The sequence below is a fragment of the Aegilops tauschii genome, chromosome 3 (genome assembly GCF_002575655.3).
Source record: "Aegilops tauschii subsp. strangulata cultivar AL8/78 chromosome 3, Aet v6.0, whole genome shotgun sequence".
Taxonomy (NCBI): Eukaryota; Viridiplantae; Streptophyta; class Magnoliopsida; order Poales; family Poaceae; genus Aegilops; species Aegilops tauschii.
In genome coordinates, this window is record NC_053037.3 from 472,881,660 (window position 1) to 472,953,748 (window position 72,089).

Below are 72,089 nucleotides of genomic sequence, written 5' to 3' on the forward strand. Positions count from 1 at the left end.
CGGTGTATGGAGTTATAGTTGTGTCATACCTCAAATATTTACATCTTGAGACTGGCCTAACAGGGGGCTGACGGACAAATGCTTTTCCTGATAGACTGACCATGTACTTGATTTCGTCGGCGAGTATACCGGGTCTGAGCTGATTATTCGGCTTTTGACTTTCTCATTTTGTCGGTATACCCATCTTTGGTAATACGCTGTGATATGTTTTAACACTGCCGCTGAGGTCAATCTGTTGAGGTTGCAAAGGAATCTTGGATCTGACAGGACAGACTTGGATATTCCACACTAACCATGTCAAGCGGGTCAGTGGGATATGAAAATCCTTGTAAATAAAGTAGGCCACTGAAGGTGTATGTATTTTATGGAATTATGGCCTCCAACTGACTTGGGGTATCCGGACCCTGATGGTCGTGCAAAATCATCATACCTTTGTTGTCGGTCTCACCTCTTAACGGTCATTATTTTCTTTGTCAGGATACCTTGCTGAAATAACTTGGCCATGCCTGTCCTTGATTCTTCGTATGACCATGGATGTGATTAATATTTTTGACATTATTCCTTGTGCTTGTTTTTCTGACCTATGTCCGCACATATATGACATATACTCGGGGTTTGTAACCGTACAGAGCTTGTTGTTGAGGCCAATCATACAAGAGGGTGACAAGAGTTCATATATCACCTTGTCAGGCGCGGGAATAATTGCCTTGATGACCATTGTCAAGACTGTGGATTCTGCATTGTCATCTTCAGATCTTGTCGATCATTGTATTACATGAGATGTATCTTTGCTTATTTTCCTTTACTTGACTCATGAGGTTGTTGAATCCTTACTTTCCTTGTTGGATCCTTGCCGCACCTCACATGAGTGACTGATATGACTGGGGATACATGTTCACCATATATGCGGAAAGATCCGTAATCAGACACTTGATTTCTGAAGAAGACCTATGCCTTGACTGATTTGTGCTTCCGACAATAATGTTGCGAGTCTGATTCTTGAGCGATACTACCATATATTGGCAACTCATCATATAATCTCTGAGGACGGTGAAATAGTATGATACTGACGCAGACTGAATGGCTTACGAGAGAAGTCATCCGAGTAGCTTGCTGAGGAGGACTTGTTAACTTCTGCTCAAATCTTTTGTGTGGATATCGTGCAGAAAGAGGCTCTATAGCTTTCACACGAAGCTTGGTCTGATTATTGTGCTAGAGAAGCCTGAGTTCCGTGCTTGAGAAGCTTCCCCTCGGGTTTGCTTGTTTGAGAAAAATTCATTTTCATCTGTGACAAGATTTTACCAAGATATCTTGCTGACAAAGACCGGGTATCCTGGACCGGAAATTGTTCACATATCATGCTCAGGAAAATTAAGGAGCCTTGCATCATAAATTTCTTCCGATAACGTGTGGAAGAATACTGAGTTTCTTACATCCAAAGCTTCATACTAATATGCAGACTGAAATCTACACACACGCCCATAATATTTTGTGGCTGATTATTTGCATGAGAAAATTTTGTTTGATTGTCTTCCTTGAGCGTATCACATTCTGACTTTATTTCGGATGATAACATATTTCAAGCATCATGCCTTGCTGAGCCAAAATTTCGTATATGATCCATACCTTTGACTGAAAATATACCGTTGATCTTGTAACTGACTTGTCATTCTGCTGGCTGGATCATAACTACGATGAGGATTTGGCACTGATGTTGACTCGATGCTGATAGTCAATCCAAGACACTATTGGTATTCTGAGCAGATATTAATGCCATAATACAGTTGACTGGGTGGACCATAATGTTCAGCTGAGCTTCTTCCAATTATTTGAAATCCTTATTGCTTCTTCGAGTCCGGTGTCAGTTGATGAGCAAGTCTTTATAGGGGAAAATAATGTAACACCGGGGCCCAAAAAGAAAGAAGCAAAAGAAAACTCAACTAACAAAAGCACACAACAACAATCAATTCACACACAATCAATGTCACATATTACTTCTAGTCACACAATATGCATGTCTACTTAAGCACACAAATTTCACGGAATCTCCGGTTCTATGATCTAGCATGCTGTGACGATGTGCACGAGGACGAATAAATGTGTGGAAAAATTGGTGTAAACAGCGCTACACCAACTGCTAGCTTAGCCAAGTAGCAACCTGGACTAGCTCGGAGGCGAGGACGCACTCAGTAATCATGCAGTGGGACACGAGGGTCGCAACCACATTATTATCAAGTGGACGGAAAAGAGCCGTACTCGTCCAAGAAATAGGATAGCGGGGAAAAACTGAGGCTGTTGACATTGCCCCTTTTTTATAGCTAAGATCATTAAGGGTTGCCAACACGACGAGATAAAAGGAAGATAGAAGCATGTCCATCACCGAAACGATAGGCGGGGCTGAAAGGAGGATATCGGCGAGATACCTGAGCACCATTTTTGCAAACAGTGTCGGGATCACTTGGCATCACTCTGCTGGGACAGAAATGACACCAAACACCGAAGAACAAGCAAGAAAAGAAAACTGGAGAAATGCAAAGGCTGAGCTGTAGTGGATCCGAGCCGATGCCAGCTACACTCACAAGATAAACCGTTAGCAACAAATACTAAGGCTATATGCATGCTGTGCAACAAACAAATGCAGCAACCAAATGCAATAAACAAGCCAAATTTTAAACTACCGATTACCGATTTCTACCGCTCACGCTGACTAGGGCATCCAATAGCCAGACCTGCTCTGATACCAAGCGTTGTGGCAGCCCGGCTTAGAGAAACCGGAACACCCCGTATCCCAGCCCAGAGATCGAGGAGAAGTCTCTGGAATATGGCACTTCTTGACATAGAACAAATCAGCTCTTATTACAAGAATAATAATACAAGGGTCTGACGTTACAAAGAAGCACATCAGCATGGCTACACTACGCTTGTGATACTACACTTGCTCTATGCTAGCAGCAAAAAAACTCGTAGCAACGGAATACTTCTAGCAGCGGAACAACGACGAAAGTGGTAAACTCCACTCCACAGGGACTCTGGCTGGGACACGATCTACCTCGCACGCACGGCAACCTCGACAAGCAATCAAGCAATCATGGCATCACCTGCAATCTGGCATGACACGCCAGGTCAGTACATTGAATGTACTTGCAAGCTCACAACAACCATAAACATCAAGGCAAGACAATAACATAGCATTAATAGGTTAATTAATTAACAACTACCAAGATGAAGCAACTACTAAGCATGGTATGAAACTGATACAATACTGATAAATCACCATCTCAGATCTCCATAACCATATCTCTCTTGGCTAACCGGCCAAGCAATATACCATCTCGATCACCTCGTGATCAAAACCAAACGGTGATCTTTCTGGCGATCACTACCATGACCAACACTTGGTCTCCAACGGTGATCTTTCCGGCGATCACTACCATGACCAACACTTGGTCTCCAACATCATCATCTACATCCTGCCAATCTGTACTGCTCAAATATCAACATATATATATATATCACCTATAAGTCATTCCGTCATGTGAGTGTTGATCGAACGGTGTGACCTAGTATGAACTTATGCCCATGACCGAGGACGCGGCTATCGATAGATTAAACACACACACTCTACAGAGGTAGCGCACTTTACCCACACCATGGAACCCATGGCCTCGCACTCCCATTCGGGTGGACCAACGGCGATCCGACAAAACCGATCTACTGCCAAGACACTCTCCCGGCCACTCCGACTCACTCCCCACTGGGCTAGTCCTGGGTGGCCCCGTGTCTACCAAAGACACCAACGGCCACCATCGTGGCCAAAACAATAAACCGTCCCAAACGGGGACAAGAGCTCTCAATACCAACTACGGGCACACAAGGTTATGTCTTCTTACCGGGCCAGGGTACCGCACGCCCATAACCTTCCATCGTTGGAGGCACCGGCGGGAGGCATGACAATAGCATCGCATTAGGGCCTTCCCATAAAAGGAAAATGTGGTTGCACTGGAAAAGCCCGGTTCGGTGGCACCTGACCAACTTAATGACGGAATTTAACCCCAAAAATATAACTGTGATAACTGATACTCCGATATCAACTATCAAACTAGAATCCAAGTCATAGCAATATCCAACAAATAATCCAAGCATAATATCATCATCTCAAAATACTCCAAGGGTAGCACAACACTACTGTCATGATGAATCCGAAAACAATAATCCTACTACTCCAATAACAAGAATAAAGCTATTCGACTAAGATCCACATGTAAACATCACCTCCGAAAATAATACTCCAAGCAACAGAACATCAACTAGCATCATGGAAATAATCATACTAACCACTAATAATCCAAAGGCAGCATGATATCCAAAGTAATACTCCAAAATAAAATAACAGATACCATCATGGAAATAATCATAATACCAACCACTAATACTCCAATGACAACATGATACTCATCAACTGCAAGCATAACTCCTAGTAATTCAAACAATAGCATGGCAACAAGAAGATCAAAATAATACTCCGAGAAAATGCCATGCACAAAGTCATGTAGCTAAAGCAATATTTTAAACAAGTTCAAATAGATTAAACCATGTCACTGCATTACAGTGATGCAAATGGAGGGTGTGGCTTGCCTGGGGTGGAAGAAATCACCAGGAGAAAGTGCGAGAAACTCGCGGAAAGGATCGCCGGAAAACGTACTCTCTCGAAGGGGGCTGAATAAGGGCAGGGGCAAAATGGTCATTTTTAGAATGTAAAAACATGGTGAAAATGATTCCATCGTAACGGGCTCGACAAAATGAAGAATGGGCTTTGGAATCACCTGATTTGGAGTTGGGAGTAAAAAGGTATAAGGGTTTTTCTGCTAGGGACCTATGTGTAAAGAAATCATCACAAACAGGCCCTTGTCTGGAAAAATAGAACGCGCCTTTCTGAAAATACGTTTTCCTGATAGGAAAACGTACTCTGGCCCGAAGAAGAGGAGAATACGCTTTCGGTGGATGAAAGCGCACTCAGGCAAAAGCCCATGTCCACTTATCCACGTCAGCAGGAGGCGGGGCCGGGCTCCAGGGTCGCTTACAGGTGGGTCCCACGCACTTTCTCTCTCCTCCTGGCCTTCTCCTTCTTCTTCCCCGACGCGCGTCCGTAGAGCAGAGGAGGCCGAGCGCTCCGGCGACGGCCGCCGGGGCTACAGGGCACCTCCGGCGAGGCTCCGCCCATGGATGAGCTCGTCGAGGAGAGCCGCATCCAGAAGGACAGGTCGCGGCCACCGGGACGGGTTAAGGCGACGGCAGTTTGGACTCCGGCAGGGTGGCTTTGGGCACGAGTGGGTTCAGGGCGTTGGGTTGCTCTGGCGACGAGGGAAAAGCATGGGAGAGCTGGCCAGAGCTCAGGGGAGCTAGTGGTGATGGAGAGAGGAAGGGAAGAGGCACGGCTTGCCCGAATCGAGGAGGGGCAGAGGCGGCGGCCATGGCCGCCTAGAGTAGCGAGGAGGGGCTCCGGGTCTTGGGCGAGTGGCCGGGGAGGGGTAGAAGAGTGAGGTGAAGAGCTTGGGGTGATCGGGAGGCCTCGGGGCTGCTTAAATAGCCAAGGGGAGGGGGGAGCCGTGCCGGCGTCGCCGCGGACGCGTGTGCACGCGCATGAGCTCGGAGGCAGGCGACGAGGGAGGCACAGGGGAGATCTCACGGGGAAGAGGCGACGCCGGGGAGCAGAGAAAAAGGCCGAACCGAGCTCGGAGCCAAACGGGGCACAGTGCACCCGTGGGCTAGCGTCGACGAGCGTCGGTGAGGAAGCTGCCGGAGGGGTGAGCTGTCCGGGGAGAAGGCGACGACGCGGTAAAATGGTTAGACACACTTACGGGCGCGAAGACGACGAGAGGGCGAGGTGCCGAAGCACAAACGGCTACTGGACGCGGCCACTGCACACAGAGCGCGTGCACTATGATGCCATTAACGCGGTCACCGCGTGCACTAGCATGTAGTGGGGGAGAGGGGCTTGAACATGTTGTCTAGTGGTAAGTCCTTCCAGGGTAGGTTACAACTGCGGTGGTAGATCTATGAAAAGAGCTCTGGTTGAATGGTAATTAACCTCTGAAGTTTACTGCAGTAAACTTGATCGTATACTGTTGATCCTCAGTAACTTGGTTGGGTCCAACAGGTTTGTCTGGGGTGATTAGCTTGGGAGGGACAATAATCCTGGAGGTTTTGGAGCATAAGGAAGCACAAACTAATATAGTTGCTTTGTAACTCACATTATGGTCCAGAAACTAGATCAGGAAGGTGCACTCACATGGAGCATCAACTTGAGCTCAAATTTGGCATAGGGTGATGATTTGATCATATAAAGATGATGTATAAGTTTCATACCAATTGGATTCACCAAAATGGTACTTGCTTCACAAACATCCTTGCTGACCAGAAACTTGCAATAATTTTGGAGAAATATTGGCTAAGTGAAATGGTGCCAAATTTGGTGGATAGAGGTTATTTGGGTAGGAGAACAATCTGGTATTTTCTCAGAATTAATGAAGCAATATAAAATGCACTTGCTTCACAACCTGAAAATATTGTTAGAATCAAAGATTTGGTCCTGTGCTCACATAGATCAAGGGATGGAGCTGAAATTTGAAGGAGGCTAATTATATGATCACATGAAGAGGCATGCAAAATTTCAACTCATTTGGGTAAACCTAGCTAGTACTTCCTTCACAATGCTTCTTTCTGCAGAAACTTTGAAAAATCACGGAGGAAGATTGGCTAGGCAAATAAAGTTGAATTTTGGCATGTGGCAATTATTTGGACATAAATGAATGCCTAACAAGTTTGGGAGCAAACAAGATAAGATAAACGACACTTCCTTCACAAAATGTCACTCTGGACAGAAATTAAGAATAATTATTGGGAAATTATTCTTGGGATAGGACAGGAAAGTTTGGGCATATTTGAGCAACATATGACCCCAAGGAATTATGAGAATTATTTGGGAATTTTTGGATGGACAGAAATATAGGTTGCTTCACAACCTAGGGCAGACAGGGTTATTCCTTTAATAGAAAAAGGAATATTCCTGAGAAAAAAATTCAGGGTTTGGTCAAGGAGTGAAGTGACATGATCTTGGCAAGGTTTTGAGAATGATGAGCCACTTGGGAGGGGGAATGAGGATGATTTCCCAGGTGGCAAAGCTACAGAACCACTCCAAAAAGAATAACAGAGCAAAAACCAGTAAATCAAAAAGAAAAATAAAAGGGCCAAAATCCAGGCTGTTACATGCAGTGTGATGGCCGCCGAGACCAGCTTGTATTTCAGCCAAGAGTTGTCGTCCCTCCTCTCCGGAGATACATCTTTGAAGAACTCCAGTAGTACTTTTCTTGTAGAGTTCTCCTTCATGAAGTTTGTAGGCTTTCGAGCATCGAACTATACAACGAGCCTCATTCTGGTCATCAGGGAGCTCCCGCCTATTAAGGTACGCTAGGAAAGGTTCGGTCCATGTAGCAATGACAGCCATGATTACATGGGCGGAAGGTGTTATTTCGGTGCCCGAGCCCCCGATGATATCAGAATTATGTTCGGCATCTGGGGTATGATCGGCTCCGGACTAATATTGCCGCTCTCGTCCTGCCATACCACGGATGGCTTGAAGATCCTTTCCACAAAGGTGTTAGGTGGGACGGGGTCACGTTTAGCGCCCATTCGAGTAAGGATGTCCGCGGCTTGATTACTGTCTCGAGCAACGTGATGAAACTCGAGCCCTCAAACCGAGCTGATATTTTGAGTACGGTGTTGCGGTATGCCGCCATCTTTGGATCTTTTGCATCAAATTCTCCATTTATTTGGGATATTGCGAGGTTTGAATCCCCGCGCACCCCGAGGCGTTGTATGCCCATGGAAACAGCCATTCGGAGACCATGCAGTAGTGCCTCATATTCGTCTGCGTTGTTGGAGTCTGTATACATGATTTGTAGTACGTAACGGACTGTGTCCCCTATAGGGGAAGTTAGGATGACACCAGCCCCCAATCCGGCTAACATTTTAGAGCCGTTGAAGTACATCACCCAGTTGGAGTATGTGTTGTACTCTTTAGGGAGTTCAGCTTCTGTCCATTCGGCGACGAAGTCGGCCAACACCTGAGATTTAATAGCTCGGTGTGGATTTTATGTTATTTCAAATGGTAAGAGCTCGATGGCCCATTTGGCAATGCGGCCGGTGGCATCCCGATTGTTTATGATGTCATTGAGTGGTACTTCGGAAGCCACCATGACCGAACACTCTTGGAAGTAGTGCCGCAGCTTCCGGGATGCCATGAAGACCGCATACGCTATCTTTTGATAGTGTGGGTATCGCGATTTGCATGGTGTAAGAACCGCCGATACATAGTACACTGGTTTCTGGAGTGGGAATTTATGTCCCTCTTCATGTCGTTCGACAACGAGTACCGCACTCACCACCTGGTGAGTTGCAGATATGTAGAGCAACATAGGTTCGCCAACACTTGGTGTGGCAAGGATTGGGTTGCTTGCTAACAAAGTTTTTATTTCTTCCAATCCTGCTGTAGCCGCATCTGTCCACTCAAAGTGGTTGGTGTGTCGGAGCAGTCGATAGAGTGGTAGCACTTTTTCTCCTAATCTGGAGATAAAGCGGCTCAGGGTTGCTACACACCTAGCTAGTTTTTGGACCTACTTTAAGTCAGTTGGCGTTGCCAATTGTGACAAGGCTCAGATTTTTGCTGGGTTTGCTTCGATTCCTCTATTGGAAACGATGAACCCGAGCAGTTTTCTGGCTAGAACGCCGAAGACACATTTTTCCAGATTGAGTCGTATGTCATATGTTCGGAGGTTGTCAAATGTGACGCGTAGATCATCCACCAATGATTCGACATGTTTAGTCTTGATGACGACATCATCTACGTATGCCTCAACTGTCTTGCCAATTTGCTTTTCCAAACATGTTTGAATCATGCGTTGGTAAGTGGCGCCAGCGTTTTTGAGCCCAAAAGGCATAGTGTTGAAGCAAAAAAGCCCATAGGGTGTAATGGATGCCATTGCGGCCTGGTCAGGCTCATTCATCTTAATTTGATGGTATCCGGAGTATGCGTCGAGAAAACATAATGAGCCGTGTCCTGCGGTCGCATCAATTATTTGGTCAATGCGGTGTAGTGGGAAGGGGTCCTTAGGGCAAGCCTTATTAAGGTCTTTGAAATCGACACAAAGGCGCAAGGATTTATCCTTCTTTGGCACCATGGCCAGGTTGGCTAGCCAGTCCGGATGCATGATCTCTCTGATGAATTCAGCCTCGAGTAGTTTGGCTAGCTCCTCCCCCATAGCTTGTCGTTTGGGTTCAGAAAATCGCCGCATCGTCTGCTTGACTGGTTTCAACCCCTTTATGATATTGAGGCTATGTTCGGCCAGTCTGCGTGGGATCCCGGGCATGTCCGAAGGGTGCCAGGCGAAGATATCCCAATTTTCATGCAGGAACGCTCTTAGGGCAGCGTCGATTGTTCGATCCAGCTGTGCTCCAATGTCTGCTGTTTTGTTAGGTTCCGTTGGGTGTACTTGAAATTTGACTATTTCGTCTGTTGGCTTGAAGGAACTGGATTTGGGCCTCTTGTCGAGGATTACATCATCCTTGTCCATTGTGGAGTGCAAAGTGGTTAGCTCCTCGGCCACGAGGGCCTCGAATAGTGCCTCGAAGGCCAGGGATGCAGTTTTGTTTTCGGCGCGGAGTGCTATATCCGGATCACTAGTGATAGTGATAACTCCGTTGGGCCCTGGCATTTTGAGCTTCGTGTACCCGTAATGGGGTATGGCTTGAAAGCGTGTGAACGCGTCTCGCCCTAACAAGGCGCGATATCCGCTATTGAAAGGTGCCACGTGGAAGAGCAAATCTTCGGACCTGTAGTTCTCCGGCGTGCCGGACACTACGTTGAGCTTAATTTTCCCCGAGCTTCGTGCTTCTCGACTGGGGATAATGCCTCGAAAGGTGGTGCCACTTTGCTCAATGCAACTCTTGTCCATTTGCATTTTTTGGAGCGCATCTTCGTAGATGAGGTTCAGTCCGCTGCCGCCGTCCATGAGCACTTTAGTGAGCCGAAAGCCATCCATAATTGGATTTAAGACCAAGGTGGCTGGTGCTCGGACGGATCGGGCCCTTGGCTCGTCATCGGCGGTGAAAGTTATTGCCATATCGTTCCAAGGATTTATTGCGGCTACCTGGTTAACTTCGGCAAGGTCGCGTAGTGCCCTTTTGCGCCGATTATTGGAAGAAAAGGTCTCAAAGACCGTAAATACATTGAGATCGGCGTCCTCCGAAGAGTGCCTCTCTGGGGTGGTGTTGGTGAGGATGGCCTCGCCGCTCTTAGCCACCTACCGAAGTACCCAACATGCCCAAAGGCTATGTGTTGGTTCGGTATTGGGCGTCGTCTGTATTTGACAGGGTTTCTCAAGAAATTCATCAAGTACAGTTCTATGTCTCGTGAAGGGCTTGATTTTCTTGTCAGTAGGATGATGATAGGGTGCCCTGTAAGGGTGCGTCCTTCTTGCCCGTCCGGTAGGGCTGCTTAAGGGCGGGAGGTTCCCACCGGGCTGTCTGGGCTTTCCAGGCGCTTTCCATTGCGCAGGACTTCTGTACTATGTGTGCCAAATCTGTTGGGGAACGTAGTAATTTCAAAAAAATTCCTACGCACACGCAAGATCATGGTGATGCATAGCAACGAGAGGGGAGAGTGTTGTCCACGTACCCTCGTAGACCGACAGCGGAAGCGTTATCACAACGCGGTTGATGTAGTCGTACGTCTTCACGATCCGACCGATCAAGTACCGAACGTACGGCACCTCCGAGTTCTACACACGTTCAGCTCGATGACGTCCCTCGAACTCCGATCCAGCCGAGTGTTGAGGGAGAGTTTCGTCAGCACGACGGCGTGGTGACGATGATGATGTTCCACCGACGCAGGGCTTCGCCTAAGCTCCGCAATGGTATTATCGAGGTGTAATATGGTGGAGGGGGGCACCGCACATGGCTAAGAGATCTCAAGGATCAATTGTTGTCTCTCTGGGGTGCCCCCCTGCCCCCGTATATAAAGGAGCAAGGGGGAGGCAGCCGGCCAAGGGGAGAGGCGCGCCATAGGGGGGAGTCCTACTCCCACCGGGAGTAGGACTCCTCCTTTCCTTGTGGGAGTAGGAGAAGGGAAGGGGGAAGGAGAAAGAAGGAAGGGTGCGCCCCCCTTCCCTAGTCCAATTCGGACCAGACCATGGGGAGGGGTGCGGCCACCTTTTGAGGCCTTTCTCTCCTTTCCCGTATGGCCCATTAAGGCCCAATACGAATTCCCGTAACTCTCCGGTACTCCGAAAAATACCCGAATCACTCGGAACCTTTCCGAAGTCCGAATATAGTCGTCCAATATATCGATTTTTACTTCTCGACCATTTCGAGACTCCCCGTCATATCCCCGATCTCATCCGGGACTCCGAACTCCTTCGGTACATCAAAACTCAATAAAACTGTCATCGTAACGTTAAGCGTGCGGACCCTACGGGTTCGAGAACTATGTAGACATGACCGAGACACGTCTCCGGTCAATAACCAATAGCGGGACCTGGATGCCCATACTGGCTCCCACATATTCTACGAAGATCTTTATCGGTCAGACCGCATAACAACATACGTTGTTCCCTTTGTCACCGATATGTTACTTGCCCGAGATTTGATCGTCGGTATCTCGATACCTAGTTCAATCTCGTTACCGGCAAGTCTCTTTACTCGTTCCGTAACACATCATCCTGCAACTAACTCATTAGTCACAATGCTTGCAAGGCTTATAGTGATGTGCATTACCGAGTGGGCCCAGAGATACCTCTCCGACAATTGGAGTGACAAATCCTAATCTCGAAATACGCCAACCCAACAAGTACCTTTGGAGACACCTGTAGAGCACCTTTATAATCACCCATTTACGTTGTGACGTTTGGTAGCACACAAAGTGTTCCTCCGGTAAACGGGAGTTGCATAATCTCATAGTCATAGGAACATGTATAAGTCATGAAGAAAGCAATAGCAACATACTAAACGATCGAGTGCTAAGCTAACGGAATGGGTCAAGTCAATCACGTCATTCTCCTAATGAGGTGATCTTGTTAATCAAATGACAACTTATGTCTATGGCTAGGAAACATAACCATCTTTGATTAACGAGCTAGTCAAGTAGAGGCATACTAGTGACACTCTGTTTGTCTATATATTCACACATGTATTATGTTTCCGGTTAATACAATTCTAGCATGAATAATAAACATTTATCATGATACAAGGAAATAAATAATACTTTATTATTGCCTCTAGGGCATATTTCCTTCAGTCTCCCACTTGCACTAGAGTCAATAATCTAGTTCACATCGCCATGTGATTTAACATCAATAATTCACATCACCATGTGATTAACACCCATAGTTCACATCTCTATGTGACCAACACTCAAAGGGTTTACTAGAGTCAATAATCTAGTTCACATCGCTATGTGATTAACACCCAAAGAGTACTAAGGTGTGATCATGTTTTGATTGTGAGATAATTTTAGTCAACGGGTCTGTCATATTCAGATCCGTAAGTATTTTGCAAATTTCTATGTCTACAATGCTCTGCACGGAGCTACTCTAGCTAATTGCTCCCACTTTCAATATGTATCTAGACCGAGACTTAGAGTCATCTGGATTTAGTGTCAAAACTTGCATCGATGTAACCCTTTACGACGAACCTTTTATCACTTCCATAATCGAGAAACATATCCTTATTCCACTAAGGATAATTTTGACCGCTGTCCAGTGATCTACTCCTAGATCACTATTGTACTCCCTTGCCAAAATCAGTGTAGGGTATACAATAGATCTGGTACACAGCATGGCATACTTTATAGAACCTATGGCCAAGGCATAGGGAATGACTTTCATTCTCTTTCTATCTTCTGTCGTGGTCGGGCTTTGAGTCTTACTCAATTTCACACCATGTAAGACAGGCAAGAAACTCTTTTCTTTGACTGTTCTATTTTGAACTACTTCAAAATCTTGTTAAGGTATGTACTCATTGAAAAAAAAACTTATCAAGTGTCTTGATCTATCTCTATAGATCTTGATGCTCAATATGTAAGCAGCTTCACTGAGGTCTTTCTTTGAAAAACTCCTTTAAAACACTCCTTTATGCTTTGCAGAATAATTCTACATTATTTATGATCAACAATATGTCATTCACGTATACTTATCAGAAATGCTGTAGTGCTCCCACTCACTTTCTTGTAAATACAGGCTTCACCGCAAGTCTGTATAAAACTATATCCTTTGATCAACTTATCAAAGTGTATATTCCAACTCCGAGATGCTTGCACCAGTCCATAGATGGATCGCTGGAGCTTGCATATTTTGTTAGCACCTTTAGGATTGACAAAACCTTCTGGTTGCATCATATACAACTCTTCTTTAATAAATCCATTAAGGAATGCAGTTTTGTTTATCCATTTGCCATATTTCATAAAATGCGGCAATTGCTAACATGATTCAGACAAACTTAAGCATAGATACGAGTGAGAAACTCTCATCATAGTCAACACCTTGAACTTGTCGAAAAACCTTTTTTTGCGACAATTCTAGCTTTGTAGATAGTAACACTACTATCAGCGTCCGTCTTCCTCTTGACGATCCATTTATTCTCAATTGCTTGCCGATCATCGGGCAAGTCAACCAAAGTCCACACTTTGTTCTCATACATGGATCTCATCTCAGATTTCATGGCCTCAAGCCATTTTGCGGAATCTGGGCTCACCATTGCTTCTTCATAGTTCGTAGGTTCGTCATGGTCAAATAACATGACCTCCAGAACAGGATTACCGTACCACTCTGGTGTGGATCTCACTCTGGTTTACCTACGAGGTTTGGTAGTAACTTGATCTGAAGTTACATGATCATCATCATTAACTTCCTCACTAATTGGTGTAGGAGTCACAGGAACAGATTTCTGTGATGAACTACTTTCCAATAAGGAAGCAGGTACAGTTACCTCATCAAGTTCTACTTTCCTCCCACTCACTTCTTTCGAGAGAAACTCCTTCTCTAGAAAGGATCCATCTTTAGCAACGAATGTCTTGCCTTCGGATCTGTGATAGAAGGTGTACCCAACTGTCTCCTTTGGGTATCCTATGAAGACACATTTCTCCGATTTGGGTTTGAGCTTATCAGGATGAAACTTTTTCACATAAGCATCGCAACCCCAAACTTTAAGAAACGACAACTTTGGTTTCTTGCCAAACCACAGTTCATACGGTGTCGTCTCAAACGGATTTAGATGGTGCCCATTTTTACGTGAATGCAGCTGTCTCTAATGCATAACCCCAAAACTATAGTGGTAAATCGGTAAGGAACATCATAGATTGCACTATATCCAATAAAGTACGGTTATGACGTTCGGACACACCATTATGCTGTGGTGTTCCAGGTGGCGTGAGTAGTGAAACTATTTCTCATTGTTTTAACTGAAGTCCAAACTCGTAACTCAAATACTCTTCTCCTACGATCAGATCGTAGAAACTTTATTTTCTTGTTACGATGATTTTCCACTTCACTCTGAAATTATTATGAACTTTTCAAATGTTTCAGACTTCTGTTTCATTAAGCAGATATACCCATATCTGCTCAAATCATCTGTGAAGGTCAGAAAATAATGATACCTGCTACGAGCCTCAATATTCATCGGACCACATACATCTGTATGTATGATTTCCAACAAATCTGTTGCTCTCTCCATAGTTCCGGAGAACGGCGTTTTAGTCATCTTGCCCATGAGGCACGGTTCGCAAGCATCAAGTGATTCATAATCAAGTGATTCCAAAATCCCATCAGTATGGAGTTTCTTCATGCGCTTTACACCAATATGACCTAAACGGCAGTGCCACAAATAAGTTGCACTATCATTATTAACTTTGCATCTTTTGGCTTCAATATTATGAATATGTGTATCACTACGATCGAGATCCAACAAACCATTTTCGTTGGTGTGTATGACCATGGAAGGTTTTATTCATGTAAACAGAACAACAATTGTTCTCTAACTTAAATGAATAACCGTATTGCAATAAACATGATCAAATCATATTCATGCTCAACGCAAACACCAAATAACACTTATTTAGTTTCAACACTAATCCCGAAAGTACAGGGAGTGTGCGATGATGATCATATCAATCTTGGAACTACTTCCAACACACATCGTCACCTCGCCTTTTTACTAGTCTCTGTTTATTCTGCAACTCCCGTTTCGAGTTACTACTCGTAGCAACTGAACCAGTATCAAATACCGAGGGGTTGCTATAAACACTAGTAAAGTACACATCAATAACATGTATATACAATATACCTTTGTTCACTTTGCCATCCTTCTTATCCACCAAATAGTTGGGGTAGTTCCGCTTCCAGTGACCAGTCCCTTTGCAGTAGAAGCACTTAGTCTCAGGCTTAGGACCAGACTTAGGCTTCTTCACTTGAGCAGCAACTTGCTTGCCGTTCTTCTTGAAGTTCCCCTTCTATCCCTTTGCCCTTTTCTTGAAACTAGTGGTCTTGTTAACCATCAACACTTGATGCTCTTTCTTGATTTCTACCTTCGTCGATTTCAGCATCGCGAAGAGCTCGGGAATTACTTTCGTCATCCCTTGCATACTATAGTTCATCACGAAGTTCTACTAACTTGGTGATGGTGACTAGAGAATTCTGTCAATCACTATTTTATCTGGAAGATTAACTCCCACTTGATTCAAGCGATTGTAGTACCCAGACAATCTGAGCACATGCTCACTAGTTCAGCGATTCTCCTCCATCTTTTAGCTATAGAACTTGTTGGAGACTTCATATCTCTCAACTCGGGTATTTGCTTGAAATATTAACTTCAACTCCTGGAACATCTCATATGGTCCATGACGTTCAAAACGTCTTTGAAGTCCCGATTCTAAGCCGTTAAGCATGGTGCACTAAACTATCAGGTAGTCATCATATTGAGCTAGCCAAACGTTCATAACGTCTGCATCTGCTCCTGCAATAGGTCTGTCACCTAGCGGTGCATCAAGGACATAATTTTTTCTGTGCAGCAATGAGGATAATCCTCAGATCACGGATCCAATCCGCATCTTTGCTACTAACATCTTTCAACATAATTTTCTCTAGGAACATATCAAAAATAAAACAGGGAAGCAACAACGCGAGCTATTGATCTACAACATAATTTGCAAAATACTATCAGGACTAAGTTCATGATAAATTTAAGTTCAATTAATCATATTACTTAAGAACTCCCACTTAGATAGATATCCCTCTAATCATCTAAGTGATTACGTGATCCAAATCAACTAAACCATGTCCGATCATCACGTGAGATGGAGTAGTTTTAATGGTGAACATCACTATGTTGATCATATCTATTATATGATTCACGCTCGACCTTTCGGTCTCCGTGTTCCGAGGCCATATCTATTATATGCTAGGCTCGTCAAGTTTAACCTGAGTATTCCGCGTGTGCAACTGTTTTGCACCCGTTGTATTTGAACGTAGAGCCTATTACACCCGATCATCACGTGGTGTCTCAGCACGAAGAACTTTCGCAACAGTGCATACTCAGGGAGAACACTTATACTTTGATAATTTAGTGAAGGATCATCTTATAATGCTACCGTCAAACAAAGTAAGATAAGATGCATAAAGGATTAACATCACATGCAATCAATATAAGTGATATGATATGGCCATCATCATCTTGTGCTTGTGATCTCCATCTCCGAAGCACCGTGCTTGTGATCTCCATCTCCGAAGCACCGTCATGATCACCATCGTCACCGGCGCGACACCTTGATCTCCATCGTAGCATCGTTGTTGTCTCGTCAATCTTATGCTTCTACGACTATCGCTACCGCTTAGTGATAAAGTAAAGCATTACATGGTGATTGCATTGCATATAATAAAACGACAACCATATGGCTCCTGCCAGTTGCCGATAACTCGGTTACAAAACATGATCATCTCATACAACAAATTATATCACATCATGTCTTGACCATATCACATCACAACATGCCCTGCAAAAACAAGTTAGACGTCCTCTACTTTGTTGTTGCAAGTTTTACGTGGCTGCTACGGGCTTAGCAAGAACCGTTCTTACCTACGCATCAAAACCACAACGATAGTTTGTCAAGTTGGTGCTGTTTTAACCTTCGCAAGGACCGGGCGTAGCCACACTCGGTTCAACTAAAGTGAGAGAGACAGACACCCGCCAGTCACCTTTAAGCAACGAGTGCTCGCAACGGTGAAACCAGTCTCGCGTAAGCGTACGCGTAATGTCGGTCCGGGCCGCTTCATCTCACAATACCGCTGAACCAAAGTATGACATGCTGGTAAGCAGTATGACTTATATCGCCCACAACTCACTTGTGTTCTACTCGTGCATAGCATCAACGCATAAAACCAGGCTCTGATACCACTGTTGGGGAACGTAGTAATTTCAAAAAAATTCCTACGCACACGCAAGATCATGGTGATGCATAGCAACGAGAGGGGAGAGTGTTGTCCACGTACCCTCGTAGACGGACAGCGGAAGCGTTATCACAACGCGGTTGATGTAGTCGTACGTCTTCACGATCCGACCGATCAAGTACTGAACGTACGGCACCTCCGAGTTCTACACACGTTCAGCTCGATGACGTCCCTCGAACTCCGATCCAGCCGAGTGTTGAGGGAGAGTTTCGTCAGCACGACGGCGTGGTGACGATGATGATGTTCCACCGACGCAGGGCTTCGCCTAAGCTCCGCAACGGTATTATCAAGGTGTAATATGGTGGAGGGGGCACCGCACACGGCTAAGAGATCTCAAGGATCAATTGTTGTCTCTCTGGGGTGCCCCCCTGCCCCCGTATATAAAGGAGCAAGGGGGAGGCAGCCGGCCAAGGGGAGAGGCGCGCCATAGGGGGGAGTCCTACTCCCACCGGGAGTAGGACTCCTCCTTTCCTTGTGGGAGTAGGAGAAGGGAAGGGGGAAGGAGAAAGAAGGAAGGGTGTGCCCCCCTTCCCTAGTCCAATTCGGACCAGACCATGGGGAGGGGTGCGGCCACCTTTTGAGGCCTTTCTCTCCTTTCCCGTATGGCCCATTAAGGCCCAATACAAATTCCCGTAACTCTCCGGTACTCCGAAAAATACCCGAATCACTCGGAACCTTTCCGAAGTCCGAATATAGTCGTCCAATATATCGATTTTTACGTCTCGACCATTTCGAGACTCCCCGTCATATCCCCGATCTCATCCGGGACTCCGAACTCCTTCGGTACATCAAAACTCAATAAAATTGTCATCGTAACGTTAAGCGTGCGGACCCTACGGGTTCGAGAACTATGTAGACATGACCGAGACACGTCTCCGGTCAATAACCAATAGCGGGACCTGGATGCCCATATTGGCTCCCACATATTCTACGAAGATCTTTATCGGTCAGACCGCATAACAACATACGTTGTTCCCTTTGTCACCGGTATGTTACTTGCCCGAGATTTGATCGTCGGTATCTCGATACCTAGTTCAATCTCGTTACCGGCAAGTCTCTTTACTCGTTCCGTAACACATCATCCCGCAACTAACTCATTAGTCACAATGCTTGCAAGGCTTATAGTGATGTGCATTACCGAGTGGGCCCAGAGATACCTCTCCGACAATTGGAGTGACAAATCCTAATCTCGAAATACGCCAACCCAACAAGTACCTTTGGAGACACCTGTAGAGCACCTTTATAATCACCCATTTACGTTGTGACGTTTGGTAGCACACAAAGTGTTCCTCCGGTAAACGGGAGTTGCATAATCTCATAGTCATAGGAACATGTATAAGTCATGAAGAAAGCAATAGCAACATACTAAACGATCGAGTGCTAAGCTAACGGAATGGGTCAAGTCAATCACGTCATTCTCCTAATGAGGTGATCTCGTTAATCAAATGACAACTTATGTCTATGGCTAGGAAACATAACCATCTTTGATTAACGAGCTAGTCAAGTAGAGGCATACTAGTGACACTCTGTTTGTCTATATATTCACACATGTATTATGTTTCCGGTTAATACAATTCTAGCACGAATAATAAACATTCATCATGATACAAGGAAATAAATAATACTTTATTATTGCCTCTAGGGCATATTTCCTTCAAAATCTGCAAAGTGCAGTATGCGGCGGCGGTTGAGGGCATTGAGGATTCCCTCCTCCGTACAGTTGCGGTAAAAGACTGAAACCGCGTCGTCGTCACAGCAATCTTTAATCTAGTTTTTAACAAGGAGGAACCTGGCCCAGAAATGATGGACCGTTTCCTGAGGTTGCTGTCGTACATACATTAGGTCACATACATCTGGAGGACCTGAATTGCTTGGGGAATATTGCTTGTGGTGGGTGGGCAGGCTGAAATCCGAACCCTGACCCACTATTGGATCCGGAGTTTGAAGAATCTCCGAGGTCACTAGTCCAGGATTTGGTGAGTCCTGGTGACTTTTGGGCTCAACGCCCGATTCTATGTTCGGAGGACATGAGGTCTCTTCCCGAAGAAGGGTATCCGGCTCGCAGGGCTCGGAAATCCGAACATAGCTTGTTCTTAACTTAGGGGGAGAAGTATTCTCGGCTTGTGCTCCACGACCGCTACCAGATGGGTGACCGGCGGGGAGTTGATTTCCCTCTGATCGGGTTTAAGCCCAATCCGATCATAGTCTGTTGCGGCCCCAGGGCGGCGATGCGATCTAGCAGTTCGTTCAAGGACGAGACATCTGCCGGATCCATCTTTTCGAAGTGTTCGGGGCCGATGCGAAGATGATGTTTGGCGATTTCGGGGGCTGTCTTTGGCTTAACGGCCAAGTGAGCCCCATGGTAAAACCACCGAGCTGGAGGACCTGTCCTGGAGCTAGGGCCCTTCCAGAGGTGATGCTATCGTTAATGACAAGGCGAGCCATCGATCCTGCCATCGACGACACAAAGGAACTCTCAATGAAAGCACCAATGTCGGTGTCAAAACCGGGCGATCTCGGGTAGGGGGTCCCGAACTGTGTGTCTTAGGATCGCAGGTAATAGGAGACGAGGAGGAAATGATGTTTACACAGGTTCGGGCCCTCTTAATGGAGGTAAAACCCTACTTCCTGCTTGATTGACTTTGATAAGTATAGGGGTTACAAGAGTTGATCTAACTCAAGATCGTAATGGCTAAACCCTATATGTCTAGCCTATGGAAATTCTGATTGCCTCTACGGACTAACCCCTCTGGTTTATATAGACACCGGAGGGGCCTAGGGTTGTACAGGGTCGGTTTACAGAAGAAGGAAACTATACATCTGAACGCCAATCTTGGCATCCACGCAAAGGAGAGTCCTATCCGGACACAGGGGAAGATCTTCTACCTTGTATCTTCACGGGCCATAAGTCCAGCCCACAACACACGGTCCGGACACCCGAGGACCCCTTAATCTAGGACTCCCTCAAGGGTGCCTCGCGAAGATCACGAAATCCAAAGCTCTGGAGCGACAAGGCTCCGGCGAGACAGGGCTCTGGCGAGGTGTCCCCGTGGCATGGGCGAGCCCAACGCACGCACACACCTGCCCAGCCCCCGCGCGAGGCGCGCGAGGAAGAGCGAGGGGTAACTACCGTTCTTCCTAATCCAAGATAAATAAGCGAGTGGAACAAAAGGAGAAAACCCCAACTTGGCAATCGAGAAACGCCAGAACTCCAAATTCCATTAAAAGGCTGGAAACCAACTACAGAAAGCAAGCAAATGAACAACCGCGTCCAGCACCTAGTCTAGTCTTCTCACCAGCGCGGAGCTAAGTGCTACCACTCGGACGTGGGAGGGAGCCCCCGAGGCCCAAGGGCGCCTCTCCAGAGACTCTGGGGCGTGTACACCCCACTCATTATTACGTGAGAGTGTCACGAGCGGAGACCTTCACAGGCACTAGGCCTTGCTTCATGGGTAGAACTTCTGGAGGTGCTGGATGTTCCAAGCGTTCTGGATGGGGATCCCGTCCTGCGTCTCCAGGCGCGCGGTGCCAGGCCTAGAGACGCGAGCAATCCTAAACTGGCCCTCCCACATGGGAGAGAGCTTATGCAGCCCCTCCCTAGAGAGCACCCGCCTCAGGACGAGATCACCCACCTCGAGCGTCCTGGAGCGGACGATGCAGTAGTGGTACCGCCGCAGCGCCTGCTGGTACCTTGCCGCCCAGAGCAAAGCTTGACGGCGGTGTTCCTCCCCCAGCACGAGGTCCATCCCCCGCATGGCATCCTGGCGTGCCTCATCAAACGCCAAGACCCGGGCGGAGCGATGCTTGACCTCGTGTGGGAGAACCGCTTCGGCTCCGTAGACGAGGAAGAATGGAGTTTCGTCGGTCGGCTTGGTCGCGGTGGTGCGGATGGACCATAACATGGACTGGAGCTCGTCCAGCTAGCCCCTGCAGCAGGCCTCGAGCTTCTTCTTGAAAGTTCTTGTCTTGAGGCCCCTCAGGACCTCTGTGTTTGCGCGCTCGGCTTGGCCGTTGCTCCTGGGGTGTGCCACTGAGGCGTAGCATATCTGCGTTCCAAGGTTAGCATAGTATGTTTTGAAAAGGTTACTAGTGAACTGCGAGCCGTTGTCGGTGATGATGCGATTTGGGACCCCGCACCGGCTCACGAGGCCCTTGATGAACTTGACTGCCTAGCCGGCTGGGATGGTGTGGACAGCCTCCACCTCCGCCCACTTGGTGAACTTGTCGATGGCGATGTAGAGGTAGCGGTAGCCCCCGGGCGCTCTGGGGAACGGGCCCAAGATGTCCAGCCCCCAGACCGCGAACGGCCATGAGAGCGGGATGGTCTGGAGACCCTGGGCAGGCTGGTGGATTTGCTTGGCGTGGTACTGGCAAGCTTCGTAGGATCTCACTAGTTATGTGGCATCGTTGAGCGCCGTGGGCCAATAGAATCCGTTGCGGAACGCCTTGCCCACGAGGGTGCGCGATGACGAGTGGTGCCCGCAGTCCCCACCATGTATGTCGGTCAGCAGCTCGCACCCCTGCTCCATGTAGATGCATCGCAGAGAAACATCGTTTGGCCGCTTCCGGTAGAGCTCATCGTCCTGAATGCAGTAGGCGGTGCCCTGCCGAGCCACGCGCTCTGCGTCTTCTTCTTTCTCCGGCAGGGTCGCCTGAAGCAGGTACGCCTTGGACTCTTCGGTCCAGCACCCCTCCTGAGGCTCAAGCGCGAGGAGCAGGTGTGCTCCTGAGGTCGGGCCACAAGCAGGGGCTCCCGAGGTTGGTGCTGGGGGAAGCTCCTCCTGAGGCAGTGTTGGCTCCACAGCCGGAGGGGCTGCTGAAGGCTTGATGAGCCGCTCCTCGAAGATGCCGGGCTCCTGGGGCAGGCGCCTGGACGCTCTCTTGGTGATATCGTCGGCTTCCTTGTTCATGCCGCGGGGCACATGCTGCAGTTACAGGCCCAAGAATTGTTTCTCAATTTTGAGTACCTCTGCGAGGTATGCCTCCATGTGCTCGTCCTTCGGCTCGTATACTTTGTTGGAGAAGTTGACGAGGAGCTGGGAGTTTCCCTTGATGGTGAGGCACTTCACGCCCAAAGCGGCCGTGGCCTTGAGGCCGGCAATCAAGCCTTCGTACTCCGCGATGTTGTTGGAGACCTTTTCACCGTGTTGGAAATAGAGCTGCACAGCATAGTAGAGCTTGTCCTGGGTGGGCGAATGAGCACGACTCCGGCCCCCGTGCCCTGGCGTGCGAAGGCGCCGTCAAAGTACATGACCTAGCCATCTGGTGCTTCACTCCCTAGCGAGAGGGACCGGTCCTCGCCTGCTTCGGGCCCTGGAGCGTCAGTCCACTCCGCCACGAAGTCGGCGAGCACGGCACCCTTGATGACCCTGGTGGTGCTGAACTCCAGCTGTAATGCCTGCAATTCGATGTTCCACTCGGCGACCCTCCCCGCAGCATTGGGGCTCTGGAGCACCCTCTCTAGCGGGTAAGCTGAGACGACCTTAATGGGGTGGCCTTGGAAGTAGTGGAGTGGCTTGCGTGATGCAACGAGGAGCGCGAACAAGAGCTTCTGCGGCATGGGACAGCGTTCCCGCGCGTCACACAGTACCGTGCTGTCGAAGTACACTGGGTGCTCGACAAGGGCGGAAGTGTTGGTGGAGTCCGAGACCTCCTGGGGCTGGGGGACCTCAGGAGCTTGGTCGTCTGTTGGGGCAACCGCGGCCTCAGGAGCGCCGTCTTGTGGAGCCTGGTCATCTGTTGGCGCCGCCGAGGCTTCAGGGACGCTGTCTTGAGGCTGCATTATATCGACCGAGCACGCGGCATCGTGTGGCATGCCCTTGGCCTGGCACTCCTCCCGGACGGCCACCAGCGCTGCGCTGGCTGAGTGAGGCGTGGCGGCCAGGTAAAGGACCAGGGGCTCGAGAGGACGCGGCGCCACCATCACTAGTGGGCCGGTGAGGTATATATTGAGGTCTTGAAATGCCGCGTCAGCCTCCCGACTCCACTGGAACGGCCCCTTCTTCTTCATCAGCTTGAAGAACAGGAGGGCGCGCTCCCCCGGCTTGGAGATGAAGCGCCCCAGTGAGGTCACACGGCCCGCCAGCTTTTGCATTTCCTTAAGAGTCAGTGGCGGACTCATCCTTTCTATTGCCTTGGTCTTCTCCGGGTTTGCCTCGATTCCCCTATGCGACACCAGAAAGCCCAACGGCTTGCCACAGGGGACGCCAAATACACACTTCTTCGGGTTGAGCCGCAGGTCCACCTTGCGCAGACTAGCGAACGTTTCTTCTAGGTCCTCGATGAGGGTCCTTGCCTCCTGAGACTTCACCACTATGTCATCGACGTAGGCCTCGGCGTTCCTCCCGAGCTGCTGGCCCAGAGCGATGTGCATGAGCCGCTGGAAGGTTGCTCCGGCGTTACGCAGCCCAAAGGGCATGCAGGTGTAGCAATACACCCCGCATGGGGTCAGGAAGGCCGTCTTCTCAACATCCTGCACTGCCATCTTGATTTGGTGATACCCCGAGAATGCGTCCAGGAAGCACAGCAGGTCGCACTCGGCGGTGGAGTCGACAATCTGGTCGATGCGCGGAAGCGGAAAGGGGTCTTGAGGGCAATCCTTGTTGAGGTTGGTGAAATCGACACACATGCGTTCCTTCCCGCGCTTCTTGGGGACGATGACCGGGTTCGCCAACCATTCTGGGTACCGCACCTCCCGATTGACACCAGCATCCTGCAGCTTCCGGGTTTCTTGGTCAATGAATGACTGCTTCTCCGTGGACTGCCGTCGCGCCCTCTGCTTTACCGGGCGCACATTGGGCACACCCTCAGGTGATGCTCGATCACCCCCTTGGGACTCCAATAAGGTCCTTGGGCTCCCACGCAAACACCTCCTTGTTCGCGCGCAAGAAATCGACCAATGCCTTTTCTTGGTCTGGGGTGAGGTTGGCACCTATGGTGAAGGTGGCTCCCGATGCTCCATCCTTGTCAACTAGCACCTGCTTCGTCTCGGCCCGGTCTTGAGAGAACAATTGCTTCTTTTTTTCCGGCACAGCCCTCGGGACCTCAGGGGCCCCTTCCTCGACCGGACGCACTGCCGCCGCGGCCCTGAAGGCAAGCTTGAGGGCCGTCAGGGCCTCCTTGGTGTCTCCAGCCACGGTGAGGACGCCGCTGCTCCCGGGCATCTTCATGAGGTTGTAGGCAGGGTGAATTGCTGCCATGAACTTGGCCAGGGCTGGGTACCCGAGGATGGCGTTGTACGGGAGGCTGATGCGAGCAATGTCGAAGTCGATAAGCTCGGTGCGGTAGTTGTCGCGGGTGCCGAAGGTGACGGGGAGGCGGACCTGCCCCAAGGGGCTGGTGGAGCCGTTGACAACCCCGGAGAATGGCTTGGTGGGGCGGAGCCGGCCATGTGGCACGTGAAGCAGGCTGAAAGCTTCCACGGAGAGCATATTGAGGCCGGATCCTCCGTCGATGAGGGTCTTGGTCACCACCAAGTTGCAGATGGTGGGGGTGCAAAGCATCAAGAGCGCGCCTGCACCCGCGGTGGTCGCGGGGTGGTCCCTTGAGTCGAAGGTGAGGTCGGCTTTGGGCGTTGCTCGCCCCGGAGGAGCTCCCTGCTGCATGCGGGTGGCACCCACCTAGCGGAAGCACTGCTTGACGTGGTGGTCCGAGGGTGGCGCCTGCGAACCGCCGAGGAGGGCTGCGACGGTGTGGGGCGCCGATGCCGCGGAGCGCACGACGAAGAGGCCGCGGAAGATCCTGGCTGGCTGAGCAGCCAAGCGCGTGGTACGCCAGTGAGGGCCATGGGAAACCAGTTGGCCATGACCTTGTCGTCGCCGCCGGCCACCGAAACAACCTCCTCATAGGCCTGGAGCAAACCTGCCGGATCTGCCGCGACGTCGTAGCGAGGCGGCATCTTCGGCCTGAACTAGGGCAGCCACTGTACCTGCCGCAGGGCGGGGGTGGAAGCCCGGAGACCCACAGCGCCTTCGTGCGTGCTCGTCGATTCGGCCGGAGGAGCGGTGCTCGCCATGGGAGCATGAACGGACAAACGAAGCTGACGGAGAGGCGAAGCATCGACGCACCCCTACCTGGCATGCCAAATGTCGGATTCGGGGTTCCGCGGACCCTTGAGAGGTTCGAACTCTGGGGTGTGTGCGAAGGACTCGTCCTCCCCAGTCTACCCGCTCAACGATTCCACGGCCTAGCTCGACGAACCCAAGGGACAAGAGACACAACAGTTTATCCTGGTTCGGGCCACCTTGCGGTGTAATACCCTACTCCAGCTTTGTGGTGGATTGCCTCGAGGGCCTGAGGATGAACTAGTACAGTGGTTGAACAGCCTCAGGAGGTGAGGTGTTCTTGAGCTCGATGAGCTGGTGAGCTGGTCAGGGTGGAGTGGATCCGTCCCCTCTATGGTGGTGGCTAAGTCCTATTTATAGTGGCCTTGGTCCTCTTCCCAAATATAGGCGGGAAGGGATCCCACAATGGCCAAGTTTGAAGGGAGACAACTAGTACAAGTTATCCTGACAAAAGTAGTCTTCGCCTGCAAAAGCCTCTGGTGGTGACGCTACGGTGGGCTCCGTGGTGACCTCCGTCCTGCCGTCCTGGCGGTCTTGGTCTTGTTGCATCGATATGGAAACCTTTGCTTGATTCCTCGGGACCCCGCGCGTGCGCTTGCCTCCTTAGCACCAAAGAGGAAACTGGTACACTGCGCCCGCTGGCGCCCGCCTGGCCTTGGTCGTCACGGCTAACGTCATGTGAACCTCGCGAGGTGCAGCTTGCATTGATATCTCCGCTCCTCGGGAGCCAGCCTGGGGAGGCCGCCCCCAGGGAGGTCTTGGTGTCGTCCGCCTCGTGAGGGTCTTGAGTTTGTTGTTGTTGAAGCTGGGCCATACCGGGCCGTCGATAGAGCCACGCCATGGGCCGCAGGCAGGCAAGTCTGGGCACCCCCAGTCCTAGGACGCCGACAGTATTGAACTTCTCATGCTATTTCTTAGGCGCTTGTTTCAGACCATACAAAGATATCAATAGCTTGCACACCTTTCTTTCCTGACCATTTGTTACAAAGCCATCTGGCTGTTGCATGTAAATTTCCTCGACTAGCTCTCCGTTAAGGAAAGCCATCTTAACATCCATTTGATGAACGGGAAGACCATGCAAGGCAGCCAACGAGAGTAACACTCGAATGGTTGTCAGTCTAGCCACATGTAAGTTAGTATCGAATAAATCTTCTTCATTTTTCTAGGTATAACCCTTGGCCACAAGCCTAGCCTTGTACTTCACGATAGTACCATCGAGCCTAAGCTTCTTTTCGAACACCCACTTACATCTCAATGGTTGGCAACCATAAGGACGATCAGTGATTTCCGATGTCCCGTTAGCCAAGATGCAATCCATCTCGCTACGGACTACATCCTTCCAGTAGTCAGCATCCGGTGATGCATAAGTTTTTGAGATGGAACTGGGAGTGTTGTCATCCACGAGGTACATGAGGAAATCATCACCACAGGACTTTGCAGTCCTCCGTCTCTTACTCTTAACAGGAGCTTCGTCGTCATCCTCCGTGGAACTTTCATCACTTTTGTGCTCATAATATTCCATCAGAATGGCAGGTTCAGGAGTCCCATCAGATTCCAGTCTAGAAGTGCTTTGCATATATCTCATGGGGAACATATCCTCAAAGAATGTAGCATCTCTAGACTCCATGATCGTACCGACCTTCACGTCATGTACATCAGATTTCACCACTAGAAATCTATAGCCGACGCTATGCTTGGCATAGCCTAGGAAAATGCAGTCCACAGTCTTTGATCCCAACTTATGCTTTTTAGTTATCGGTACATTGACTTTAACCAAACAACCCCAAGTGTGCAAGTAAGAGAGTGTAGTTTTTTTTTCTTTTCCCATTGCTCATAGGGAGTAATCTCATTATCCTTCATCGGGACTTCATTCAGGACATGACGATGTCAATAGAGCCTCCCCCCACCATGCCCTTGATAAACCCGATGTATCTAACATGGCGTTAACCAAATCTGTTAGAGTACGATTTTCTGTTCGGGAACCCCGTTCGACTGGGGTGAATAAGGAGGCGTACTCTCATGAATAATACCATGTTCTACATAGAATAAATTTAATTCATTAGAAAAGTACTCTCCATCACGATCAGACCAAACTCGTTTTTCTTTTCTTTTCAAGTTTGTTCTCAACTTCTGCCTTAGTGTAGAGCCTCATCCTTAGTATTTAACAAATATGCATAAGAGAATCTAGTGGACTCATCAATCAATGTCATGAAATATTTCTTTCCACCTTTAGTCAACACACCATTCATCTCACATAGATGTGAATGTATGAGCTCTAGTGATGCCAGGTGTCTCTCCTTCGCAGGCTTGTGAGGCTTACGAGGTTGCTTTGCTTGCACACATGAATGACACTTAGAGCCTTTGGCTAAAGTGAAACTCGGGATTAAATCCATCTTAGCTAGCCCGTCATACAACCAAAATTAATGTGACAAAGACATGAATGCCAAACCTCAGATTCTTTCATGTTAGAATGAATTTGGTTCATGACTTTATTACAAAAATCTGCTAGGGAAAGGCGGAACAAAGCTCCACAATCATATCCTTTTCCAACAAACAGTCCATACCGAGATACGACTACTTTATTGGACTCGAATACTAACTTAAACCCTTCTTTACATAGAAGGGAGCCACTAACGAGATTCTTCTTGATGGCGGGGACATGCTCCACGTTCTTCAGTTGCATGATCTTTCCCTAAGTAAACTTCAGATTTGCCATGCCAACACCATAAAAAGAAGCATGCGAGCCATTTCCCATCAAACGGAGCACTCTCGTGCAACCTGGTAAGAAGAGAACAAAGACATATCAACACACACATGAATATTTGCACCTGTGTCAACCCACCAATCAGTGGACTAACAAACTGAAAGTATGGTAAACAGATTACCATACCCAGATGCACCATCATTGTTGCTCGTAGTCACATTGACAGACTTGGAGTCTTGTCTTGGACTCTTGTAGTTGTTTGGGAACTTGTTTGCCCAATGTTCCTCTGAACCCACAAGTAAAGCAGCCATCTCTCTTTTTGTCTTTCTTCTTACACTTCTTCTTGAAGGTAGTATTCTGCTGGACAGTGTTCTTTCCGTTGAACTTGTGAAAATTCTTCTGCACTAGAAGAACCCTCTACCCCTTTCACGTCGGAGTCCTTTGCTCCCGATTTTTGCTCAACACTTAGATGACCGATGACATCCTCAACATAGAATTCACGTCTCAAGTGCTTGAGAGAAGTAGCAAAGTTCCTCCATCCAGGAGGGAGTTTTGCAATGATGCAACCCGCGATAAACTTCTCTAGTAACTCACACTTCAGGAGCTACAACTCCTTAGCAATGCATTGTAGCTCATGAGCCCAGTCCAATACGGAACAGTTATCAACCATCCTATAATCATGGAAATGCTCCATATCATACAGTTCGCTTCCAGCATCGGTTGCGTCAAACTTAACTTCGAGCGCATCCCACAAGTTTTTGGCAGTGCGCATATGAATATATGTGTCAACCAAGTTGTCTCCGATCACACTCAACTGCTACCACAAAGATGGCGGTTGCGTCCCTAAATGCCTTCTCGTGTTCAGGAGCAATCGTTTCCGTGGGAGACACACCACCAACCCATCACGTTCATCACTGTGAGCAACAAGGTGGTCCTTGTCTGCCAATGCTTAAAATGTGTTCCGGTATACTTTTCCAGTTTCGGAGTAGCGGCAAAGCCTTGAATCAAAAAGTGCCTAAAATAAGGGTTTTTGATTGTTGGAAATACCAGCACCTTTTCGATTAGACTAATCCACGAGTAAATAGTAAGCATGACAAATATGGTATGCAACTCATACCAATACCTAAGCATGTCAGCACGTACAGTACATAGAAATGAAGCATCTATGAACACAATATATACAACTAGCACATGAACGAGTAAACGAGGGATGAACAGATCATACCCTCTGGTTGGCCAGGCCAACGTGGTGGCGGCGGCAGCAGCCTCGGCGCCGTCCGTGGCCATCTTCTTTGCGGCGGCGTTTGCGACCATGGTATCAATGCAGGAGAAGTAGTGGAAGTAGATGAGGACGGAGTCGGGGACGAACCGGGAGTAGTTATGTCGAGACGCTCCCCAAAAACCTCATTAACGTTCTCCCGGCAGGATCGAGCAAACGTGCATGCGGTCGTCGGGGTGGGATCGCCGAAAGCAGGACAGAGAGAGGAACGGTAGATGATGGCTAGGGTTGTGCAAGAGGGAGTGAGTGAGTTAGGGTTCACTCCACAGGGCAGCGCACTTAATTAACTATTCTTGACTGGCAAAAATAAGGCTCGGCTCATTCCCGCAACCCGCGTGGCATGGCAAGGCGGGCGGCAGAGGAGGAAGAGAGCGCGTGTACAACTTCTTTCCCCAAGCTCCTAATGTCATATGGTAGAGCAACCCTTATTAAAGGCGTCTCACTCTTACTTCTATAGCAGTATGGTACCAAAATTCCCATCACTTGCTATACACCTAAATGGATCTTAGAGATTAACCAGAGATTATTGTCTTGTATAGGCTAAAACCCATCTATAATCCAACACCGACGGTGTCATGGACTACATGACAGTCCAAACATACTGCATGGTTGTGAATGGATCGGCCCTCCACAACCAATGTGCTCAACTTGTTTTGGTGTTTGCAGCCAACCACACACATGTCTCACAAGTGCTTACATTGAACAAAGGAGTTTGTTACAACTTTGCACTGTAATTGCACTTTTGTAGTATGCAAAGAATAATCATGTAATAGTGCAACACACATATTATATTGTATTTGGGTGTATGCGTTTGGGCTTTGCTACATCTACGTAAGCTTGCTACGAAAAGTTACGTAAAGGCAGATGTGGCTTCGTTTAAGTGGATAGCACGTCCCCACCCTGAAAATCAGGGGGGATTAGTGAATTAGGGAAGGAAATAACGTTTTTAAGTAAGTTTACGTAGCAATTTTCGTTGGTTTAGCATTTTTTGTATGCGTTTACACTCACCCAACATCTCAAAGATTTCCAGAAAAGAACTAATAAATTAATTAAAATTAAATAAAAAGATAAAACTAGAAAGGAAAAAAGGAGAGAGGGGAGGGCTGGGCCGTCACATGGGCTAGATAGAGCTATTACGGAATTAACTGGCCCAAAACAGAGGTCAGTCAAAAATTCACAGTCGGAAACAAACGCGAACGCTATTTATCGTATTAAGCGATCGAGCGGGGAAGTCTCGCTGAAGCTTCTTCTCCCTTGCATTGTCTTGGGTCGGCCCATTTACATGCATATGTTCGTAAAAAGGAAATGTGAGAAGGGGGGGTGGATTCGATCCCTGGTCTTCAGGTTGAACCCGTGCTGCACCAGCCACTTCGCCCGACAAAATTTCGCGATAAGAAAAAGGGGCACCACCTACCTGAGGCTACTCGAGCCGTTTTCTTCCAGGTTTTTTCCTTTTCTATTTTATTTTATTTATTTTCATTTCCTTCTCTGTTCTTCTGTCATCATTTTTCATTCTTTTTTGTATTTTCTTTGTTCTTCACCATTTTTGTTTGGTTTTCTTTCTTCTTCTCAGTTTTTTGTCTTGGTTTTCTTATTTCTTCTCCATTTTTCGTTTTTCTTTTGTGTTTTCTTATGTTTGTTTTTGTTTTCACTCCACATTTTTGTACATATCAAAAACATGTTTTGTAACAAGTGATCAACATTTGTTGTATACACGTTCAACATTGTCTGAACGCTATTTTAACATTTTTCAAATACTTGTTCAACACTTTAATAGTTATTCAATATTTTTTCAAATACTTGGTCAACAATTTCAAATACTCGTTCAACATTTTTTAATACCTATTCAACATTTTTCAAATACTTGTTCAACATTTTTCAAATTCTTGTTCAACATTTTTAAGACTTGTTCAACATTTTCATATACTCGTTCAACATTTTTTGATACCCGTTCAACATTTTTCATATACTTGTTCAATGTTTTTAATACTTCTTCAACATTTTTTCAAATACTTGTTCAACATTTTTTAAATTCTTGTTCAACATTTTTTAATACTTATTCAACAATTTTTTCGAATGTGTTTTTAACAGTGTTTTTTGTAATATATACATATATATATGTGTGTGTGTAGAATAATTTAAAGTATAAAGAAAAGTACAAAAAATAAAAAACGAGAACAGAAAATAGAAAATAGAAAAAAAACAGGCTGTGGCGCCTGCATGACTGGGCCGGCGCGTCTGGGGCTCGCCCCGACGCGAGGGCATCCCCTCCTCTCGCGTAACGCGAGGAATAGGGGTGCCCCAAAACAAGACACGCCACCTAACAGAGGAAAGGGAGCATAAATCTTGAAGTAGCAGCCAACAGTCGAAAAAACTGACTAACCCAAATTTAATTTTCTAGAAACTTATACATAGCTAAAATGCTAGAAATAATGTATGACCCAATGACATCTGGATTCTACCTGCAAGGACGATATAGGGGTCGTATTATGACAATTGTGCGTGCATAGTCTCCGCAACCTTCAAAACATTACGGAGCAGGCTGCTTATACGATATGGATGCTGTCAATATGATGATTCTGCTATAGTTGCTCTAACCGTTTACATTTCGTTTCTCAAAGCCGAAAATAAAAATTACCTCCTTCGTTTTATAATTCTTGTCGTGGTTTTAGTCAAACAAAAATTATGGAATGAAGAGAGTATTTTGTGCCTCACCGAAAACACTCTGAACAAAAAAACAGATAAGATATCGATGAGATGGCGCATAACAATCTCCCACTCACGTTGTATCGTGTCCGGGAGAGCAATGTCATTGCGCATTCGCGGGCTCAAGCATGTTATACGGAGAAACTTTATGAGGAATGGTATGAACACCATATTGACTCCCTTATCCCCTCTATCGTAGCAGACATAGTTATTGTCTAATGAAAGTCGACAAAGTTAGCAAAAAAAAATCTCCCACTCACACTAATTCAAAACACTTTAGCTAGACATTTTTAATTTGGGTCAGTCGTTTTTTTACCATTGATCGCTGCTCCAAGATGTGTGCTCTCTTTTTTTCCGTTGGTGTATTGTCATATTTTGTGCCGAAATGTTTTGACTCAGGTCAGTCGATTCCTTTTGGGGCTGAGCCTGTTACACGTTTTCTTATTGGCTTGTTTGTACGCGTTTTCGCTTCTTCTTTTTTTAGTTGGTTATTTAATGGGTATTTTTGGGATGCTAGGTGAGTGTAAAATGTATACACACAAGTATCATACATACGATAATTGCCTTTGGCTCCTAGGTGCATATGCACCCATTGTCGAAATAAACATTTTGAAAAGTTGAAAAATTCGGAACAAAAATCCCACGTGTATATCCGGACATTTTATGTGCGTTCACAAGGTTTCGGTAAAAAACGACGTCTTTTGTGGCTTGTGTAAAAAAGACAAATATCTAATTTGTCTTTTTTACACAAGCCACAAAAAACAGTTGAAAAATTCGGAACAAAAATCCCGCGTGTATATCCGGACATTTTATGTGCGTGCACAAGGTTTCAATGAAAAACGACGTTTTTTGTGGCTAATTTGTCTTTTTTACACAAGCCACAAAAAACGTCGTTTTTTACCGAAACCTTGTGAACGCACATAAAATGTCCGGATATACACGTGGGATTTTTGTTCCGAATTTTTCAACTTTTTAAAATGTATATTTCGACAATGGGTGCATATGCACCTAGGAGCCAAAACTCCTACAATATGTGTCTAAATTATATTGTAGTGTGAAAATTACACCATTATATGTTTATTTCAGGTGCAATTTCAGCGCAAAGTTGTGTGTAAGTTTTTTAAGGTTTTTTATTTTCTTTATTTTTAAAGGTTAATACCAATGAAAGTAATTCATTGTCCTTTATAGAACTTCATTTATATATTTTTATTTGTTTTTAGAAAAGGAGGATTTACCTCCTGCCTCTGCACTATTACGATGCACATAACTATAAACTCCATTTTTATATTCTTTTGTTTCGTTTTGCTTCTTCTTTAAAGGTAATGCCAATGCCACTAATTCATTTCTTCTTAGTAACTTTTTTTTTGACGAAATTCCACTGCTTTATTTTATTTTGCCTATTATAAAAGAAAGCAATTTATATGCAAATTGTGTGCAAATATTATCACTATTTATTTTATTTTTTCTTGTTTTCATTGTTCTTAAAGAGTAATAGCAATGTCACTAATTCAAGAAACTCTTTTTTGTTTTCAAATTTCACTATTATATGATGATTATTGCACATTAAAAATGCAATTTCTGTGTAAATCGTGTGCAATTTTTTCATTGTTTCATTTTTATTTTATTTCTTCTTAAAGGGTAATACTAATGCCATTAATTCATTCTGTTGTAGAAAACTTCATTTTTTATTCAATCCGGTTTTTATTTTATTTTATTTCTTCTTTAAGTGTATTTTCTATGTAAATTGTGTGCAAATATCATCATTTTTTCATTTTGTTTCTTCTGGAAGGGTAATACCAATGTAACCATCGTTCTTTCACAGAAAACTTCATCAGCTTGATTTTGTTTTACTTTTTATTTCTTTAAAGGTCATATCAATGCCACTGATTCATTTCTTCTTAGGAATTCTTTGTTGCGAAATTGCACGGTTATATGCTTATTCTTATATCATTAAAAAGCGGAATTTCTGTGAAAATTATATGTGGATTTTTTTTTGTTTTAAAGGGTAAAATCAATGCCACTAATTTAGTTTTCCTTATAAAACCTCGGTATTTGATTTTGTTTTATGTTTTATTTTATTATCTCCATACAGGAAACTAGACATATTATACTCCGTATAATACAGGAAGGTTAGTTGTACTCTAACTCCACATACCTATGCCTTTCCTCAAAAAAAAAATTACCTGTGCCTTTCCTCATCATTCTCATGCGAAGATTAATTAAACTCTAAGTCCGTGTATATACACATATCTTGTACCGTAATTAAGCTGCATTGGATCGATGGATCGGAACTTACACATAGAAGACATATATGAACTCCAACACTTGTTTGTAGTTTTTAGGATCTGTTCAACAAAAATATACTACTACTATAGCTAGCTAGCTTGTACTACCAGTAGTAGTACTTCCTCCATTCCACAATGTAGTGCCTATAGATTTTACTGAAAATCAAACTTTTCCAACTTTGACCAAGTGTATAGAGAAAACTATCTACTTCCACAATATCAAATATGTACATTCTGAAAATATAACTCATGATGTATCCAATGATGTGCATTTGGCATTCTAGATATACGCATTTTTCTCTATAAATATGGTCAAAGTTTGTAATGTTTGATTTTTAAAATAATCTATAGGCACTACATTATGGACCGGAGGGAGTAGTATTTTGCACCGAAACAAATTTTGGATGACATTTCATATCCTAGTCACGTGCGACAAAAAATTAGACAACGGCTCAGCTTATTCCGGCGGCGCGTCATGCCGAGGAGGACAACAGAGGAGGGGCGCACGCCCAACTTCCTACTAAACTAGTAATATTGGACTAAACTTTAGTCCCACCTCTTGCCTTGCATAAATGGACTATATGGGACTATAGAATTTATTAGGAAATCTGAAAATAATGATTGGGCTGGCTTGAAATAGACAAAATTCTAATACTCCCCCCGTCCCAAAATTCTTGTCTTAGATTTACGAAAACACTAACGCCTACACGTGTGGGCGTTAGCCAACTCGCCCACACGCCTCGATCGCCACCCAGTGCCTTTTGCACGAATCTTGGCACGAGGGGGCTGATTTTGTGTGCCACGTAGGACAACTCGCGTGTGTGGCGTATGAGGGAGTTCGCCCGCACGCTGTTTTCCCTCCGAGGTCAGCGGTTGCGACTCGGGGCGTGCGGTGGAACTGCCATCGCGCCCGCACGCCCCGCATGACTTCTGTCCCCATCTCCCATGACTGCCCATTTTCCCACTCTCCCACACCCAAGTTGTCATTTGCCATGTTTTTTGCAGGTTACATGGCAACCGCCCTATTCATGATTGTAAGCAGATGGCAACTCTCTTTTACCCCGAACATGTTATTGTTGCCACGTCCGTTTTTGTAGCGCTATATGGCAACTATCTAGTGTTAGTAGGTGGCAACTCCTAAAGATACCACCGTAGTCCACATGCCCGTCTCCTCTCCCACACACCAAAAGCTATCAGTTGCCATGTGTTTTTGTAGGGTACATGGCAATTGCCCTAGTGTGCTTGTAAGCAGATGGCAACTCTCTTTTACCCCGGACATGTTTTTTTGCCATGTTTTGTAGTGCTACATGGCAACTGTCTAGTGTTGGTAGGTGGCAACTCCTAAAGTTTTTCAAATCATGGCAACCGTAATAGACCAGACCATACATGGCAACAGCTGCAGTTGCCCAAAAATGGCATCCGGCACTTGACCTGAGATGGCAACTGCAGTTGAGCAACCATGGCAACTGTAGTTGTCCGACATGGCAACTGTAGTTCAGCGACATGGCAACTGCAGTTGTCCGACATGGCAACTGCAGTTCAGCGACATGGCAACTGGAGTTACACGTACATGGAAGAGGGTCCAGACTATAGCAATCGCGGCGGGACGCGTAGTTACTGCCACGCGGGGCGTGTGGCTCGCAGGCGGGGAGGGGCGACGGCCGAGACGGGTCGTGCGGGCCGCGTGGTCGCTCGCCCGGACGTGCTCATGCGGGCGATCGTGCGGGCTGTGGCGGGGTGCGCCCGGACGTGCTCGTGCGGGCGGGCCTGTGTCGATGCCACACGGGGCGTGCGGCAGATACCCCCTAGATGCCACACGTGTGGCAGTTATCGACGTCCTAGATTTATCTAAATACGCGTATATCTAACACTAAAACGTGAATAGACGCATCCATATATAGACAAATTTAAGACAAGAATTTTAGAACCGAGGGAGTAGTATATTTTAGATCACCTGGCCTCTAGCCACGCCCAATTCAAAAAGAGCAACATTGCAACAACATGTCCCTAAACGCAACACCTGAGCATCAAGAACAAGATGGGGCTGCTCAACCCAAATAGAAAAAGAATCAGCCTATGCCTATGATGTCGAGCAATCCGTTGGGTCCGGCACGAGCCCAAAGAAAAGCCTCCTGACGGATGGTCTCGAACAGGCTGGTGATGGAATGGCGTAGCCCGTCGAAGGCGCAGCTGTTCCGATGCTTCCAAAGCTCTGAAGATGTGAGCATAACAAGAGTGTTGAAGCCTTTGCGAGCGCTCGCAGGAAGCGGGTCGCGGGATTGTTCCCACCAACGGGTAAAATCCACATCAGGGCGCCGCGGGAGGATGGGCAGCCGACACCAGGAGAGGACCTCGAACCAGATTTGTCTGGAGAAGGTGCAGCGGGCCAGGATGTGTTGGATGCAGCCGAACTCTTGGTCACAAAGCAGGCAAGAATCATCGTGAGGGAGGTTGTGACGCGCAAGCCTGGCCGTCGTCCAGCAGCGGTCAAGGGCAGCGAGCCAGAGGAACCCCTTCATCCGGAGAGGTGCCCAAGATTTCCAGATGGGGCGCCAATGGGGGTCACGGATGGAGCCAGCAAACATCTGCTCGTAGAAGGACTTGGCCAAGTAGTGGCCAGAGTCGGTCCAGCGCCAACGGATCGCGTCTGGGGAGTCTGAAAGGTGAACGAGCTGCAGCTGACGTCAGAGCTCGACATACTGAAGAAGCGCCAAGGGACCAAGGGCGCCCTCGATGCCTTGTACCCACACCCACTGGTGCATGCCGTCGTGCACCAGGCGGTTTTTGCGACGACGGCGAGGGACCAGATCAAAGACCGGGGAGCGATCTCCGCCGCCATCCTACCGTTGATCCAGTGGTCCGTCCAGAATCTGCACGACAGGCCATTATCGATGGCCCAGGTTGTGGACGCGTGAAACATTGCGGCAGCCTCGGGGTCAGAGGGGAGATGGAGGTGTTGCCATGGCCTCGCAGCGTTCATGCGCTGGAGCGAGAGCCAACGGACGCGGAGCGCAATCCCGGCCCTATGCAGATCACAGACGCCCAGACCGCCGAAAGAAAGCGGCAGGCACGCTCTGGGCCAAGCAATAGGACAATGGCCGCCGCGGGCGTCTTTGCGCCGTTTATCCGTGTACGTCCCTAAGTGTAATGCCTGGAACTCTGTTTGCTTCTACCTATCAATAAATGATAGGTAAGCTTTGCGTATTTGAAAAAAAACATGTCCCTCAAAAAAGAAGAAAATGAGCAACAACATGCAAATCCTTCTTTTTTAGAATAACAACATGCAAATCTTATCCCTCCGTCGGTTGCATCGTGGATACGGGTTCGTCAGGCACGGTTCCACGGGAGCATCCTGTGGAGATGGCCACTGCTCCCGCTAGCCCTCCTCTCCATCTCGAGGAACTGGCCGAGCGACGGCGCCGCGCCGCCGCCGTTCTCCAGGTGGCTCCGGAGGCAGAGCGAGAGCAGCAGCGCCCGCAGCCTGCCGCTCCTGCTCGCACTCTCGCCCCGGCGCCTGCTGCGCCGGCTCTCCATGGCGTCCACCAGGCCGATCAGGGCCGCCAGCGTGATGCCGCCGCCGCCGCCGCCAGCGCGCGGCAAAGACCACGCCGACTGCAGCAAACAAAGTAGAAGCAGGAGCATCAAATCCAGCTGACCTACAGTGCCACTGTTATATCGCAGACAGATAGTAGGAGGAGTCGATCGATTCTGACCTCTGTGTCTAGATCAGACGAAGCGACGGAGGAGACGCAGTGGGACGGGGTGAAGGCCGCGGTGGAGGAGGAGGAGCCGACGCTCATGACCGCCCCGGCTCTCGGATTCAGGGTGCCCAGTCCGAGAGGCCAGCCGTCCTGCCATATCTCCCAATCAACAAGATTTGTCACTATCTTTCGTACTATCGAACAGAGCATGGTTAGTGTAAAGTTTGAAACAGGGAACTGTAAGTTGGACAAAGCTTAGGCAGGCGCACCTCATGGGCCATGAGCAGAGCTCTCTGTATCAAGAGCAGGAGAAGATCAGATCACCCGTAACAGTAAGGAGGCGAGCAGAGAAGCGTTTTAGACTTATATGGACAAAGGCAATGGTGGTAACACGTGAAAAAGCTAAACGATGGTCAGTAGAACAAGTTACTTGACTGGCCTCGAGGCAGATAAAAAGATTCCAATGCTACTGCGAGAGAGGTCTCGTCTGCAATCCAACGGCATGGGCGCAGCGCATCGCCATGCCAGTCTTTGCAGCGTAGCACTTGCGGTCAAGAGGAAGGGCGAGTGTGGCAGAGGGTCCATAGGATAATCCAGGAGCGCATAGAAAGACGGTAAGAATCATTGACGGTGTCAGCGGACCAAAAAGAGCGCCCGAAACCATGGCATTGGGAGCGGGCGTGTCAGCTGCATCATGGATCGAACTGCATGATGAACAACGAGGCTAAACACATGATACTAATGGACAGAGAAAGCAAGTAGTAGAATCCTGGACTGACAATTTTGAGCGAGCGTGCCATTGCGAGGGACTATGCTAGACGTACGGAGTTTTACGGGGGATTTACAGGTTGCTTAACATTGATCGGCCGAGGATTGATTAAGACGCACGGGCCCACCGGTGGAAATAGGGGGGGCAATTAGAAGAGCGCATAGTCCTCAACCTGTAAAAATCTGTAGAATGTGCATGTACGTGTAGCATTATTGCGTTGCGAGCACTCCACCGGGGAGTGGGAGCGTCTAACGAGAGTACGAGACGGACATAGCGCTCGCCCCGTAATTATCCACACCCAACAAGTTGTCTCGCGCGAAACAACTTATGGTTGAATGGTTAAAAAGACAGTGGTATCCTCAACCCACCAGGTTCAAGTCCTGGTGCTCGCATTATTCTTGGATTTATTCTTCGTAAATCTTAAGATGATATGCCGGCTCAATTTTCGTCTGTACTGTGTTAAAAAAGAACACGATGTCTCGTCTTTAAAATAAAAAACCAGCGCATGGAAGGTCAGTTTATTTCTTTTCTTTGTTTTTTTTCACTTTCACTTTTTTTGCTATTTCGAGAAATGTTATGCAAAGAAATTGCAGAAACAAATTTGGTTAGAAATATCGTATGTGTATTTGCAAATTTGTTCACGCGGCTTAAACAACAGTTCATACATTTCTCGCAAAAAAAACCGTCCATACATTTTTTATAAAATGTTCGTGACATTTACAAAAACGTTCGTACATTTATTAAAAAAAGGTCATGGCATTTTTTTTGCGAGAAAACTTCCGATCTATTCATCTTCAATTATGGCAGTACAACGAACACTAGAAATAATAAAAATTACATCCAGATCCGTAGACCACTTAGCGACGACTACAAGCACTGAAGCGAGCCGAAGGCGCGCCGCCGTCATCGCTCCTCCCTTGCCGGAGTCGGGCACAACTTGTTGTAGTAGACAGTCGGAAAGTCGTCGTGCTAAGGCCCCATAGGACCAGCGCACCAGAACAACAACCGTCGCCGATGAAGAATAACGTAGATCGAAAGGATCCAATCCGAAGACACACGAACATGGACGAACAACAACCAGATCCAAGCAAATCCACTGAGAGTAGATCCGCCGGAGACACACCTCCACACGCCCACCAACGATGCTAGATGCACCATCGGAACGAGGGCTAGGCGGGGAGACCTTTATTCCATCTTCAGGGAGCCGCCGCCGTCTCATCTTCCTGAGCAGGACACAAACCCTAACAAAACTCGAAGGAAGAACTAACAACGAAGCCCTCCTGCTGGCCCTTGCCAAGATCCAACGTGCCCCCATGGCCCTAAGGCCACTGCAGACGAGGCGGACCTGCGGCGGCGCCGGCGAGAGGCACGAACCCTAGATTTGTTTTGAAGGAGGAGGAGGAGGAGAGGATATCTCTATCTGCTGGACTGTTATATAGGCCATACTCCCACGCATTATACACAACCATCAATTAGACTCAAAAGCTAAAAAGGTCATGGCATTGAAAGAATGTTCATACCATTCCCAAAATGTTCACATGTTTAGAAAATTGTTCAGAAATGTTCGTGTAAGGTAAAAATTTGTTTGTGTAATTACTAAAATATTATAGCACATAAAAATGCTATTACAGTTTTTAAATATGTTCACACTTTAAAAAAATCCAAGAAAATGAAAAACAAGTCGTCCAATTTTATAAGCAATTTAATGACTTATAAACAAAGATTCATTCCACTAAAAAAATTCATAGCACTTAAACATATTCACACATTCAAAAATATTCATGAAAATGTAAGAAATTGTTCGCATTTTTTTGGAAAATATCCATAACATATAAAAAAGTTACACATTTTTTACAAATAAAACATGAAAATTTAAAAAAGAGGAACAAGAAAAACGAGAAACAAACAGGAAAACAGAAGAAACCCAATAAACACCTGTAGAAAAACCCTGAAATATGTATCTAGGGTGGACTAGGGTCTGTGCTTGGAACATACCCATGTAGAAGGGATCTTTACCCCCTTCTCTATCTTTAATACATGATACGTATGCTTCTGTGTATTCGAGAAAAAACATTGAAAAAGAAAAAGAAAACCGGACAAAAACATCTAAACTGAACTCAGGGTTCCCAAACGCGTAGGAAAGAAACAGTTGCCCGGCCTACTCAAGTGAGCATTATAGGTGAATACTAGGGAGCTCCTATACGATGCGCGTTGCATCCTACAGGTGCGCGCGGAATTACCTATTTGCCGCACGTTGCGGCAAAGTGTCCACGAATCGCACAAGGATTTGCCGCACGTTGCGACTAGCGAGGGCCGGCCCATCTTTAGTGTACCTGCATGTTTTGGGATCCTTCTAGAGCGTTTCCAGCCAGTTCTTACTAGTTTTGGGAACCATCTAGATGTTGGAAATATGCCCTAGAGGCAATAATAAAATGGTTATTATTGTATTTCCTTGTTCATGATAATTGTCTGTTGTTCATGCTATAATTGTATTAACTGGAAACCATAATACATGTGTGAATACATAAACCACAACATGTCCCTAGTAAACCTCTAGTTGACTAGCTCGTTGATTAATAGATGGTTATGGTTTCCTGACCATGGACATTGGATGTCATTAATAACGGGATCACATCATTAGGAGAATGATGTGATGGACAAGACCCAATCCTAAGCATAGCACAAGATCGTGTAGTTCGTTTGCTAGAGCTTTTCTAATGTCAAGTATCATTTCCTTAGACCATGAGATTGTGCAACTCCCGGATACCGTAGGAATGCTTTGGGTGTACCAAACGTCACAACGTAACTGGGTGGCTATAAAGGTGCACTACAGATATCTCCGAAAGTGTCTGTTGGGTTGGCACGAATCGAGACTGGAATTTGTCACTCCGTATGACGGAGAGGTATCTCTAGGCCCACTCGGTAATGCATCATCATAATGAGCTCAATGTGACTAAGGAGTTAGCCACGGGCGGTACGAGTAAAGTGACTTGCCGGTAACGAGATTGAACAAGGTATTGGGATACCGACGATCGAATCTCGGGCAAGTAACGTACCGATTGACAAAGGGAATTGTATACGGGATTGATTGAATCCTCGACATCGTGGTCCATCTGATGAGATCATCGTGAAACATGTGGGAGCCAACATGGGTATCCAGATCCCGCTGGTGGTTATTGACCGGAGAGTCGTCTCGGTCATGTCTGCATGTCTCCCGAAACCGTAGGGTCTACACACTTAAGGTTCAGTGACGCTAGAGTTGTAGAGATATTAGTATGCGGTTAATGGAAAGTTGTTCGGAGTCCCGGATGAGATCCCGGACGTCACGAGGAGTTCCGGAATGGTCCGGAGGTAAAGATTTATATATGGGAAGTCCTATTTTGGCCACCGGAAATTGTTCGGGATTTTTCGGTATTGTACCGGGAAGGTTCTAGAAGGTTCTGAAGTGGGGCCCACCTGCATGGGGGGACCCACATGAACGTGGGTAGTGGGGGCAAGGCCCCACACCCCTGGTCAAGGCGCACCAAGATCCCACCTTAGAAGGAATAAGATCATATCCCGAAGGGATAAGATCAAGATCCCTAAAAAAGGGGGATAACAATCGGTGAGGAAGGGAAATGATGGGATTTCCTTCCCCCACCTTTGCCAACGCCCCAATGGACTTGGAGGGCAAGAAACCAGCCCCCTCCACCCCTATATATAGTGGGGAGGCCCATGGGAGCAGCACCCCAAGCCCTGGCGCCTCCCTCCCTCCCGTGACACCTCTTCCTCCCCGCTTGCGCTTGGCGAAGCCCTGCCGGGATCCCGCTACTTCCACCACCGCGCCGTCGTGCTGCTGAATCTCCATCAACTTCTCCTCCCCCCTTGCTGGATAAGAAGGAGGAGACGTCCCCGCTCCGTACGTGTGTTGAATGCGGAGGTGCCGTCCGTTCGGCGCTAGGATCATCGGTGATTTGGATCACGACGAGTACGACTCCATCAACCCCGTTCTCTTGAACGCTTCCGCGCGCGATCTACAAGGGTATGTAGATGCACTCCCCTCTCTCTCGTTACTAGATGACTCCATAGATTGATCTTGGTGATACGTAGAAAATTTTAAATTTCTGCTACGTTCCCCAACAGTGGCATCATGAGCCAGGTTTATGCGTAGATTCTATGCACGAGTAGAACACAAAGTAGTTGTGGACGACGATTTGTTCAATTTGCTTACCGTTACTAGTCTTATCTTGATTCGGCGGCATTGTGGGATGAAGCGGCCCGGACCGACCTTACACGTACTCTTACGTGAGACAGGTTCCACCGACTGACATGCACTTGATGCATAAGGTGGCTAGCGGGTGTCTGTCTCTCCCACTTTAGTCGGATCGGATTCGATGAAAAGGGTCCTTATGAAGGGTAAATAGCAATTGGCATATCACCGTTGTGGCTTTTGCATAGGTAAGAAACGTTCTTGCTAGAAACCCATAGCAGCCACGTAAAACATGCAACAACAATTAGAGGACGTCTAACTTGTTTTTGCAGGGTATGCTATGTGATGTGATATGGCCAAAAGGATGTGATGTATGAGATTGATCATGTTCTTGTAATAGGAATCACGACTTGCATGTCGATGAGTATGACAACCGGCAGGAGCCATAGGAGTTGTCTTAATTTATTGTATGACCTGCGTGTCAATGAAAAACGCCATGTAATTACTTTACTTTATTGCTAACCGTTAGCCATAGTAGTAGAAGTAATAGTTGGCGAGACAACTTCATGAAGACACGATGATGGAGATCATGGTGTCATGCCGATGACGAAGGTGATCATGCCGCGCCTCGAAGATGGAGATCAAAAGGCGCAAGATGATATTGGCCATATCATGTCACTTTATGATTTGCATGTGATGTTTGTCATGTTTACATCTTATTTGCTTAGAACGAGGTAGCATAAATAAGATGATCCCTCACTAAAATTTCAAGAGATGTGTTTCCCCTAACTGTACACCGTTGCGAAGGTTCGTTGTTTCAAAGCACCACGTGATGATCGGGTGTGATAGATTCTAACGTTCGCATACAACGGGTGTTGACGAGCCTAGCCTGTACAGACATGGCCTCGGAACACAAGCAAAACACTTAGGTTGACTTGACGATCCTAGCATGTACAGACATGGCCTCGGAACACAAGAGACCGAAAGGTCGAACATGAGTCGTATAGTAGATACGATCAACATGGAGATGTTCACCGATGATGACTAGTCCGTCTCACGTGATGATCGGACACGGCCTAGTCGATTCGGATCATGTATCACTTAGATGACTAGAGGGATGTCTATCTAAGTGAGAGTTCATTAAATAATCAGATAAACTTAATTATCATGAACATAGTCAAAAGGTCTTTGCAAATAATGTCGTAGCTTACGCTTTAGTTCTACTAAGATATGTTCCTAGAGAAAATTTAGTTGAAAGTTGATAGTAGCAATTATGCGGACTGGGTCCGTAAACTGAGGATTGTCCTCATTGCTGCACAGAAGGCTTATGTCCTTAATGCACCGCTCGGTGTGCTGAACCTCGAGCGTCGTCTGTAGATGTTATAAAATATCTGACATACACGTTTTGATGACTACGTGATAGTTCAGTGTGTGATGCTAACGGTTTAAAATTGTGGCACCAAAGACGGTTTTGAAACGTCGCAGAACATATGAAATGTTCCAAAGACTAAAATTGGGAAATTCAAAATTTGTTCGCGTGCAAAAGTTGTTCCTGTTTATTTTTTTTTGGAATTTAGAAAATGTTCATGTTTTCGTAAAATTGTTCCTGTTCAGTTTTTTTGGTAGTTTAGAAAATGTTCCATTTTTAAAAAATGTTCGCTTCTCCAAAATTCATTTGCGTGTCTAAATATGTTTGAGTTATCTCTAAATTCTTAACAATTTTGACAAATGTCCCTGTTTAGTAAAGCATTGACGTTTTATTTTTGAAAAAAAAATTCGTTCGAGTTTAAAAAAATATTCGGATCGGCGTTTGAGTTTCTTAAGTATTGCGCTGTACTGTAATCAGCGAAGGTGACTAGCCCAACTGGTTAGAATCTTATGCTCTCGGGCAGCCGGTCCTGGGTTCGAACCGCGGCAGCGCAGCATTTTTTTATTCCAGTGTTATGTACTTGTCGCTAGCGAGATAGGCCCACTAAGCTCGCGAACGAGTAGCCCTATGTGAACGCCCAGCAAATTGACGCAAAATGCGGCGCATGGGACCTCTCGGCGCGCGCCGCACAGGGACAGCCTCCCGGCGGGCCGGCCCGTTATCACGCTGGAAATTGTCCAAAAATCAAAAAATCGAGCGAGAGATCGAACCTGCACCTCACGCTGGTAAGCGCTTGTCCCTAGCCAAACGACCTGATGACTTATAATGGCCAGTTACGAAACGCGAGTTATAAGAACGATCAAAGGCGACTAGTTTACAGTGAATTTGCCCAAACTTTTTTTATTTTGTGAACAAGTTTTTTTGAGAACGGAAACATTTAAAAAAAATTGAAAGTGCGAACATTATTAAAAACTCTCTGAAACTTTTTTGAATTTCTGTCCAAATTTTAAAAGAAACAGAACGTTTTTTCGAGATCGTGAACAAATTTCGTAAATGGAAATTGAATTTGTGAACAAAATTTTGGACAACGAATATTTTTTGAAATTTCTGAACTGTTTTTAATTTTGAAATAAATTTTGTAGATAGGGAAAAAAAATTAAATTATGAAAAAATTGAAACCGCGAACAATTTGTGAAATTCACAAACATTTTTTGAATTTTGCGAACAAATTTTGAAAGTGAGAACATATTTTGAAATTCCGAACAAAAGTTGAAATTCTTGTTCAAGTTTGAAAACAAATGGACTTGAAAAAGAAAAAAGAAAAAATAAAAAAAATGGGAAACAAGAATTTTAAAAATAGACAAAATGAAAAAAATAAAGAAAAAGTGTGTTCGGATTCATAGGATCATAATAGTATTCTCATAACAGTTCGCCCTATTTAGGCGCGACGCAATGTTCCCAAACTCAAGAAAACAAAAAAAGAGCACGACCGGCCCTAGTTTGTCCCTAACCTGTATCCATGTTCCACAACCCACCACCAGCCGCCCCACGTCCTTCGGCGATGTGCAGCCCCTCCTCGTCCTGAACCCCGCCTCCTACCGCCGCGCACCGCCCCTCCTCGTCCCAAGCCCCACCTCCTCAGCTGCGCCGCCACGCATCCCCGCCTCCTACGCCGCGTCGCCATGCATCCTCACCCCCGCAACCCCACTCCTCAGTTTTCCGCCTGCCCAAATGTGCGACGGAACGGGGTGTTCCATTGCCCATCTTGGGATGCCGCGGAGACCAGGAGCGTCGGGTCCGCGTAGATAGCGAACAGACTAGAGAAGCTCGCCCTAAATGGCTCGCCACCCATCCAAGGGTCCAGCCAAAATTGGGTTCCTTCCCCATTTTCAATAGTGAAAGAGACCCTAGACGAATATCCTCCTTAATCCGTTGGATGGATCTTCAAAACTGAAAACCCCCGAGCAGAATGCCAGGTGGGGCTCACCCCTAAGGTATTTCGCTCAAAGAAGCTGCAGCCACAGACCGCCCTCGCCTCGCAAGATCCATCACACCCATCACATCATTAGGGCGGTGTTCATGCGCCCGGAGGCCATAATAACCTCGATGGAGATAGCCAACAGGAACCGGAAGTCAAAGGAGCGTAGCTGGCCCTCCGCCACAACTCGTCCTCCTAGTTGTCGTCACACGGTTCAAAGAGCCAAGGGCATGGGTCACTGGAGGGAGCAACGCCTTACAGAGCAGCGCCTTACATACATGGGTACAGAATTTGTTTAGAGGAGCAGGTAGCACGGTGGCGATTTGGTTGGCTTTCTCCTCCATGGCAGCCTCTCGGCGAGCAACTCCCTCTCACACGTCTTTCCTCCTCCACGGCATGCTGCCGCCACGGATCTCGCACGTCTACCCATGTCTGGTGGCGCTGAGCTGGAGTTGGGCCGCCGCATATCCCCATCGAGTTGAAAGAATAAAACACATTAGATTACAACATTGTTTGCAGATAGCTTCGAGAATGATACATTGTGAGACGACACCACATAATATTTCATTCCTGACAGAAAAAAGAGAGAAAGGGAAACAATAACGGAAAACTCAATTCGGTGCCCGGGCTTAGATGCTCTCGAAATCTGAACCACACAGCTGCATGGAGATGCACAACAGAGCATGTATTTCTGCACGTATTTGTCCAGTTCAGAAACACTGGCCCACGCATGTCTCGTTCGAATTTATTGCTCCCATCTGCTAACTCACCATCGGCACAGACGGAACTTGACGTTCTAGACCAGCAACTGGAACGTACTGGACCTCTCCCACAGATGGCCACATGCAGAACGCACTATTCCAAGCGACATCGCGTAATATTGATGAATTTTCTTGCCCAAGCCTCTGGTTGTTTGGATACCACGGGCCCAATTGCTTGTGGAATATTTATTGAACTTGCAATTTCATACAAAACTTGTGAAACTTCCAAATCAGACAAACAATAACAGCCCTGAGAAGATAATACAGAAACTGAATCAAATTGATTTCTGCACACAGCCGAGGCTGGGGACTTTTTCTCAAACAGCTACTAAGCTGCAAATGGTTCGATCCGCCGATAATGAACTCAACATCCAATTTTTCCTAGCTAACGAATGCAGCATAGGTGAGACAAACCATAACAATCTTCAAAAGAAACACAGGAATTGCATCAACTTATTTCTTCAACCCCAATCTGCTCGAAGCACACAACTGCGCACACCTACAAGCTCTACCAGAGATATCTGTAGCTGAGATGCACACAGGTAAGGATGCCTCACCTCTTGGTCCACCTTCAGAATTCACCTTGCATGTGGTTCAGCTAACTGCGTCGGCGATGCTTTCTTACTCTGCTCCACTCTTGCCTTTGCTCACAGGTACTGGACAGTCTGCCAAGAACTTCAGCGCATGCCGACGTCCCGTTGAACTCGGCCGCCATAGGCAAGTCAGATTCTTTCCCAGCAAGAGGCAGTAGACGGACCGGACCCTGCTGCTCCAAGCTATCTGCAATCCCCGGCGGGAAACCTACCAGTAACACAGCCAACACAATGGAGTGGAACAAAATCGAGGCCAGGCAAAGGGGACGACAATTTTTGCAGGCACTTTGTTCATGGCGGTACTTACCTGTACACCGGATCTTGTAGGAAATCCAGCCCGTCGTCCTCCGCCATTGCCTCGCCGTGGCCTTTCACCGGCGCCGACGCCCTCCATGTGTAGCCAAGACTCTTCAACAAAAATGAGCAGTGGCACCCGACACCAGTCCCCACTCTTCACCTCTCATCCCAGGATTTTGGAACGGGCCGCTGAACACCCATCGCCAAAGTCTGTGCCACGGCTTGGTCAAAAGTCAAAACACGCATCACGGGTTGACAGAATGGGCCACGGATCAGAATCCAACACCGCACGGCGCCGTCTATCCACACCTCGCGCGCTACGCAGTGGCCCCATCGTATGGCCCTGTTCACTCGTGTATTCCCCCAATACGTGATTTTTCCAAGCACCAAGGCTGTCACCTCGTGACTTATTTCCCGAATCCCAAAACAACATTCAATGGCTATGATATCAGATGCATCTAAGCCTGGGCACCAAAATGTCATCTGAGTGCGGCGATTTGGCTCCCGGGCTCATCTGCACCCGCGCTCACGGAAAAAATTAAAAAAATACTAGAAAAATTCAAAAAATTCCAAAAAAAATGCCGGAACAGTAAACTTTTTCACAGACCCCGATTTTGTCTTTTTTGCACAGACTTGCTCAAATGTCCAAACGAGTTGATTTTTGCAGCGCACCTCACGCACCTAATTATCTACCACCCGATTTTTTTTGGATTTTTTCTAGTATTTTTTTTGAATTTTTTGCTGAACAGGTGCATCTGAGCCCGGGCTCTGCGTTGAATTATCGAACAATAACATGCTACACATACGGACATACCAATTTCTACACCAAAGTGTGAGCATTCCTCTTATTTGACTTTGAGTGATCTCTGCAATATATATTGGATTAGCGTGCATAGCCTTCAAAAAGCAACTCACACAAGTCTCGGAGATAAACATGTGTGCTCAAATTATATGTGAACTATGACTTAAAAGGGAAGCTAGCAACCTCCTATTCGACCACCAACCAAAGAGAAAGCCTAAGCGCATAGACATACAATTTACATTTTAACATCAAATATTAGGATGAATCACAAGCGGGATTAATTGTGGATGACCCGACCCTAAAACTTGCTCAAAGCCTTATGTGGCCACCAGTTTATGATTGGTTGTGAAGTGGCCCATTCTTTTAACAGTAAGCATAGGCGTAAAAAGATTACAACAATGAGTTAATATACAGTCTACATCTGAACATAACAAAGTGAGTTTGACGGAAATAAATACCTTGTTGTTGCTGATACATGAATGTTCAGCGCTTGCTATAGTTATCCGATCACCGTCGTCGGACCTTATAAGGCTCAATAAACTTGCCTTCTCGCGTCGACCCTACATAACTCATCAGTCAGAGACTCTCCAATCATAAAAACACAAGAGGAAAAAAGGGCAATGACACTGGAATTCATAAAAATTTAGTGAACCTTCTCAGATTCGTCATTTCCACGGGTGTACATCATAGCGCAGACTGCATACATGTGGAAGAGGAAGCGAGCTTCCCCGCTATTGAGTTTATGTTATTTTGAAGAAGCAATCAGTAAGTATATGAGCAGTGAATGTACTTTCCTGGGAGGGAGGGAGTTTATTATCATGACCAAAATATGAAATGAAACAAAACATATAGTGCTAAATTTCGTAACTGTATTTGGTATTCAGTAAACAAACATCCCTTTTATTGTCCAGATAATAAAATGCACGAGCAGACACGACAAGCAGCAGCTTGTCTTTGATGGAGGCCAGCGAGCAGCTAGATCTCCAAGGTCCGCGTCTGGTGCCTCGCTAAGCAATGCTCCATGGATATCAGCTTTGCCCATGAGTGGGCGAGCATTCTCAGTAAACATTCACCACTTTGCCCATTGAAGAAGAACCAGTGTCGAGGCAACAATTCTCTGTATCTTGCACGGATTGGTTTGTTACAAGTGTACTTTTTTCAACAATTTCTGTCAGAGATCGCTTGCAGCTTCTTGTCCAGTTTAGGAGATTCAATAAAATGCAGCTTTAGAGATCTCTCCGGTATCGGATGAAACTTGGATCCCATGTTTGCTTTTTTTAACATGGCACAAAGGAAAGAAAATAATGAGATGGAGCCTAATTAAACATTTTCAACAAAGTCGCCTAGACCCTCCAAATGTGCGAGGAACCTCAAATCTGTAGAAGTAAAAAAAGAAGACATTGTAAACCGATCTGGATGACATGATACTGAAGGAGATGGAACATACATGGTTTAGCATGTCCAGTGTTCCATCAACTTGCACAAAGATTCACAAATCATTTCCAACTCTTCAATATCAGGTATATCAACATTAGAAGGAATTTCACCTGCTTTTCTTCCTCCCTAAATAAAGTGCAAATTGGAGATTGAAATAAAAGCAATACATATTGGGAACGGGGGTAAGAACTATCCATCAATCGAGAAATACTGCAATCATCAAATAGTGCAGACATCAATTTATTCAGGAGAATTTCATGTAGTTAACGCTAGTTTCATCCCATTTTTAAGCAAACAGAAAAAATAGCGAACATACCTCTAGTATTACAGCTGACATACCAGGTCTCCAGTATGCAAGCACAAGATTTCGTTGGGTCTGGCGCCACAAACATCTTGATGGTAGCGTCTCGCGGCCTGGTTTTTTGGTGCAAAAAACGCATGAATGGAGTAAGGATTTTGTTGATGCTGCTTCACATGCCGTCGAGGAGGAACACCATGGGCCATGGCGACGGTGCCCATGTCGGACGGCATGATGCTAGACATGACGAGGACAAGGCCATGCCATCAAGGAATAGCGTGGGACCAGTGCGGGCGGCGGCAACGGCGCATTCGCAGGTGACAATGTAGGACAGTAGGAGATATTTTTTTCGCCCTAATAGACCGTAAGTCCGTGGATGGTGGAGAAGAAACGGCGCCGATAGGTGGAGCGGGTGGTTTTCCGCGGTTTTTATGTGCGTGCATGGGCGTGGCTGGTTGGCAAGGAAGGGTTCGACCTGCAAAAGGGAGATGGGATGTGGGAGGTGGTTTTTGTTCTGAGAATCACCGGGGGAGGAGTCCCTCCACCTGAATATATTGCTCAAAGTGACCATAATGTCAGGAGAGTGATCCAGTTTATAAGAAAACCAGATCAAAAACCTTAACAAATTGACCCTGTTTATTAGGAAAACCGAGCCAAAAACCAGACAAGTAACAAGTGTTACAAGAAAAGGAGAGGAACAGGACGCCCAACATAAGGCAAGACCTAGCTAGCATACTAACAGGACCAGGTAGATGAGGGGTGCGTCGAGGGATCACAATACGAAGATTCTACAACCAGCCTAACGCACCGCACCGGCGTGCGTATCAAACCCCACGGCACAACAGAGGAGCATCCACAATCAACGAGTGCCAAAGCTTAACACGAACCTTGTGCCAAAGCTTAACATGAACCTTGATTGAGCGCTCCGCCACGAAAGTTCAAGACGATTAGCAAGTCGGGGAGGCGTCATTATGTCGTCATTGAGCAAAGGTGAACCAAGACGAGACCAAGAGCCCGAAGCTCGCCTCAACAGAACAGGGTCATGAGCATGCATAGTAGCAGGCCGGAGACCACACGTAGGACAGCCGAAGAGAAACAACTGAAGAAGAACACACCACCCTCGGTCCTGAGCAGGCCGCACCACCAAATGCACCACCCACAACCACACACAACAACAACAACCGTTGTTTGGGTCTCCAAGACGACGCCTCCAAGAAGGTAGTGTTGTCGAGCACACAACACCGTCATCCGATCCGGCAAGCCCGATCTTGAGTTTTTACCCGGAGACCACAAACAAAGAACTGTAGGTGTTGTAGCCCCACGACGGCACCTCCTACGAGGAAAACAACGTCCGTAGACGCCGCTACCGCCAGCATCAATAGAGCCGATGTAGGGTTCTCACCCGGAGTTTGAGCACATCCCTACAGCAAGACGGCAGCCGACCACCACCGCCGTCGAACCCTCCATCGATGAAGAAGCACGACCAACCGCCTCAGCCAGCTGCACCTCGCGGAGACCACTGACGGCCAAACTCAACACTAGACGCCAGATCCACCAAAGGCCGACCGGACGCAGAGCCACCGGACGCAACGCGAGCCACCGTGCCCCACCAAGCACCATGCCGGCAAAGAGCAGAGGGGCGCTGCCCGAGGCCAAGAACCACCATGGTTCCGGGTTGCAGCCATACATCAGGCACGCCGACGCGCCCACGCGCACCACCGCACGCCTGCCGGAGGCCAGATCCGAAGCGCCCGCAGTGCAAACTGAAGGCGGGGGGGGGGGGATCGAACCTTGCTGTTGCAGCACCTCCACCGCCCACCACCCCTCCTCCACGCACCCATCCCCCGCCTACAACACACAGCCTAGCTTCCAGCAGCGAGCCGCCACCTCGTTGCTGAGCAGCAGCCACCACCGCGCCAGATCGAAGTGGCACTGCGCCTGGAGCTCCGACCCACTTGGTCGGCGAGCACCAGCACCAGCCCCGGCCACGTGCAGCGAGACCCACGAGCCACCAGCCCCGCGCCGACGCCTGTAGCCGGACGCACGCACGGATCCAGGTACCAGGCCAGATCCACCGCGGGGAAGCAGCCAAGGACGCACGGATCTGGCCCGTCCGCGTCGGTCACCGCCGGCCACGCATCCAACTCGGTCGCTGGCACTCCCACCACTCCCGCAGGAGGCAGGTGAGTGCAGCTCGCACGCACCAGCGTCGCCGCCACGAATGGCGCATCTCGCGCCCACGCCCAGCGAAGCGTCCACCGTGGATCTCCCCATGCTGCCTTCGGAGACGGGGCCGCCGCCACCGCGGCCGAGCCGGCGGCAGCGGTGGAGAGGAGGGCGCCGACGGAGGGGGACCGACGGCTGCGAGCTTGGTCTCCCCCGAGTCGCCCGGTGGGAGCGACGCGAGGGTCATAGGAAACCCTTGTGCAAATTAAAGATGATTGATTCTGGGAGGTGGGGTTTTCTTTCAATCCTTTTATCGCTAGCGAGAGGGAAAGAAATCGATGGGACAAAAAAGTCGATGGGATCGGTGGAAGGGGCACTTAGGGCATCTCCAACAGTTGTAAGATAGGTGTTGGTAAATTTGCCACGTAGGACATAGTGATGATGTGACATGTAATAAATGTGAAGAGAGAGCAAAGTTGTATGTGGATTAACCAACAACCTTTGCACAAGATCCAAGGTGAAATAGAGAGCAATCTCATTTATTTTCTCACCATCTATTGGATAACTTAGATACAACCTATTGGAGTAGTTGTATGATAACTTGTTGGTTGATGACATGAACATTTTACCAACAAGACTAAGAGCATCTCCGCTCGTTCGGCCCCCCAGTGCACCCGACGAGTGCATTTTGGCGTTTGCGCCGGCTGGTTTTTCGCCCTGGGGTCAATCGAGTTCCCAGCCATACCTCCAGGTTTCGGCCCCCAAACGCCGAAAAAATCAAAGTTGTCTTTCCCGCTCTCTTTCACCGCTGGCTCCGCCTCCTCCTCCGCCTGTTCTTCCTCCTCCTCCACCTCCTTCTCGACGTCGTCGAGCTCGTTGATGTCGCTTGAAGCTATGTCGGTATTTCCCCAAAAGGAAGGGATGATACAGCACAACGGCGGTAGGTATTTCCCTCAGATATGAAACCAAGGTTATTGAACCAGTAGGAGAACCAAGAAACACAACGTAAACAGCCCCTGCACACAAATAACAACACCTCACAACCCGATGTGTTAAAGGGGTTGTCAATCCCTTTCGGGTAACGGCGACAGAAACGGTGCGTGGACGGGAGAAAGTTGTAATAGATTGAATAAATAGATTGCAAATAAAATAAGACGTAGCAAGGTATTTTTGTATTTTTGGTTAGGCCAGAAAATAAATGCAAGGAAAAAGTAGATCGCAAAGGAAAATATATGAGAAAGAAGACCCGGGGGCCGTAGGTTTCACTAGTGGCTTCTCTCGAGAAAAAATAGCAAACGGTGGGGTAAACAAATTACTATTGGGTAATTGATAGAACTTCAAATAATTATGACGATATCCAGGCAATGATCATTATGTAGGCATCACGTCCAACATTAGTAGACCGACTCCTGCCTGCTTCTACTACTATTACTCCACACATCGACCGCTATCCAGCATGCATCTAGTGTATTGAGTTCATGGAAAAATGGGGTAATGCAATAAGAACGATGACATGATGTAGACAAGATCTATCTATGTAGAGATAGACCCCATCGTTTTATCCTTAGTAGCAACGATACATACGTGTCGTTTTCCTTTCTTTCACTGGGATCAAGCACCGTAATATCGAACCCACTACAAAGCACCTCTTCCCATTGCAAGATAAATAGATCAAGTTGGCCAAACAAAACCCAAATATCGGAGAAGAAATACGAGGCTATAAGAGATCAAAGAAACTCAAATAACTTTCATGGACATAAAAAGATATAACTGATCATAAACTCGAAGTTCATCAGATCCCAACAAACACACCGCAAAAGTGTTACATCATATGGATCTCCAAGACACCATTGTATTGAGAATTCAACGAGAGAGAGGAAGCCATCTAGCTACTACTACGGACCCGAAGGTCTACAAAGAACTACTCACGCATCATTGGAGAGGCACCAATGAAGGTGATGAACCCCATCCGAGATGGTGTCTAGATTGGATCTGGTGGTTCTGGACTCTACGACGGCTGGATGAATATTTCGTCGATCCCTTTAGGGTTTCTGGAATATTGGGGTATTTATAGAGCAAAGAGGCGGTCCAGGGGTGGTGGGTTGTGCCTCCCTCGGGGCACCCCCCAGGCGCAGCCTGGGCCCATTGTGTTCCTTCTGGCCCATAAAAAATCATCGTGGAGTTTCGTGGCATTTGGACTCCGTCTGATATTGGTTTCCTGCGATGTAAAAAATATGGAAAAACAACAACTGGCACCTGGCACTATGTCAGTAGGTTAGTACCAAAACATGATATAAAATGACTATAAAATGATTATAAAACATCCAAGATTGATAATATAACAGCATGGAACAATAAAAAATTATAGATACGTTGGAGACGTATCAGCATCCCCAAGCTTAACTCCTACTCGTCCTCGAGTAGGTAAGTGATAAAAACAGAATTTTTGATGTGGAATGCTTAAAGGAAATGTGCCCTAGAGGCAATAATAAAGTTGTTATTTATATTTCCTTATATCATGATAAATGTTTATTATTCATGCTAGAATTTTATTAACCGGAAACTTAGTACATGTGTGAATACATAGACAAACAGAGTGTCCCTAGTATGCCTCTACTTGACTAGCTTGTTTATCAAAGATGGTTATGTTTCCTAGCCATAGACATGTGTTGTCATTTGATGAACGGGATCACATCATTAGAGAATAATGTGATGGACAAGACCCATCTGTTAGCTTAGCACTATGATCGTTTAGTTTGTTGCTATTGCTTTCATCATGACTTATACATGTTCCTCTGACTATGAGAATACCGGAGGAACACTTAGTGTGCTATCAAACGTAACAACATAACTGGGTGATTATAAAGATGCTCTACAGGTGTCTCCGATGGTGTTTGTTGAGTTGGCATAGATCGAGATTAGGATTTGTCACTCCGATTGTCGGAGAGGTATCTCTGGGCCCTCTCGGTAATGCACATCACTATAAGCCTTGCAAGCAATGTGACTAATAAGTTAGTTGCGGGATGATGCATTATGGAACGAGTAAGGAGACTTGCCGGTAACGAGATTGAACTAGGTATAGTGATACCGGCGATCGAATCTCGGGCAAGTAACATACCGATGACAAAGGGAACAACGTATGTTGTTATGCGGTTTGACCGATAAAGATCTTCATAGAATATATGGGAGCCAATATGAGCATCCAGGTTCCGCTATTGGTTATTGACCGGAGATGAGTCTCGGTCATGTCTACATAGTTCTCGAACCCGTAGGGTCCGCGCGCTTAACGTTTGATGATGATCGGTATTATGAGTTTATGTGTTTTGATGTACCGAAGGTAGTTCGGAGTCCCGGATGAGATCACGGACATGACGAGGAGTCTCGAAATGGTCGAAACATAAAGATTGATATATTGGAAGACTATATTCGGACACCAGAATAGTTCCGAGGTGTATCGGGTATTTTCCGGAGTACCGGGGGGTTACCGGAACCCCCCGGGGGTTATTGGGCCTCATGGGCCTATTTGTGGAAGAGAGGAGGCAGGCCAAGGTGTGGCGCGTGCCCCCCTAGCCCAAACCGAATTGGACTAGGGGGGCCGGCCCCCTTTCCTTCTCTCCTCCCTCTCCTTCCCCCTTCTCCTTGTTGGAATAGGAAAGGGGCACTACAAAAAAAGACACATCTGTGACATTTTGGGCCGAACGAATTTTTTTTTCTGTCATACTTATGACACTTCTATGACGATAATTCTGACACAACCCGGTATCATCATAGATGTGGTGGGGTCCTACTTCTATGACAAAAAATCATGACATAAAATGGGCTTTTCGTCCTGGGCGGGCCGGAGACGCAGCTGCATGACATTCTTTGGGCCGTCCATGATGAAAAAAAAAGTGGTAGAAGCGAGGGCGAGGAAAATATCGGGGTGTTCCCGGTTACGGTGGGTGGTCGGGGCCGAGCGATGCGCATTTCTCTCGTACACGCACCCGCGTGGGTGTGAGGCGTTGGGCTCTAACTGAACCCGAGCGAGGCGTTGGGCTCTAACTGAACCCGAGCGATTGCACTGCAGGCTACGCGTTACTGAACCCGAGCGATCGATCGATGGCTGTTAACTGAACCCGATCAAGCAATTCCTTCGCTACTGCTGCTAACTGAAGCCGATCGATGCTGCCTCTGGATGAACAGTGAGCGTTGCTGGGGGGGGGGTTGGATGAACAGTTCTCGGTGGGGGTGGATGAACAGGACCCCGTGGTGTTGCCTCTGGATGAACAGTGAGCATTGCTGGGGGGTTTGGATGAACAGTTCCCGGTGGGGGTGGATGAACAGGACCCCGTGGTGTTGCCTCTGGATGAACAGGACCCCGATCGATCGAGCCGGTTGGGGCTGGATGAACAGGACCCCGTGGAGGGCTGGATGAACAGGACCACCCCGTGGAGGGCTGGATGAACAGTAGACGGTGGAGTGCTGGATGAACAGTAGCCCGTGGAGGGGTAGTTGAACAGGAGCCCGTGGAGAGGGCTGGTTGAACAGTAGCCGGTGGAGTAGCGCGCGGTGAAGGCTGGATGAACAAGAGCCCGTGGATGAACAGTCGCAGGTGGAGGCTGGAGGAGGTCGACGGTGGATGAACAGTAGCCCGTGGAGGCTGGAGGGGGTCAACGGTGGAGATGAACAGTATCCCGTGGAGTCCCGTTTTGCGGTACGCCACACCCCTCCCGATGAACAGGACCCCCATTTCGATCGTAGCTCTCCAACACAAGTCCGTTTCCTCCATTTTGCGATACGCCATACCCCTCCCGATGAACAGGATCCCGTTTCGACCGTGGCCGGTCGAACACAAGGCCGTTTCCTTCGTTCTGCGGTACGCCAGGCCTCGTTTCCATCGGCTGTTCCATCCAAGCCCTCCCGATGAACACGACGACGCATTCCGTTCCGACCCAGCCGGTTGGCTCCCCATGAACACGACGACGACGCAGTTTCTCCGTTCTGACCCAGCAATGTACACGAGCCCTGGCCGTACGTATGCGCGAGTAGGCGTTCGAGACCCTGCCCGTATGTACGTACGTGGCCGTATTTTCTTTCTTGCACACTGGCTGCTGTACATACGTGTACATGCTACGTGCGCGCCTCTACTACGACACATGCGCGCCTCTACGTCAACCAGTTTGTACGTACACGTTCGCGACCAGAATGACAATGCTACGTACGCTTCGACCAGGTGGGTCCCGACTGTCAGGCACTTCCTTGCGTGCGAAGATGTAGCTGGTGGGTCCCAGCAGTCAGGGGGGCGAATCATTTTTTGCCCGAACGCACTTCCTTGCGTGCGAAGATGTAGCTGGTGGGTCCCAGCAGTCAGGGGGAAATGTTTTTTTTCACGAAATACGGTGGCCCGTCCGGTGGGTCCCCGTTGTCAGGTGGAGGAATAATTATTTTGTGCGTAATAAGGAGGCACTTCCTTGCTGCGGCCGTGGACCCAGCTGTCAGCCTCTCCACGTACAATACTCTTCCGATGAAAGTCGTTCCTTGACCACGTTGACCATGCCGTGCCGAGAGCACCAGGGTGGTGGACGACGGCAAGGCCTAGGAAGGGGACGACGCGGAGCCGGGGAAGACGCGGCAGTGGAAGCCCACGCGGAAAGGAGTACGAGGGTTCACTGGTTCGGCTGCAGTGTGAGGCTGCCGTCGCCGCAGGGCCTGGCCAGTGGTGGGAATAGTAGGGGCGGTGAGGCCTCCGCGGTAGCATAGCCGGCCACGGGAGGCAGGAGCATGCGGCACGACCGGCGCTGCTTTGGGCAGCTGGAGCAAGAAGACCAGAGGTTGAAGAAGCACTACGGCCGTTGGATGGACATCGTACGGTCACTGGAGCTAGAATCGTTCATATTGACTAAGTTGACAAAGCACTCTGTCCCCGTCAACTTAGTAGGCCCACAAGTCAGCCACCCACCAAGGTGGGTCCCAACTAGCAGGGGGAGTATTCATTTTTTTGTGCGTAATAAGGAGGCACTTCCGATGGGTCCGAGCTGACAGCGGGGGGAACGTTTTTTTTTGCAAAATACGGTGGCCCGTCCGGTGGGTCCCAGCAGTCAGGGGGGAAACGTTTTTTTCGCCAAATACGGTGGCCCGTCTGGTGGGTCCATGCTGTCAGGTGGATGAATAATTATTTTCCGCATAATAAGGAGGCACTTCCTTGCGGCTGCCATGGACCCAGCTGTCAGCGTCTCCACGTACAGTACTCTTTCGATGGAAGTCATTCCTTGACCAAGTTGACCACGCCGCGCCGAGAGCACCAGGGCGGTGGACGACGGCGAGGCTGAAGGAAATATGCCCTAGAGGCAATAATAAAGTTATTATTTATTCCCTTATATCATGATAAATGTTTATTATTCATGCTAGAATTGTATTAACCGGAAACATAATACATGTGTGAATACATAGACAAACAGAGTGTCACTAGTATGCCTCTACTTGACTAGCTCGTTGATCAAAGATGGTTATGTTTCCTAGCCATAGACATGAGTTGTCATTTGATTAACGGGATCACATCATTAGAAGAATGATGTGATTGACTTGACCCATTCCGTTAGCTTAGCACTCGATCGTTTAGTATGTTGCTATTGCTTTCTTCATGACTTATACATGTTCCTATGACTATGAGATTATGCAACTCCCGTTTACCGGAGGAACACTTTGTGTGCTACCAAACGTCACAACGTAACTGGGTGATTATAAAGGTGCTCTACAGGTGTCTCCGAAGGTACTTGTTGGGTTGGCGTATTTCGAGATTAGGATTTGTCACTCCGATTGTCGGAGAGGTATCTCTGGGCCCTCTCGGTAATGCACATCACTTAAGCCTTGTAAGCATTGCAACTAATGAGTTTGTTGCGGGATGATGTATTACAGAACGAGTAAAGAGACTTGCCAGTAACGAGATTGAACTAGGTATTGAGATACCGATGATCGAATCTCGGGCAAGTAACATACCGATGACAAAGGGAACAACGTATGTTGTTATGCGGTCTGACCGATAAAGATCTTCGTAGAATATGTGGGAGCCAATATGAGCATCCAGGTTCCGCTATTGGTTATTGACCGGAGACGTGTCTCGGTCATGTCTACATAGTTCTCAAACCCGTAGGGTCCGCACGCTTAAAGTTTCGATGACAGTTATATTATGAGTTTATATGTTTTGATGTACCGAAGGTTGTTCGGAGTCCCGGATGTGATCACGGACATGACGAGGAGTCTCGAAATGGTCGAGACATGAAGATTGATATATTGGAAGCCTATGTTTGGATATCGGAAGTGTTCCGGGTGAAATCGGAATTTTACCGGAGTACCGTGAGGTTACCGGACCCCCCCGGGGGCTTAATGGGCCATAGTGGGCCTTAGTGGAAGAGAGGAGAGGCGGCCAGGGCAGGGCCGCGCGCCCCTCCCCCTAGTCCGAATAGGACATGGAGAGGGGGGCGGCGCCCCCCCTTTCCTTCCTCTCTCCCTCCTCTTTCCCCCTCCACTCCTAGTCCAACAAGGAAAAGGGAGGGAGTCCTACTCCTGGTGGGAGTAGGACTCCTCCTGGCGCGCCCCTCCTGGCCGGCCAGACCTCTCCCCCTTGCTCACACAACAATTGATCATTTGATCTTTTAGCCATGTGCGGTGCCCCCCTCCACCATAGTCCACCTCGATAATACTGTAGCGGTGCTTAGGCGAAGCCCTGCGTTGGTAGAACATCATCATCGTCACCACGCCGTCGTGCTGACGAAACTCTCCCTCAACACTCGGTTGGATCGTGAAGACGTACGACTACATCAACCGCGTTGTGCTAACGCTTCCGCTTTCGGTTTACGAGGGTACGTGGACAACACTCTCCCCTCTCGTTGCTATGCATCACTATGATCTTGCGTGTGCGTAGGAATTTTTTTGAAATTACTACGTTCCCCAACAGAGGCCTAGGAAAGGGACGCGGAGCCGGGGAAGACGCGGCAGTGGATGCCCACGCGTAGAGGAGTATGAGGGTTCACTGGTTCGCTGCGGTGTGAGGCTGCCGTCGCCGGAGAATAACAGGGGGTGTGGGTGAGTAGAGGGATGGCCTAGCCAGCGGTGGGAGTAGTAGGGGGCGGTTAGGCCTCCATCGCATCACAGCCGGCCACGGGAGGCAGGAGCACGAGGCACAACCGGCGCTGGTTTGGGCGGCTGGAGCAAGAAGACCAGAGGTTGAAGAAGCACTACGGCCGTTGGATGGATATCGTACGGTCACTGGAGCTAGAATCGTGCATATTGACTAAGCTGACAAAGCCCTCCGTCCCCGTCAACTTAGTAGGCCCACAAGTCAGCCTGCCACTATACTGGGTCCCAGCTAGCAGGGGGAGTATTCATTTTTTTGTGCGTAATAAGGAGGCACTTCCTTGCGTGCGAAGGTATAGCTGGTGGGTCCGAGCTGTCAGCGGCGGTAACTTTTTTTTGCGAAATACAGAGGCCCTTTCGGTGGGTTCCAGATGTCAGGTGGAGGAATCATTATTTTGCGGGTAATAAGGAGGCATTTCCTTGCGTGCGGCCGTGGACCCAGCTGTCAGCCTCTCCACGTACAGTCCACTTCAGATGCATGTCGGTCATTGACCACGTTGACCAGGCCGCGCCGAGAGCACCAGGGCTGTGGATGACGGCGAGGCCTAGGAAGGGAACGAAACGGAGGCAGGGAAGACTCGACAGTTGTTTCCCACGCGGAGGGGAGTACGAATGTACGAGGGTTTACTGGTTCGTCTGTCGTCGCCGGAGCATAACAGCAGGTGTGGGTGAGTAGAGGCATGGCTAGGCCAGCGATGGGAGTATGGTGGGGCGGTGAGGCCTACGCGGCAGCACAGCCGCCCGCGGGGAGGAGGGAGCAGGCAGTCCCGCTAGCGCTTGTTTGAGCGGCTGGAGCAGGAAGAGCAGAGATTGAAGAAGCACGACGGCTGTTGGATGGACATCCAACAGTCACTGCTTGTGCGTCAACCTTTTTTTAGGAAAGCCTCAAATCTGTGGAAAATAGCATACAACCCATCTGAAATTATTTCTAATAATTTACAGCCCATTTGCTAATTCTTAAGGTTTTTTTGGAGCCCATATTCTTTTTATTAGCATTACAGCCCATATTGTGGCCACGGTTAAAAAATTATACGAAATTTTGCATATTTCGATGCGGTCCGAACTGTTTTTAATCCCAAAATTTCGAGTCATATTCAAACTGATTTTAAAAATAAATGTATATCAATATAAAATCCAACAAATTGTCCACGCATAAAAATTAATGCAATTTAAAATCTCGAAATGAAAAAAAGAAATTTGAAACTAATTGTTGGTTTGATGTGATCCATTTCTCATTACTGATTGGCCATTTTATCGGCCAGCCGAATGAAGCTCTCCTCGTCTTGAAAGATTTGCAGCCCAACAGGCCTGACAAAGCGGCTTACTTGGCAAATCACAAAAAAACGGGGCTAGCCATTTTTAGAAAGAAAAAAAAACTACTGGGCTGGTCTGTGGTAAACCTAAAAGAGAAGGTTGTCTAGACAGGCTAGAGTGCCCCGCACAGCCTAGTTGACACCCTACTTCTGCCTCAAAAACAAATTAGATAAATGCCACTCCAATTATGGCGATTCATAAAAATGCCACTGCAATTTCCAAACTTTGAAAAATGCCACTGCAATTTTTGCAAATTTTGGAAAGCGCCACTGCAATTTGCAAACTTTGAAAAACGCCACTCCAGACTTCAAAAATGCCACTGGAAATGGCATGAAATGGCATTTTTAAAAGTTTGGAAATTGCAGTGGCATTTCTCAGAAACACCAGATTTGGAATGGCATTTATCAAATTAACCCAAAACAAAAATGACTGGGCGAGCTGCTGGGTCCCTGCTGTCAGCCGCTCGTTGTGCAATTCTCTCGTTTATTGACTACGTTGACAATGGCATGGGACCCAGATGTCAGAAATCCATTAGGAGGAGCCATTTTTTATTGGCTTGAAATAAGGATGCACTTGCTTGCGTACTGCCATGACCTTGGTGGGTCTCTGCTGTCATCCTCTCCACGTACAATCATGTCCTGATTGTGTACGCGTCAACTTGGTAGGCCCAGAAGTCAGCATCTAAACCCGTGGAGGACAAATACAACCCATTTAAAAAAATAACAGCCCATTCCATATGTTCAAACGGAAAGTTCAACATTCAGAGCAAAGTAAAAGGTCTGATCCACATATAGAGTACTGAACTTTCACGTTGACAACCATCATAGCCAAGTTAACTATCTACTCCCACTAATACTCTAGTAGCGTACTAGTACTAACTTACTCTTAGCTAACTAGACGATGCCGGCCGCCATCTGCAGTACACGCTAAATGCCGGCACCGACGTCCTCCGCCTCGCCTCGGACTTGCCAGAGGTGCGATAGGGCGCGGTGCTCGCGCGCGTTGGGCCTTTCCATGCCGGCGTGGTCCACCGAAGCTTCGGCCTCTAAGCGGGAAACCCACTTGACGAGCTGGTAGTAAAAATCGGCGTCGCGAACGCGTGCATGCTCGACAGCCTCCAGGGCTATTTGCCGGGCGCCGGCCTCCACGTAGTCGGCCCAGTTGCGGGCGCTCTGCTCGTGATTCAGAGCGTCGGTGCGCTGCTGCTCCATGTCCCGCTGGCAGCGCAAATCGATGATACGCTGCTCCTCCGCCAAGCGGTCGCGCTCCAACAACTCCTGCTCCTCCGCCAGGCGGTCGCGCTCCAACAAGTCCTCAATCTCCGCATTGCCATCTAAAGACCGATAGAATGCATCCTCCCTCCGTCTGCCTTCCGGTGAAAAACGAACACTAGTTCCGGCGATGACCGCCTCCGGTGTCGCCTATCGTGGACGGGCGGGGGCATGGCGGACGTGGCGAGCGCGAGGTTAAGTGGCGAGTGACGTCGGGCCGGTGGGGGCTTATGAGGATAGGGCGAGTTGGGTGATGGTGCCACCGGAGAAGCTCGGGAAACAGTAATTATAGGCGGAAGGTAGGCGAACTAGCGTGTCGCGGGAAACGCGACAGTCATCGCGGTCATCGGAATTCAATGCATAAGCAGGCATGGCTTAGCGCGCCAGCTTGCCATGGAAAACTAGAAAAACTGAAATTATGACTGTGCCGTCCCGTCCCGTCAGTGGTGCGTCCCGTCCGTGCTGGGTTGCACGCCAGCATGACGGTCAAACGAGTGCACTCGAATCATCTCCCTCCTTGTCAATAATGATTCCACGGATTCAAAAGGCCCGCAACAATTAAAGCGCATCTTTTTTCGCATCAGTTAGCTGCCTTAATTACGGCCGGCTGCATGCAGGCACTCAAAATCGCTCGCAGCCAGTACGCGGAGCAGCATGCAACGAGTCGCAGCCGAGGGCATTAGTTGATGAACTTTAGCTGGGAGATAAGGCATTTGCGGACGTTTTCGCTGGCAATTTCTTCAGATTCGCATGGCATTTTCTTCAGAGTAGCTTGTCAGTTTCTTCAGAGGTAGGCATTTTTATTCAAAAAACCGCCACTTCGGATCTTGCGTCGCAACTAAAACTGCCAGGAGCGCATTAGTAGGCTAGCTAGTGATCGATCAGTAACTTGTAAACACTGAGCAAACAAAAATAATGAACCGTTAATGCATCTCAATGATTCACAGATCATATACAAATATGTAGCTCCAAAAGCAAAGATCAGCCACTTCGGGTCTTGCGTCGCAACTAAAACCAACTAGTATGATTCCCATACATAAGATCAACATGTTAATGCATCTCAATGATTCACAGATCATATACAAATATGTGGCTCCAAAAGCAAAGATCTAGAAAAAACATCTGTTCTGCCTACTAACATGGATGCTTCTCTTGGCACATTCAGTATAGACTGAAAGACAAATTTGTTTGTGAAGTCTACAATTCCTCTTGCAAATGTAAGTGGTTTCACCAACAGCTGGAACCATGAGAATGAACCACACATGATGGAGGAACATCCACTGCAATATGATTTGGTCTTCTCTCGATCACACGGCAAGACTATTTTCGGAATACAAACTTTAACTTAGGCAGAATGATGCCCATTGTATAATCAGACCAAAGCAATGAAGCACCTAGTGTTGGCCAATAAATAGTACAGTACTACTTTTCTGCAGTCCATGAAGTGACTATCCAATCTTTCTGTGTCTATTTTCAAATGGCACTGCATGCAGTGACTATACTATTCTCTTGTGCAGTTCAACCAAAATTGCGGTCACTTTGTGTGTTTGCCAAATAGCAACGGGCAGACATCTCTGTCTGCACAAATATCAAGCAGCTAGTAAACATATACCCCACCTTGTATTTTTGGTTTAAACATGTCTCTTCCGCTTAACATCTGTCATGTTTTGCACTGGATAATTTGATACAGTCATGTTTTGCTTTGGACAATTTCATACTGAATTGATTTGCTGGTTCAGAGCAGAAATATAGCGCCTATTCTTCATCAGACCAAGGATATCCATGTTCGGAGTGATGGAAGAGGTGAAATTGATACAACCGAAATTGAGCATCCAATCATTGAATCCTGTCCTACACCTCCAATGTAGGTCCACCCTGCCAATAAATTCACATGCAAACCACTAGTATTACTATCTAATGACAGTACAAAAAGAGTAGCAAGATAGTAGCAAACCATGTACCTTCGTAATGAACAGCTCATAGTGCCACCAATTGGATATAAAGGTTTGGAAGAAAACATGCTCCTAATGTTGAACTAGTTGGACTTTTTGTGCAGTTCCACTAAAATCGAGCATCCCTGTTTGCATAGATATTGAAAGTGTGATTACTATAAAAGTGGCACTAGTTGAAGCATAGACTCACAAATATAAGCATTCCAATTTCTTAATGGAAAAGGTAGCAAGACTGTTTCTAACCACCTGTTTGAAGGAATAAATAAGGCAACAACGGCTCATGTCAGAAAGGCATATATAGTTCTTTCTGAAAGAATGATCGATTCCTCACCTTTTCTCTTCTTTTAAGCATATTTTGTGCAGTTCAACTAAAATAAAATGCCATCACTGCCCTGACAATTCAGTGACACTGTACAAAAGGAAATGACTTAACATTACATCATGATGTCAGGTATGTAGTCGACATGCATTAGAGACAAACTTATAGACCTCCTCCGATAACATAATGAACATTAATTTTAACAAAGGTGTGACTAGCTTTACCGGGATAATTTGAGTGAACTCTACACCCTCTGTTCCTTAATATAAGACGTTTTCGCGGTTCAATTTAAAGTACCCAAACGTCTAGTATTTAGAAAAACAGGTAGTATTTTCTTGAGCACATATCTGGGAAAGCTTTCCACACTTTATTTATGTCCATACGCTAATGCAACGCCATTCGAAATTTTGAATACTACAAATATACACTAATCCAGTGGCTAGTGCAACAGTAGAGTAGTTATTTTATTACAGGGTACAGTACAATGGTTTTACTGAACAGATTTCAATAAACTCTAGCACTGGAAAATTTCTATAAGAATCAACAATACAAAATGTAAAGGTAACATGTTTCAGCATTGGTATACTAGTTGTGCATGAGCATTAAACCAAATACAAAAGTCTGAAGGTAACTACCATTATTAACTAATGACAGTATAAAAAATTGCAAACCATGTACCTCCAAGGTAAATATCATTTCGAACTCGGGGGGACCTTAAAAATTGCTATCCCAATCTTGATAATCGATCAAACATAAAAACTTGATCGAATGAATCAAGAGAACAGCCGGAGGAGGAGGTGCCCACTCTTGACCTTTCCTCTTGTCATCATAATTTTTTGTGCAGTTTAACCAAAATAAAATGACATCAACACCTTGGCATTTTGGTGACACTATACAAAAAAATTAACTTATCTCATGAAAGTGAGGTATGTAATCTATAAGCATTAACAATGCAAAAATCTGAAGGTAGTAACAAGTTTCATCGTTGGTATACTAGCTGTGCAACAACATTAGAATGCCTTAGCTGAAAAATCTTTAATACATCCACAATCAACAGCTAACCCTGAAATAATCCAGTGACATTAAATGGCATTGCTTAAATTTATCGGTGGCATTAGACTGAGTGCGGCATTAGTTAAATGTGGCATCACTTTAGCAGTAGCATTGCTTGACTTGACTGCTGGCGTTATACTAACAGCAAAAAAGTGACAATAAGAGCATGGGAGGCCCATACAGATAGTGGGCGCACCAGTACGATGTACCTCCACGGACGCATAGAGTGGTGAGGGAGGTATGGTTGCCCAGAGCAACAGATATCCATGCAGCATATGTGGATTACGTCCCATTTTTGTTCTGTTTAGCCACCTTTTTCCTGTGTGAGGACAACAAACTGACCGACCTGGTCATTCTCTATTGTGTTGTCATGCCTTTCTACCCTTCTTCAACCAAGAGACACGAGACTCGTTCCTTAGCTACTGATTTTCCCCTTTTCAACTAGATGCGGGTTCGATGCCTACTCTCTTGGACAGTACAGTCTCCTTTCCTTTCCTTATTCAACCCACACATGGATTAGTCTGCATGAAGTAGGGTTTCCTTTAATAGTGCAAATTAGGGTTTTCGTCTGCGTGACCAGCAGGGCAGAGGATAGCAAATTGGGAAGATGGTGGAGTGGAAAAAGATCCACATGCAGCGATGTGGCAGATGGGGCAATAGAACAAGGGTATGGTTCGAAAAGAGGTAGCATACCTGAGGGTCGGCGGGAAGTGGCTTCGCTCGTGGTCGTCGTCCTCCGCACGCACTACGGCAGCGAGCTTGGGGACGGAGGCCATCCCGCGCGGGCGCTAGGTCTGAGAGGACGTCCTTGTCGTCAGTGCGTGACCTCGCTCGCCGACGACGAGTGCGTCAACGCTGCACATCCTTTTCTTCCCTGGCGGATCTGTGACCACCGGTGAGGAGGGAGAGAGTGGCCGTCTTTTTTAGATCTGGAGAGAGGGTGATAGTGTGAGAAGCAAGTGAGCAGCCTTAGCAAGAAAGCTCTGAAGCTCCAGCCTATATATCTTTTTTATACTACTAGTACTAGAGGTGGAGTAGTGGTAGAGTAGTTTATATTTTCTCTGCAAACAGTACCAGTTAGTCGTGCTTCAAAACTGAACGGCACGCCATTAAAAAATTAAAGGTCGATAACTAATGCGGCACCTCGGGCCAACGCGACCAGATCACATTTTGCACGAGAAATTACACACCATGTTTCGTTGACATGTGGTCCCGTTCCAACATGTCAGTGAGACGACAGCGAGTCCTTTTGTACAATTTCCGAAAGGACGTGTAGGCCGGGGCACCTCTTCGTACACCGTGGAAAACTGGCAACCGTCCACCGACTCTTCGCCTTTCCCTCTCGATTTGGAACTGCTGTCGCACGCTCTTCCTCCCTCCTCCATTTGCCTTCACCCTTCCTTCTGCCATTGTTCGATCGTCTTCTCCGTGGAGGGAACAAGCTGGAAACGACCCCGTTATTCTTGCCCCGATCTAAAAGATGATGTGGTGGGGGAACTCATTGATCGGTGCGACGTCATCACCTCGGCTAGCATAGCAGGTTCGTTCAAGACCATTCTCGACTCAACTAATAACATCATTACAAGGAACCCAAGGGTCCAGGAGCGGTTTGATCTCCCTTATCTTCTTCGCTATAAGCCTGTTCGCATGGGCGCGGACGACGGAGGCCTCGCCTTGTGCAAGTTGATGCCGCTTGATAACAATACGAGTGATGTCAAGATGCCATCGCTTCAGGGTAAGGCCTGGGCTGGCGCAAATGGAGATTTTTTTCCTATGTAATCATGTTTTAATTGGCAATCTAGCATCCACTCCAACTTTTGTTTCACTTCCTTTGATCCTACGAAGAGAGTACTTGCTCTAAATGATGTGCCGCTGCAAGAGCCGCCTATATTAATTAACCATGCTCTAAAAAGGTGGACCAGCTTTGGCTGTAGTAGTACTGTACTAGGTTAGTAGGTGACCTTACGCTTGGCTCTTCTCCTCTTCCGAAAGTTGAACAATAATGATGGTACTGTACTACTTTTGGCAATCTGACACCAAATGAACTGCTGCACGTCCACTGCTTGTAAGCAAAAGTTTCTCCTCGTGCTGCGAGCCACCGCGCACGCGTTGGCGAGGGAGAAGGCGTAGTAAGCAAGCTTCTCATCGTTCTACGAGTTGACGGGACACATCAAAGTTACGTATTTATTAGTACTCTCTTCAAAAAGGGCCGGCCATGTCCATGGCTACCATCCCATGCTCTGTCATTGAGTACGTGCACTATTCACGTGCCATCGAGGAGAAAAATATTGCGTAGTACTAGGTGCCATCGAAGTGCACGACTCACATACACATTGCATATCTCCATTTTCTTGCATGACATGCCACCTTGATGCTAGATGTCCCGCGTGTCATGGAGGCATATAGTATTATTTTGTAAAATGGAGGCATATAGATGTCCCGCGTGTCGGCAGCAGGATGAACAAAGCTCATGTCTTAAACGAAAGAGTGGAAGAACATAGATTCCCGACGACCGAGAAGGAGCTACAAACCTCGGGGTGGAGCGTCTGCACTCATAATATTTTATATTATTCAGCGATATAAAATCAACCAAATCTCTCCACGTTCCTACTCCATTCTATAGTATGAGAATAACTTTGAACGTAAGACATTGATTCACTCTATCCAATGGTCATAGTTGGAAAATCGAAACAAAACCAAGCATTGGATCAACTCTTTTTTCGAGATCAACTCTTTTAGCACTTAGATTGTTGCTGCCTGCCCACCTAGCCCACCTATATATCCGCTCACGTGTGATGACCACGGGAGCTATCCACTCACATTGTATGTTAAAAAAATAAAGGTTGATAACTAATGCGGCACCTCGGGCCAACGCGACCAGATCGCATTTTGCACGAGAAATTACACACCATGTTTCGATGACATGTGGTCCCGTTCCAACATGTCAGTGAGACGACGATGAGTCCTTTTGTACAATTTCCGAAAGGACGTGTAGGCCGGGGCGCCTCTTCGTGTACCGTGGCAAACTGGCAACCGTCCATCGACTCTTCGCCTTTCCCTCTCGATTTGGAACTGTTGTCGCACGCTCTTCCTCCCTCCTCCATTTGCCTTCACCCTTCCTTCTGCCATTGTTCGATTGTCTTCTCCATGGAGGGAACAAGCTGGAAACGACCCCGTTAATCTTGCCCCGATCTGAAAGATGACGTGGTGGGGGAACTCATTGACGGTGCGATGTCATCACCTCGGCTAGCATGGCAGGTTCGTTCAAGACCATTCTCGACTCAACTAATAACATCATTACAAGGAACCCAAGGGTCTAGGATCGGTTTGATCTCCCCTATCTTATTCGTCGTGACCCTGCTGACTGGCGCGGGGACGAGGGAAGCTTCGCCTTGTGCAAGTTGATGCCGCTTGATAATGATACGTATGATGTTAAGATGCCATCGCTTGAGGGCAAGGCTTGGGTAGGCGCAAATGGAGATTGGGTTGTTTATATTGGGTACAACTGCGAGTGGGAACTTGTGAATGTGTACACTCGTCAGCGGATTCCACTTCCAAAAATCTCCGAGTGCCCTGAGGTTGAGCACATAGATGATCTACGTACGTTCAAATATGATCATGGTGACTGTCGTCTACGGAAGATAGCAATTTCTCAAGTTCCCAACCGCTCTTGGAATTACAAGAACTATCAAGTTGTTGCTATCTTCGACAAGCTTGTTGCCGTCCTTCGTGGTTTGACTGAATTGATATTGCTCAAAAATCTGTTTCTATACACGGATGTGTACTGTGATGCAATTGAATACGAGGGTCTTGTGTTTGCTGCCACCACTCGTGGCACTGTTTTTGCATGAGATCCTCGTAGTTTTGGTACGTTTGTCTTCCACCGTAATTATAATTGTTTCATCCACATGCATGTGAGTTTGCAAGTTTCCCTTCTCTACTAATTAACCTTCTTCTTGTGTTTCCAAGGTCCTGTGAACATTCCACCACCTATACTTGAAAAAATTTATAACCAAGGGGGAGATGACGATGGTGATGATCACGAGCATGAGGACGAGCAGGGCCCATATGCTCACTGGCGGCTGGCAACTAATTCCAATGGACCACCACTTCTTGTCTGTATACAGCCCACTGCTGATGTTACTACTGAGGGAGCAGGTGTTGTCTCCCATGGTCGCACTCTCCGGACCTATTCCAACACCCGTTGCATGGTATTCAGGATGGATACTAGTGTGCTAGCGCCAACACCTTCTCCCTGGTACAGTATTGATAGTCTTGGAGCAAACTCGCTCTTCCTTGGACAAAACTATCCAATGATGGTGAAAGGCGATCCAACTGCTGTTGACACAACATTACTACCATTTATGAGAAGCAACTGTATCTATACGTCGGACATTGCGGTGGTTCCCTACCCTGGTCGTGATATAGTAGGCCGCTTCAGCCTGGATGATCAGTCCTGCGTTGGTCTCGAGATTGACAGTAGCTGGCTCTTCCCAGAGAATCGCTTGTGGTTCAAAGCAAGTGTTTCCAACGCCGAGGATTGGTTGAGTTGAAGTTCATTTCATTGCTTGTTATTTGTTGTGTGATGAAAACTTTAGTATTTATAATGTATCCTCGTTGTCGTTGTGGGTTGATGACCTGTTGTATGTAATAAAATGATATGCCTGTGATAAACTTACTAAATTTATGAATGGCTTTCGAGTCGCTTCTCTGAGTGGGTGCTGCGACGGTGCAACAGGTTATCGGATGAGGCCAATAAACAATAGTACACTATTTGTACTAGCTTCACATGCGGCACTATCTCTACGTCTACGTACGTAATACAACAAGTTTTAAACTTGAGACCAGCCACCCATCCTCACAAAGAACACTTTTTAACCTAGCACAGACTCCAGGAAATTTGGCCACAGTGTGAGGTGGGCCATATGTTAATGTGTTCGCTGTACATAACCAGCACCTCGAATCCTCGATACTACTACTATAAGTAGTAGGAGTAGTAGGGTGGCATGGGCCAGAACAAGCATTCACGTCCAGGAGTACGGCACACACCACCAGCACGACTTCCATCTGACACCATATTTCATGGAGTCCGTGCTACAGCAATCTCTTCAACCTCATCGTT

General features: G+C 47.3%; 1 protein-coding gene and 1 long non-coding RNA gene across 4 annotated transcripts; both read right to left on the bottom strand.

The window, feature by feature from the left end:
* Nucleotides 1–37,731: 37,731 nt before the first annotated feature.
* On the bottom strand, nucleotides 37,732–38,797 carry LOC109732650 (uncharacterized). 3 transcript variants are annotated; one of them, XM_040403005.3, is made up of 3 exons: nucleotides 38,557–38,797; nucleotides 38,300–38,446; nucleotides 37,732–38,198 (listed from the first exon to the last, which is right to left on the bottom strand). In XM_040403005.3, exons 1-3 carry the CDS (start codon nucleotides 38,566–38,568, stop codon nucleotides 37,914–37,916), a joined length of 444 nt encoding a protein of 147 aa, XP_040258939.1. In that variant the 5' UTR covers nucleotides 38,569–38,797; the 3' UTR covers nucleotides 37,732–37,913. The 3 variants fall into 3 exon arrangements, with proteins under 3 accessions (XP_040258939.1, XP_020147421.1, XP_073366969.1); XM_020291832.4 differs by having other exon boundaries at nucleotides 38,300–38,481; nucleotides 38,557–38,791; XM_073510868.1 differs by having other exon boundaries at nucleotides 38,300–38,437; nucleotides 38,557–38,786.
* An 8,273-nt stretch (nucleotides 38,798–47,070) lies between these two features.
* Nucleotides 47,071–48,521, bottom strand: LOC109732653 (uncharacterized). Its single transcript, XR_002225432.4, has 2 exons — nucleotides 48,254–48,521; nucleotides 47,071–48,154 (listed from the first exon to the last, which is right to left on the bottom strand). It is a non-coding gene; the product is annotated as an uncharacterized lncRNA (long non-coding RNA).
* Nucleotides 48,522–72,089: the final 23,568 nt, after the last annotated feature.

Bases quoted from the DNA above. Each gene is read 5' to 3' on its own strand.
- LOC109732650 (XM_040403005.3), bottom strand. The intron at 38,199-38,299 runs GTCAGAATCGAT...TGTTTGCTGCAG, and splicing joins CGTCTGATCTAGACACAGAG to TCGGCGTGGTCTTTGCCGCG.